We start from the raw sequence: 65190 nt of genomic DNA, 5'->3' as shown, positions 1-65190 counted from the left end.
CACACACGACCATGCCTGGATGTACGTTCAGCGGTCTCAGCCGCAGATCTGCCTGCTCTTTCACAGCTGTCCACAACTTACAAGCAGTGTGAGGTTTCTCACCTAAGCTTATGAGTTTCAGCACAGCCTGTTGCCGCTTGGCAGAGGCAGTACTGCAGTGCTTCCAGCTTGAAACTGATGTGGTGATATCTGAGATGGAGGCTGAACATGAGGAGGAGGTGGAGGATGATGCGCAGGAGCTGTACACTGTGGCTGCAACTCTGACTGACATAGGGCCCGCAATCCTCGGTGTGGGGAGGATGTGTTCCGTCCCAAGGTCCGACTGGGTCCCGGCTTCCACTATGTTTACCCAGTGTGCCGTCAGGGAGATGTACCGTCCCTGGCCACAAGCACTTGTCCACGTGTCCGTTGTCAGGTGGACTCTCCCAGTACCTGCATTGTTGAGGGCACGGCAGATGTTTTGTTACACGTGTTTGTGTAGTGCGGGGATGGCACACCGGGCAAAATAGTGTCGGCTGGGGACCGAGTACCGAGGGACAGCCACCGCCATAAGGTTGCGGAAGGATTCCGTCTCCACCAGCCTAAAAGGCAGCATTTCCAACGTAAGCAGTCGTGAAATGTGCGAATTTAGGGCTGTGGCCTGTGGGGCGTTAGCTGCGATTTTCTGCTTTCGTTCAAAGGTCTGGAATATGGACAATTGAACGCTGCGGTGGGACGTGGACGTTGATGCTGTTTCTTGAGAAAACAAGTGAAGACTGAGAGGAGGGGGCATCTTTGCATGCAGTATAGACAGGGGATTGCCTTGCACACACAACAGGGGGTTCTATTGCACGCACAACAGTGGAAGAAGCAGTGGTGACACCCGCTGACACTGGTCGTGGACCCTGGGGTTCACCCCACAAAGTCGGGTGCTTTGCTGACATGTGCCTGATCATGCTGGTGGTGGTCAGGCTGGTAGTTTTGTCACCCCTGCTGATGCTGGCCTTGCAGGTGGTACAAATGGCCTTTTTGGGGTTATCAGCAGAGTCTTTAAAAAAATTCCAGACTCTGGAAGACCTACCGGTTGTACTGGCAACGTCCCTCATGTTGGTGTTACGGGGAATGATTGTCCGCCTTCTGTCTGCGGCCACCACACTGCTTCTTCCTGCCTGTTGGGGTACTCTGCCTCCCTCCCCCTGTGTGCTGCTAGCCTCACTCTGCATGTCCTCCTGCCACGTTGGGTCAGTTACTAGATCATCCACCACCTCCTCCTCCTCCACTTGCGCACCACGATCCTCCTCCTCACTTCCTGGCAATTGTGTCTCGTCATCGTCCACCTCTTGTGACAAATTGCCAGCGTCGACTTCCTGTGGCTGTGTCTGTTCAAATGTTTGGGCATCGCTACATGGGATCTCCTTTTCCACCACTTCAAGCGGAGCAGGCGAGGGGCACAAATCTGGAAATGGACCAGTGAACAGCTCTTCAGAGTGTCCAAGTGTGGGATCAGTTGCTGTCTGACGACACTCGGCATGGTGGGAGGAAGGAGCATCAGGGTGAGGAGGAGTATGCGGTCGAGACTCACGGCTACTAAGAGCCGACCGTGTGGAAGACAGGCCGGAAGTGGTGGTGTCCAGGTAACTGGAAGTATTATCTGCTATCCAGTTAATAACCTGTTCACACTGATAAGTTCGCAATACTGGTGTTGTTCTGTGCTTCCCTAGTAATTCGGTCAAGAAGTGGGAGAGAGAAGATGTGGCTGTTGGTTGTGGCACATTTTCACCTTGGCCACGGCCCCGTCTTCTGCACACACCATCACCAGAACGTCCAGTTCCACGTCCCTTGCCACGTGCCTTGCCCATTGTAAAGTAAGTAAAATAGCTTACACTCGCACTATCAATGGAAAAAGGGTAATGAAAAGTAGATTAGAACCGTGGAAGAGGAAAACCACAGTTCTATTTCTCTGGCCTACACCCGACTCTTTTAAACAATCTGAACAATCAGGGAGAAAATATTACTGTTTTTCTTTACGGAAAAAATACCAAAAGATGAATAATAGAGATTTCTTACCGTGGAACAGCAAAACCACAGTTATAATTTACTGGTGTATGTATACCAGACTTTTTTAAATATATATATATTTGTGGCTGAACAGTGAGCGACACACTCAAACTGTTTTTTTTAGATACAAATGGCCAAAAAGTGGATAATACAGAGGTTTGAACCGTGGAACTGCAAAACCACACTTGTATTTCTCCGGCCTACACCAGACTATTTTCAACAGATATATTTGTGTCTGAACAATCAGGAGACACTATTATTTATTTTTTACGGCCAAAAATTGCGAAAAGCAGGATAATACAGAAATTTGACCCGTGGAACTGCAAAACCACACTTGTATTTCTCGGGCCTACACCAGACTATTTTCAACAGATATATTTGACTCGCCCCCTGGGCCGTGGGGCACCCGGAACCGGGCTTCAGTGCTATGATGGAGGTAGTAGTAGCAACCCGATCCCGTGGCTCAGGGTGGTCAGACCAAATGCTGTGGTAGTCTATTTGTAGAGTTATGAATGTCCGACTACGCCACCCGTGGATTGCGGTCAGGGATGACCGCCGCTGCAAGGCAGACCGCTGAGGCTGGTATTAGTGTGCAGCACAGGGATAAGATAACTCCCCACGGGAAAAGTATAGCCTCAGGGCAATGAAGGAGGATGCTGGGGGTGATGGTGCAGGCGCAGCATAAATCACACAGAGTCCAATGGTGCAGTTCAGGCCTTTTACTCACAGTTGTTATCCAAGTCACATCCCTCGGCAAGGACTGCCTGAGCCGTGCTGCGTCCACCAGGTGAGGGGCTCGGTCAACCCCCAGGCAATTCAGGAGTATGGCACAGGACCCCCTTCTATCCTTTCTCTGGCCTCTCGTGCCCCACCAGTGACCACACTTCTGTCCAGCTGCCTCGGGCCTTCTCTGGTAAAACTTGGCGCCAGTTTCCCTGACCCTATGTGGTGCCTTCCTAGCGGGTGTAGCAGGGGGTCGCACCAGTAGATGATTACGACCTCCGGTTTTTGGCTGAGGGATGATTTACCTCCACCAGCTTGGGAATCCGGTACCCTTCTGCGGCCTGACCCTTCACCCGATATAACGCGGGCTTGCAACGGTTGCTGTCCGTTCTGCTCTCTTAGGGTCCCTTCTGCCTTCTTGTTTCTGGAGCCCTTCCACTCCTCTGTCTCTTCTCCTTCCTTCCTTCTCCTTCTCCTCTTCTCCTCTCTGGCCCCGGCCTTCTCTCTAGGCCTGCCTCGTGGAGCTGAGCTCAGGCTGAGCTTCGGCTCCCTGTCAGCTCTCTACTCCTTTACTCTGCTCTGCTTCACTGAACTCCCTCCTAAGATGGCCCCCACCTTTTATCTGCTTCTCTGTGTCTGAGCTCACGTGACCTGCACCCAATGAGCTCTTTCCTATGCTCCAGAAACCGTCCCCTTCTGCTCCTACATCACTGGGTTCTCTCCCCCCTCCCCACTTCAGCCAGGGACATGGCCAGTTGTGCCTGCAATTATATGGGAGCACCGTCGAGCTGTCCCCCGGAAATGTGGTGTGTAAGTGTATGTATGCAGCTAACTGAGCCCTGGTCCACACTCCATCATTACCTGGGAGTGGAATATCACACCTCTGGCTGAGGTGCAATACCCCTGTAGCAACTGAACCCTCGGGGCGCTACATTCCCCCCTGGTAAACCACAGCACGTCCTCGGGCTGGAACAGAGCAAAAGACAATTCAAAAACATGCAAGACATGCAAAACTTTCTCAAACTTTTTTTTTTTTTTTTTACATTAGAAAACGGCCGACATTATGCAATTCCCTTTATGGGAAACACTTTCTCTTTTCCAACACTTTTCTTTACTAGACATTATAAGGCATTTTTAATATTACCGGAACTTCTTTTACCAACAACATTTTCACTATTATGTAACTCTTTTAGCAGCATATAAAACTTTTCAGGTAAAACAATTTTTAAGTAAATTCTCTTCTTCACTGGCCACTGTGCAACTTGCGACCAGGTGTCCATTTTTTCAATAAGGTGCAAAACTTCAGCAAACTTTCAAACATGAGGGACTCGCTCGTAAACCCTCAACGTAGGCCCTGAGCGTGGCTGCAGGGCATAGGTGATCCGGTGATTGGACCACACCTTCGGCCATGCCAATCGAGTTTTTGTCCAGAGGTAGATGTTGCAGTACTTTTATAAAACCAATAAGGGGCACTTTAAGAAGCGCAACTACTTACAGGGGTTGGCCGCTCCCAGTCCTCGGCCGGATGGAAAGGGGAATGGCTGCTCTTAGTCCTCAGCCAGGTGGGGAAGAGGGATGGCTGCTCTCAGTCCTCAGCCAGGTGACTTATGGGTAAATTTCGAACGGGCAACAGTCCCAACGGGGGCAACAAAAACAGTTCCTTGCACCCTGTCGGGTAACTACTCATCAGTAGCGGTATCCTCCTGATGCTCCCTCCTCCTCCTCATACTGATCTTCAGACCCGTCCGGGTCCTCTTGATATCCGGGTTCTGGTTTGGGGTGCTGCTCCTCTCTTATCCTCTGGACATGAAGGGCATACCATCCATTTAGGCCTCGATGCCGGGTGTATATTACCCGATCTCCCGAGAACAACTCCCGCTTCGGGTGACCCGCTGGCAGGTGACCCTCCACATCCCTCCTGTCAACATGGATGTCTGTGGCGGTGGCAGAGTCCCAAATGAACCCCCACCCTTTCGCCTGGTGGAACTTCACCACGGTCCCAGCTGTTTTAGGACCGCGTGCTGCATGGGGGTTTCGGCGGGTGCGCGTCTTCTCCTCCGCGCTTCGGGCCTGCAGTAGCTCCCTCTTCCGGCGCCGTGCCCGCTCCTCCTTTGCAAGCTGCTCAAAGATCTCCCGCCTGCGGACTGCGGCCGTCCATGTCTCCTGGGCAAACCCCATCACATCTTCCCCGGTTTGGTCCCATCCTACCTGGACCTCTTCCTCCGGGAGCTGAGAGACAGTGACTGGCTGTGGTAAGGGCAAGAGCGGAGTGAGCGGGGCCTCGGCCTTTGCGGGCAGGTTTTTCCGCAGACTGGGGTGAACCCATCCCTCTGGCACGGGGACCGGCTCTCCATCAGGTCCAGCGAGCTGGCTGTACAGGTCAGTCCCAAGTGGTGGTGGTTTCGGGACCGGGGGCGCAAGCGGCTGGGAGGCGCCTGAGGTGGTCAGGCCTTGCGACCGGGCCTGGAGCAGGCTGCTTCCTACTGCGCCCGGGGTCAGGGGTCACGACGTGGGGCGTGGTTCAGCGGCGGTGCTCGCGACTTGCGGCCCAGGTGTTTGAGGCGGGAGCGTGGAAGCTGCAGCGGCTCCCGGGGCTTCTGGCTCCGCGGCGGGATCCAGGGGTAAGGCTACGGCGTCAGGACCCGGGGCAGGGGCGTCCGCCTTACCTGCCTCCGCGGCAGCGCTGTTCTCGGCCTCCGGTCTTCTCTCTCTGTCTTCAGGGGCAGGCGCACTGCTGGGTGATGGCAGCGTCTCTTGCTGCCGGGTCGCGACCCGCCGGGCCATCTCCTCCCTCCATCCGGCGATGACTTCCCTCTCCGCTCGGACCATCCTCCGGTCCAGCTCCTCCAGCGCTGTCCGCAGGAACTCAGGGTCTTCTGCAGGGAGCTGAGCCATCAGCTCCGTGAGGCCGCACGGGGACGCCTCGGCCGGCAGCAGGCCACTTGCCAGGGCGCTGGAGTTGACGCTCCTCTCCATCTCCGGGTGTGGTCTGGCGAGACTGATCCAAACCACACCCTGCCCCTCGGTCTTCTTCTCTTTCCGCCCCTGTTGGGGGTGGTCCCGGGGCAATCTGCTGACAATCACTCTCAGGGGTAGCCCCCCCACCTTGATGGACATCTCTACAGCCGCACTCATGGCTGTTGGGGGTGGGCTCCTTCCTTGGCGCCATTCTGGGACCTGGCCCACGATGGGAGGTGGCTTCCTGTTGTCTTTTGGCGCGCACATTATGGCATCTGTTCTTCTGGGGCGGGCGCCATTTTCAATACAGTGAAACAGTCTCTTTTCAGGCACGCAATACCTGTTTGTGGCGGGTTGGTCACAATCCTGCCGACTACGCCAAAGCTGACTCGCCCCCTGGGCCGTGGGGCACCCGGAACCGGGCTTCAGTGCGATGATGGGAGTAGTAGTGGCAACCCGATCCCGTGGCTCAGGGTGGTCAGACCAAATGCTGTGGCAGTCTATTTGTAGAGTTATGAATGTCCAGCTACGCCACCCGTGGATTGCGGTCAGGGATGACCGCCGCTGCGAAGCAGACCGCTGAGGCTGGTGTTAGTGTGCAGCACAGGGATAGGATAACTCCCCACGGGAAGAGTATAGCCTCAGGGCAATGTAGGAGGATGCTGGGGGTGATGGTGCAGGCGCAGCATAAATCACACAGAGTCCAATGGTGCAGTTCAGGCCTTTTACTCACAGTTGTTATCCAAGTCACTTCCGTCGGCAAGGACTGCCTGAGCCGTGCTGCGTCCACCAGGTGAGGGGCTCGGTCAACCCCCAGGCAATTCAGGAGTATGGCACAGGACCCCCTTCTATCCTTTCTCTGGCCTCTCGTGCCCCACCAGTGACCACGCTTCTGTCCAGCTGCCTCGGGCCTTCTCTGGTAAAACTTGGCGCCAGTTTCCCTGACCCTATGTGGTGCCTTCCTAGCGGGTGTAGCAGGGGGTCGCACCAGTAGATGATTACGACCTCCGGTTTTTGGCTGAGGGATGATTTACCTCCACCAGCTTGGGAATCCGGTACCCTTCTGCGGCCTGACCCTTCACCCGATATAACGCCGGCTTGCAACGGTTGCTGTCCGTTCTGCTCTCATAGGGTCCCTTCTGCCTTCTTGTTTCTGGAGCCCTTCCACTCCTCTGTCTCTTCTCCTTCCTTCCTTCTCCTTCTCCTCTTCTCCTCTCTGGCCCCGGCCTTCTCTCTAGGCCTGCCTCGTGGAGCTGAGCTCAGGCTGAGCCTCAGCTCCCTGTCAGCTCTCTACTCCTTTACTCTGCTCTGCTTCACTGAACTCCCTCCTAAGATGGCCCCCACCTTTTATATGCTTCTCTGTGTCTGAGCTCACGTGACCTGCACCCAATGAGCTCTTTCCTATGCTCCAGAAACCGTTCTCTTCTGCTCCTACATCACTGGGTTGTCTCCCCCCTCCCCACTCCAGCCAGGGACATGGTCAGTTGAGCCTGCAATTATATGGGAGCACCGTCGAGCTGTCTCCCGGAAATGGGGTGTGTGTAAGTGTATGTATGCAGCTAACTGGGCCCTGGTCCACACTCCATCCTTACCTGGGAGTGGAATATCACACCTCTGGCTGAGGTGCAATACCCCTGTAGCAACTGAACCCTCGGGGCGCTACATATTTGTGTCTGAACAATCAGGAGACACTATTTATTTTTTACGGCAAAAAATGCCAAAAGCAGGATAATAGAGATTTTTTACCGTGAAACAGCAAAACCACAGTTATAATTTTCTGGCGTATACCAGACTTTTTAAAATATATATATTTGCGGCTGAACAGTGAGCGACACACTCAAACTGTTTTTGTTAGATACAAATGGCCCAACAGTGGATAATACAGAGGTTTGAACCGTGGAACTGCAAAACCACACTTGTATTTCTCGGGCCTACACCAGACTATTTTCAACAGATATATTTGTGTCTGAAAAATAAGGGAGACACTATTATTATTTTTTTTACGGCAAAAAATGCCAAGAGCAGGATAATAGAGATTTTTAACCGTGGAACAGCAAAAGCACACTTCTGTCTCTCTGGCCTACACCAGACTATTTTCAACAGATATATTTGTGTCTGAAAAATCAGGGAGACACTATTATTTTTTTTTTTACGGCAAAAAATGGCAAAAACAGGATAATAGAGATTTTTTCCCGTGGAACAGCAAAACCACAGTTATAATTTACTGGTGTATACCAGACTTTTTTAAATATATACTGTATATTTGCGGCTGAACAGTGAACGACACACTCAAACTGTTCTTTTTAGATACAAATGGCCCATGGAACTGCAAAACTACACTTCTGTATCTCTAGCCTACACCAGACTATTTTCAACAGATATATTTGTGTCTGAAAAATCAGAGACACACTTTTTTTTTGGGGGGGACACCAAAAGGTTAATAAGACGGGTATTTGTACAGTGTGAAGGAGGGAAAAAAAAAAGAGGATTTAGATGAAAAAAAAAGGATTTTTCCTGACCCCCGAGACCTGAAGCTAAGTCCAGCAATTTCAGCAACAGGAGCACACAGGACTGTAATGCAGCGTTTGCTGGTATAACCACTGCGTCTCCTATGCAGCCTGCCTGCCTGATATCTGGGATGGATATTAGTCCTGAGAAGGACTGTTTGTTTGATCTGGCACCCTTTACAAACCCTACACTAACTGTTTTGCAGGATAAATCTCTCCCTAGCTCAGCAGCACTCTCCCTACACTGGCTGATCCGGATCGACTGTGTCCAAGATGGCGGCGCCCGGTTTTAAATACTCGAGGTGACGCTGTGCGGCCAGCCAATCACTTTAATGCCCACAACCAACATGGCTGCGGCATTACAGTGAGTAGCTGGCAATCCCTGCATGTTCATTGGCTCTGTAAAGAGCACCAAACGTGCAGGGCGGAGACCCGAGCTAACGCCCGAGTAACCCGGAAATGCTCGGTGCTCGCCGAACATCACGAGTAGCGTGGTGCTCAGGCGAGTACCGAGCAGTGTCGAGCATGCTTGCTCAACATTACTAATGGCCCCTTCTCCGGCTACTAATATCAGCCCTCAGTGGTCGGCTTTCCCTCTGCTGGTTATAAAAATGACACGGAAGCCCATGCTATTTCTTTTTAAATTTTAGGCTCTGTGCCCACGATCCAGACTTAGCAGCGCTTTGGACACATATTTTCTATTGACGCAGGTAAATCCGCATGTGTTCACTGAACCATGCGTGTTTACCGCATTATATACTTTCTAGTGGTCAAATTTCTGTTGCGGAGACTAGTGACTCCGCAAGAGAATTTGACATGGTGCAGTCCTGAAAGACGCGCCACATGTCAGTGTCCACGGGTGATCCGCAGCCTCAGATGCAAGCATAGTGCATGTGGGATTTCTAGAGATCCCATCCACTATGCTGTAACATCTCGACGCTGCGGGTTTGACGCTGTATAAACACGCAGCGTCAAACCTGCAGTGGCTCCCGATCGTGGGCACGTACCCAAACTCACCCGCAGCATGTCAATTTCTGTAGCAGACACGCTAGTCTCTGCTGCAGATTTTGACCGATTGAAGTGACATTATATCTGGTGGATTCACATGTACGGACAACAAAAGTGCAGCATTAGAACACCGCGTTTTGAATGCAGCAAAAATACGCTGCGTCCAAAGCGCTGCTTTTTGCTGTTCGTGGGGATGTAGTGGCTAATGAAACAGCTGTGAGCTGTTATTAATGGCCAGGGACCATGTTTGCAAATGGCCCCTTCCTAGGCTAAAAATAGCAGCTCTCAGCTGCCCCTGAAGTTACATGAATGGGAATGCTAATGAAGATTGGGTGAATGGGATTAGATGACACCTAAATCTTTTGCTTGGTGATGACAAGGTGTAAATCAGACCTTTTCATGAACGAAACCTATTTTAAGGAAAGCAAAGAGTTAAATAAACACACATACACAGAGTAAACGCTTTATTTGAAATACAACAGACACATTCTTTAATCATTTAAATTAACCAATATACTCACCCAGTTCTGCAGGCAATCAAAGGGTTCTGTAACATACCTGGCGGCGTACTTGCATAGTGGTCCATCTCCCAGTGTGCAAGAGCGCGCACTTGATCTCCAATCCAGAATGTCTCTCTGGCTTCCCTCCATGCTGTCTGTTTGCCTCTGTTTCTGCTGCTTAAGGGCGGCGCCCGATCACTTCCTGCTTTTTGTACCTGCTGCGGGCACACCCCTTGTGCGTCCTCAGCCTATTGCTGTCTGTCACCTGGTATTTAAACCAGCTGCTCCAATTAACCCATGCCTGAGCATCTTGCCCTGTCAGTTGGCTTCTTGTCTCTGACATGCCAGGTCCTGTGTATGTTACCTGCCTTGCAGTATCTGTTCCCGTGTCTGTACTGTGTCCTACCTGTGCACTCTAACCTGCAGTCTGTACACGCTCTCTAGCCTGTTGTCTTCTGCCTATCCTGGAGGCTGTATTTCCAGGCCAGTGTGAACACGCTCCTAGCCTGTTCTTTCTGCCTTCTAGGGGCCGCATACCTAGTCCTGTTCCTGTATCTTGCCTTCTCTTGTCTGTATACTCTCCTAGCCTGTTACCTGTTTTTCTCCATGTCCGTACCTTCCCTTTTCTTGCAGGATCTGATCCCTTACCTATCTCCTACTCGTTGTCTCTGTACTCCCGTTTGTGAGTTTAGAGTCCACTCGCTACTTCATTGCAAGTATCCTGTGTGTACCTGGTTCTGCCTTTCCCTTCCAGTCTGTTCCGTGTGAACAGAGCCCTGTCCCCTCCGCTCTGCCTTGCTTGCCGCTTCGGCGGTTCTTGCCTGCTCAGCCCTGTCCACTGCGTCTGCGGTTTCGCTTTGCTCAGCCCTGTCCACCGCGTCTGCGGTTTCGCTTTGCTCAGCCCTGTCCACCCCGTCTGCGGTTTCGCTTTGCTCAGTTCTGTCCACCGCGTCTGCAGTTTCGCTTTGCTCAGCCCTGTCCACCGAGTCTGCGGTTTCGCTTTGCTCAGCCCTGTCCACCGCGTCTGCGGTTTCGCTTTGCTCAGCCCTGTCCACCGCGTCTGTGGTTTCACTTTGCTCAGCCCTGTCCACCGCGTCTGCGGTTTCGCTTTGCTCAGCCCTGTCCACCGCGTCTGCGGTTTCGCTTTGCTCAGCCCTGTCCACCGCGTCTGCGGTTTTGCTTTGCTCAGCCCTGTCCACAGCGTCTGCGGTTTCGCTTTGCTCAGCCCTGTCCGCCGCGTCTGCGGTTTCGCTTTGCTCAGCTTTGTCTACCGTGTCTGCGGTTTCGCTCTGCTCAGCCTTGTCTACCGCGTCTGCGGTTTTGCTCTGCTCAGCCTTGTCTAACGCATCTGCGGTTCTGCTCTGCTCTGCCTTGTCTACCGCGTCTGCGGTTCTGCTCTGCTCGTCCTTGACTACCGCACCTGCGGTTTCGCTTTACTCTGTTTGTTTACCGCACCTGCGGCTCCGAATTTGTCTCCCAGTCTGTACTGGACCCTACCCAGCCTGCGCTCTAGTCTGCCTGTTCCTGTATTCCCCGGTGTGGGTCAACAGCCGTGTCCGGAGTCTGACCTGGAGTAGACCCTGGTCCCTCTGCTTGGTTCCTCCCTGGTGCACTGGTGTCGTATGCCGTCGTGCGACCTTGGTCGGATCGGGCAGATACTTAGTTACGTCCCTCCAGGCACTCTCCGGTTCATGGCACAGTGGAACCACTAAACACGCACACGCCAGTCAGTCCGGGCGTGTGCATTACAGGTTCAAGCAATGTCCCACCAAATAACTTTATTTATCTCCAAAAAGCATTCATTGATGTACAAAAATGCTTCAAAAACCGCATCAAAAAACGCATCATAATCGGGGCAAAACCGTGTGTTTTTTCCGCAGCATTTTTCCTGCCAAGGAGATGCAGAAATGCTCAGGAAATTTCTGCTTCAAATCCTGATCGTGCGAACATAGCCTGAGAGTCCATACCCATGTGATATTTACAGTATTTACAGTGGGGCGACAGAAACACCGCCTGTACCAGGCACCGAGCAGGTGCCAGGGCTGATATGTAAATGGTTGCTGTTGTTTTAACAAAGTTATCAAAAATCAATAGTACAAGTCAATGTAAGAAACTTGGTAATACATCTTACCAGAACGATATGTTTATTTCTCCACTTATGAGCCACTTTGTCTAATCCATCTGCTTCTTGAACTAATACACTCTGAAATACAAGACAAGAAGGACTGACAGCAGAAACCTAATAACCTTTATTGAGAAAGGTGGAGAAGGAGTAGAGCTGATACTGCATTCTAGTAAGTGTTTTAGCTCAGCTCAGAGCTGGATTCACAGTTACACTGCTCAGTGCTGGTGTATAATGTACTCCATGCTGCTGTGACTGAACATGTGTTACATAGAGATGAGAGTTGAGGAATTCATCATGTCTGTAGGTGCATTTTAAACATCATAACAGTTAGACTCCACCAACCAGCTCAGAGACAACTGAAAATTAGATATAAAACCTACAGATGAGGAAATTGGTCAAATAAATTCAGGATACAAGTAATTTAATAGGCAAAAATCTTTACTCCTCATGTGCACACACATGGCAGCTTATTCTGAAAAGTCATCTGATATCTGAGTCCCTTTACTGCACCAATGCTCAAAGAGGTTTGGTTATCCTACTTGTACCTTTCTCTGAAGTGGGGCGTAAAGGATTCATCATTTCCTATATTATTCTGCATCACTTACATTTCAAAAGATTTTGCTTTTATTATTTGTATCTTACAATAAAAACAGAAAAATGAGTACTAGTATAATTACACAGTAGGTAACACAGGATCCACCATTCACAATAGGTGATGTCACAGCTCACCTCCTCCCCCTCCGGTACAATGACTGATAGCACCTCTATATACAGTAGATAACACAGGATCCACCATTCACAATAGGTGATGTCACAGCTCACCTCCTTCCCCTCCGGTACAATGACTGATAACACCTCTATATACAGTAGATAACACAGGATCCACCATTCACAATAGGTGATGTCACAGCTCACCTCCTCCCCCTCCGGTACAATGACTGATAACATTTCTATATACAGTAGATAACACAGGATCCACCATTCACAATAGGTGATGTCACAGCTCACCTCCTCCTCTTGTCCAATGTCTGATGACACCTCTATATACAGTAGATAACACAGGATCCACCATTCACAATAGGTGATGTCACAGCTCACCTCCTCCCCCTCCCGTGCAATGACTGATAACACCTCTATATACAGTAGTTAACACAGGATCTACCATTCACAATAGGTGATGTCACAGCTCGCCTCCTCCTCCTGTACAATGACTGATAACACCTTTATATACAGTAGAAAATAGTTTTTCGTTATTGTACAGGAGGAGGAGGTAAGCTGTGACATCACCTATTGTGAATGGTGGATCCTGTGTTATCTACTGTATAGAGAGGTGTTATCAGTCATTGTACAGGAGGAGGAGGAGGTGAGCTGTGACATCATCTATTGTGAATGGTGGATCTTGTGTTATCTACTGTATATAGAGGTGTTATCAGTCATTGCACAGGAGGAGGAGGTGAGCTGTGACATCACCTATTGTGAATGGTGGATCCTGCGTTACCTACTGTATATAGATGTGTTATCAGTCATTGTACAGGAGGAGTAGGTAAGCTGTGATATCACCTATTGTGAATGGTGGATCCTGTGTTACCTACTGTATATAGAGGTGTTATCAGTTATTGTACAGGAGGAGGAGGAGGTGAGCTGTGACATCACCTATTGTGAATGGTGGATCTTGTGTTATCTACTGTATATAGAGGTGTTATCAGTCATTGTACAGGAGGAGGAGGAGGTAAGCTGTGATATCACCTTTTGTGAATGGTGAATCTTGTGTTATCTACTGTATATAGAGGTGTTATCAGTTATTGTACATGAGGTTTATGAGGTGAGGCGTGACATCACCTATTGTGAATGGTGGATCCTGTGTTATCTACTGTTTATAGAGGTGTTATCAGTCATTGTACAGGAGGAGGAGGTGAGCTGTGACATCACCTTATTGTACATGAGGTTTAGGAGGTGAGCTGTGACATCACCTATTGTGAATGGTGGATCCTGTGTTATCTACTGTTTATAGAGGTGTTATCAGTCATTGTACAGGAGGAGGAGGTGAGCTGTGACATCACCTATTGTGAATGGTGGATCCTGTGTTATCTGCAGTATATAGAGGTGTTATCAGTCATTGGACAGGAGGAGGAGGTGAGCTGTGACATCACCTATTGTGAATGGTGGATCCTGTGTTATCTAATGTATATAGAGGTGCTGTCAGTTATTGTACAGGAGGAGGTGAGCTGCGACATCACCTATTGTCAATGGTGGATCCTGTGTTATCTACTGTATATAGAGGTGTCATCAGTCATTGTACAGGAGGAGAAGGAGGTGAGCTGTGACATCACCTATTGTGAATGGTGGATCCTGTGTGATCTACTGTATATAGAGGTGTTATCAGTTATTGTTCAGGAGGAGGATGTGAGCTGTGACATCACCTATTGTGAATGGTGGATCCTGTGTTATCTACTGTATATAGAGGTGTTATCAGTTATTGTTCAGGAGGAGGAGGAGGTGAGCTGTGACATCACCTATTGTGAATGGTGGATCCTGTGTTATCTACTGTATATAGAGGTGTTATCAGTTATTGTTCAAGAGGAGGAGGAGGTGAGCTGTGACATCACCTATTGTGAATGGTGGATCCTGTGTTATCTACTGTATATAGAGGTGTTATCAGTCATTGTTCAGGAGGAGGTGAGCTGTGACATCAGTCATTGTTCAGGAGGAGGTGAGCTGTGACATCACCTATTGTGAATGGGGGATCCTGTGTTATCTACTGTATATAGAGGTGTTATCAGTTATTGTACAGGAGGAGGAGGTGAGCTGTGACATCACCTATTGTGAATTGGGGATCCTGTGTTATCTACTGTATATAGAGGTGTTATCAGTTATTGTACAGGAGGAGGAGGAGATGCTACAAATTTGCCCCTAAGTTCTATGATCGCAATCCAGGGGTCTTAGCAGCCAAGGCCACTTCTCTTGTATAGGGAGAAAAGTAAAACACCATTGTATCCCCAGGACCGGCTGAGCGGATCTTCCTGCACTATATCTGGCCATGGAAGCCGTGTGTGAGTTGATTGTGCATAACAGCAATTTCCTGATAAAACTATGAGCAAAAAGACGACCAACGCAGAATATAACAGCGAATCCCTTTATTACTGTTGTAACTGTACAAGAATCCATTATATCCAGATAATACTCCACGGTTTTATCTTCATAAAATATGATATAAATTGCACCATCCAGGCATTTATGAAAATACATTTATTACAGATTTCACAAAACAGAATTAATTTAATCGTATTTACTATTAATATACAGGATGCAGAATCTGCACACGATATGGCGAGACGCTGACCACTCTGCAGTCTGTTTAGTAGCAGATGGATTACTTGGAATCTAGATAAGAGTCCTATCATTATGACAATGGCAACAGATTTCCTTCAGGACTGGTGATATACTATCTGCTCCAATATATATATATATATATGTATATATATATATATATATACATATATATAGATATATATACACACATATATATATATATATATATATATTCCTTCCCAGTATGTGCCAGGCCATTGCCAACCCTGTTCTTCTTCGCACCGGACCCCCGGAGCTAACTTTCACATGTTTCAGATCACTCCTTCCCCAACTGCATGCTGCCATATTGCAATTTTCCCGAAGTCTTTCCAGCTTTGCATCGATGTCGTGTTCTGCAATCGTTTCCAACTCCCGTCATTAATACATAGAGAGGTTATCTGCATTTCAGTCCTTTTTTTTTTTTTTAGCCCGATCGCGGGTCGTTCTGCTGCCGAGAACCTCAACGATCAGCGAGAAAGCAAGTGTTACATTTACTTGCAGTGCCCCTTCTGGAGAAATGATATATTGCACAGTCCCAGCTGAAATCATCAAGTTTCTGTGTACTGCACGATCACGAGCGAGAGATGTTCTTTCTCACAATTTTAAAGTTTGGACCTAAACCTGATTTTGTTTGTTTTTTACATCCAAGAGGAAAACTAAAACCATAGATATAAACTATTACACGACTGCAAATCTTTTGGCGTCTCCATTCTGCCTACAGTATATAATCTTGCACACTTCCTCGCCTCCAACTCTTGGTTATTTCTTCTTATGGCATTTTGATTCAGAATATATTGAATGCCACGTCTTATAAATACCCCTCCTCACATTATTTCCCTTTACTGTAGTATAGACTTCTTCTGCGTCACAGTGAAGTGCGTCCTCTTCCTCCGCTCCACTTTTAAGGTCACCGATTCCTCTCCATCTGTAAAAAGACAATTATTGATGGTCACAAATTCCCCCAAAACTTGATTCTTATTATTAGTTCTCAATGGAAGTAGATAGAAAAGTTTACATTTTATATCACAATTAGGGATGAGCCGATCCGTGGAAGTTCGGGTTCTGTTACCCAACCTAAACTTTATTCCAAAGTTTGCGTACCAGAACCTCAACCAGAACCTGAACCCCATTGATAACAATGTCGACTCAAACTTTTGTTCTGGAAAATATTCTCTCTCTTCCCGGACTTTCCCGGAACTCCGAACATTGCAACAAACTTCTGGGAGAAGTCCGTGTTCGTTATTTAGCACCGGACACTAATTGTCCGGTACGAACTCCAAACTTTTAAGTTCAGGTTAAGTCATCTCTAAACTAATAAATAATAAATCAGCTGTATTGCTCCTCCGGGTGCGCGGACCAACAGGTCCATCCAGCACTCGGTCTAAAATCCTCTAAAAATTATTAGTTATAACAAATAGTAAAGAAATTGAAAAACCTCCTCTCGGCCAACGCGTTTTGAGCCAGATATAGATTTTAATTGATTGTATTTTATGCTTTTAATATTAGCAATCAGTACTGAAGAATTTATACCGAGTACTGGATCTAAAGTCATACATTGGGTGGTTATGCACATTAGATTATTGTCAACCAAACCTACAGTACAGACCAAAAGTTTGGACACACCTTCTCATTTAAAGATTATTCTGTATTTTCATGACTATGAAAATTGTACATTCACACTGAAGGCATCAAAACTATGAATTAACACATGTGGAATTATATACTTAACAAAAAAGTGTGAAACAACTGAAAATATGTCTTATATTCTAGGTTCTTCAAAGTAGCCACCTTTTTTTTGATGACTGCTTTGCACACTCTTGGCATTCTCTTGATGAGCTTCAAGAGGTAGTCACCCGAAATGGTCTTCCAACAATCTTGAAGGAGTTTCCAGAGATGCTTAGCACTTATTGGCCCTTTTGCCTTCGCTCTGCGGTCCAGCTCACCCCAAACCATCTCGATTGGGTTCAGGTCTGGTGACTGTGGAGGCCAGGTCATCTGGCGTAGCACCCCATCACTCTCCTTCTTGGTCAAATAGCCCTTACACAGCCTGGAGGTGTGCTTAGGGTCATTGTCCTGCTGAAAAATAAATGATGGTCCAACTAAACGCAAACCGCATGGAATAGCATGCCGCTGCAAGATGCTGTGGTAGCCATGCTGGTTCAGTATGCCTTCAGTTTAGAATAAATCCCCAACAGTGTCACCAGCAAAGCACCCCCACACCATCACACCTCCTCCTCCATGCTTCACGGTGGGAACCAGGCATGTAGAGTCCATCCGTTCACCTTTTCTGCGTCGCACAAAGACACGGTGGTTGGAACCAAAGATCTCAAATTTGGACTCATCAACCCAAAGCACAGATTTCCACTGGTCTAATGTCGATTCCTTGTGTTCTTTAGCCCAAACAAGTCTCTTTTGCTTGTTGCCTGTCCTTAGCAGTGGTTTCTAGCAGCTATTTTACCATGAAGGACTGCTGCACAAAGTCTCCTCTTAACAGTTGTTGAAGAGATGTGTCTGCTGCTAGAACTCTGTGTGGCATTGACCTGGTCTCTAATCTGAGCTGCTGTAAACCTGTGATTTCTGAGGCTGGTTACTCGGATAAACTTATCCTCAGAAGCAGAGGTGACTCTTGGTCTTCCTTTCCTGGGGCGGTCCTCATGTGAGCCAGTTTCTTTGTAGCGCTTGATGGTTTTTGCAACTGCACTTGAGGACACTTTCAAAGTTTTCCCAATTTTTCGGACTGACTGACCTTCATTTCTTAAAGTAACGATGGCCACTCGTTTTTCTTTACTTAGCTGCTTTTTTCTTGCCATAATACAAATTCTAACAGTCTATTCAGTAGGACTATCAGCTGTGTATGCACCTGACTTCTGCACAACACAACTGATGGTCCCAACCCCATTTATAAGCCAAGAAATCCCACTTATTAAACCTGACAGGGCACACCTGTGAAGTGAAAACCATTTCCGGTGACTACCTCTTGAAGCTCATCAAGAGAATGCCAAGAGTGTGCAAAGCAGTCATCAAAGCAAAAGGTGGCTACTTTGAAGAACCTAGAATATAAGACATATTTTCAGTTGTTTCACACTTTTTTGTTAAGTATATAATTCCACGTGTTAATTCATAGTTTTGATGCCTTCAGTGTGAATGTACAATTTTCATAGTCATGAAAATACAGAAAAATCTTTAAATGAGGAGGTGTGTCCAAACTTTTGGTCTGTACTGTATAGATTTCGACAAAAAATAGGTCCGACATGCTGAATATCAACATGCTCGATCCTTTGTTCCAAATGGAAATGAGCCGCCTCCAAAGACATCTGGCTACTGGATCATAGGCGCTTCCTTCTCTCTTGTGAGGATATTTCTAGATATTTTAATATTTTTTTAACTTTCTTCTTAACTGTTGTTTCTTACCTCCATTTTGGTGTATATCCATGTCAGGACCTCAGTAACACGAGTATACACTCCAGGTTTATTAGCTTGTCCACATCCTTTGCCCCAACTCGTCACCCCAACCAAGTACCAGCGATCCTCCTGCATACAAACCAGGGGTCCTCCGCTGTCCCCCTGAAAACAATTGACAGACCGTATAGACTCATATACACAGCACAAAATAACTGTATATTTAGAGTATATAAAAAATAAATACTTTAGTTTGTCACTTTACTTTTTTTTGGCTTGTGCTTTTTATCAATGTTTTTTGTGCTAAATTCTTCAAAATTGGGTAAAAATAAAAAATCTTTAATTCCGTCTTTGACCCTATATTGTGCAAAAGTTAAACATTTTGCAAAATAGCCTAAAATTTGCGCCCATATAGCCGGCGTCGAGAAAATCACTCCAAGGTGAGGACTGGAGTACATTTGCGCCAAATTTTGCAACTTTTTAAAAAGTTGTAATTGATGAATTAGTCAAAAATATATGGTAACCCCAAACCAGGCCAACACTATAGTGACAAACATAAAAAAAAATAGAATAAAGGGGAATATTAGCTCAACACTTAACTGGGATGGCGGCCGGCCCATTGGTTTGTCCAAGCAAAGTATCCAAAAAAAGAAAATTGGCCACAAAATCCAGTGTAAACAGAAAATATCCTTTTATTTAGTGTCCATTAAAATTCAAAGGGAATTGTGGCGATAGATATTCGTGGATGCATTTTGACCGTAAGGTCTTAATCGTAACGTTAAGATTCGAAACGCGTCAAACAATATGTATCACCACGATTCCCTTTCAATTTTAATGGATACTAGATAAAAGTATATTTTCCATTTACACTGGATTTTGCGGACAATTTTTTCATTTTTTGGATAAAAAAAACAGTCGAACGCATAAAATTGACTTTAAAAAACAAATAAAAAAATAAGCGAAAAACACAAAAAATTGATAAAAAAAATGGTGCCATTGCAAAGATGAATGGGGCTCTTTATTTTAGGGATATGCTAAAATTAAAATAGAAAAATAGAGAAAAATCAAAACAATCAGAAACTTGACATGACGTGATGGGAGAAGAAGTTATGTTCTGTGGATAGTGAGGGACCATCAGTGCAGTTTGGATGGAGGCTTTTGGTGCTCGGTCGCCTTTCCCGCCTTTGTGCCCAAAAAATGGGGTAAGGTTAGTGGAGATGGTGGAAGAGGTCTTCCTAGTGCAATCTCTCTACGCTCTGTTCTTAGTGATATGTCGGAGGTGGTCCGATTGCAGAACATACCTGGCAGGAATCTCTTCCACCCTGGAGGTCGCCGGCACACATCATTCGGTCAGTAATGTCACCACTGTAGACACCCGCACTGTTACACACAGAAGTGCTGATAATGGACACCTCTGTGTTCATCAGCACTGGGGATGTTTCCTCTGCAACACACAAAACATGGAGCAGAATATCATCATTATCAAACGTGATTGATTAATTACTTTTAATTATCAACCTGTTCTACCTTATATATAGGGGTTGACCAAATAGTTATCTCACCCAACACTCCATACAAAGACACTCAACAAAGGTGGGGGAGGATCAGGATGCCCTCATACATATATTCCCAACTCAGGGAGGGTCTGATGACCCCATACACATGCACTCCCAACTCGGGGAGATTCGGGAATCATCCATACACATGCACTCCCAACTCGGGGAGATTTGGAAATCACCCATACACATGCACTCCCAACTCGGGGAGGGTCAGGAATCACCCATACACATGCACTCCCAACTCAGGGAGGGTCAGGAATCACCCATACACATGCACTCCCAACTTGGGGAGATTCGGGAATCACCCATACACATGCACTCTCAACTCAGGGAGGGTCAGGAATCACCCATACACATGCACTCCCAACTCGGGGAGATTCGGGAATCACCCATACACATGCACTCCCAACGGGAGGAGGGTCAGGAATCACCCATACACATGCACTCCCAACTCGGGGAGATTCGGGAATCACCCATACACATGCACTCCCAACTCAGAGAGGGTCAGGAATCACCCATACACATGCACTCCCAACTCGAGAGGGTCGGGAGGTCCTATACACATGCACTCCCAACTCGGGGAGATTCGAGAATCACCCATACACATGCACTCCCAACTCGGGGAGGGTCAGTAGACCCCATACACATGCACTCCCAACTCAGAGAGGGTCGGGAATCACCCATACACATGCACTCTCAACTCGGGGAGGGTCAGGAGGCCCCCATACACATGCACTCCCAACTTGGGGAGGGTTGGTAGACCCCATACACATGCACTCCCAACTCGGGGAGGGTTTGGAGACCCCAAACACATGCACTTCCAATTCATGGAGGGTCAAGAGACCCCATACACACACACTCTCAATTCGAGGAGGGTCAGGAAGACTCTGTTCACATGCACTTTTGACTCGGGGAGAGTCAGGAGACCACATACAAATGCAACCCCAACTCGAGGAGGGTCAGGAGACTCCATACACATGCAGTCTCAACTCAGGGAGGGTCAGGAAGCCCCATACACATTCATTTTTGATTCGGGAAGGGTAGGGAAGCTCACTTGCACTTGCGCCCTCAATACGGGGAGGCCTATACACATGCACTCTAGACTCGGGGAGGGTCAGGAAGCCCCCATACTTATGACACTGATGGAGCCATGTGGTGTAGATGAGCATATGAATGGTGTGGTTGTCTATCTACTTCTCCCCACATGCACAAGAACCCTCGGTTTATGAAATATGTCTGACCACTTGTAGCACTATTATATTATTTTACTTACTTGAAGAAGCTACCGTTTTTCCAAAGCCGCTAATCCAGCATCGGGTGTTGGGGTTAAACGTCTGCCGGCTCATCGGAAGGCAAGCGGGCTGAACCACAGCTAGAAGATAGATCAAGAGGAAATCAAATTATTTTCATAAATGATTCTGCAAAGTTTTAAAAGTTCATGCTCAGAATTTGCACAACGAACTCATTATTAAAGATACAGCAGAAACAGAGGTGCACATAGAAATCATGGGGCCCCATAGCAAAAGTCCTAATTGGGCCCCAACTAAGGATGATGGCCCCATAAATAGCTTTCCACATAGTATGATGGCCCCATAAATAGCCCTCCACATAGTATGATGGCCCCATAAATAGCCCTCCTACATAGTATGATGACCCTATAAATAGACCTCCACATAGTATGATGGCCCCATAAATAGTCCTCCACATAGTATGATGGCCCCATAAATAGCCCTCCTACATAGTATGATGGCCCCATAAATAGCCCTCCACATAGTATGATGGCCCCTTAAATAGCCCTCCACATAGTATGATGGCCCATAAATAGCCCTCCACATAGTATGATCACCCATAAATAATCTTCCACATAGAATGATGGCCCCATAAATAGCCCTACTACATAGTATAATGGCCCATAAATAGCCCTCCACATAGTATGATGACCCCATAAATAGCCCTCCACATAGTATGATGACCCCATAAATAGCCCTCCACATAGTATGATGGCCCCATAAATAGCCCTCCACATAGTATGATGGCCCCATAAATAGCCCTCCACATAGTATAATGGCCCCATAAATAGCCCTCCACATAGTATGATGGCCCCATAAATAGCCCTCCACATAGTATGATGGCCCCATAAATAGCCCTCCTACATAGTATAATGGCCCATAAATAGCCCCCCACATAGTATGATGACCCATAAATAATCTTCCACATAGTATGATGGCCCCATAAATAGCCCTCCTACATAGTATGATGGCCCATAAATAGCCCTCCACATAGTATGATGACCCATAAATAATCTTCCACATAGTATGATGGCCCCATAAATAGCCCTCCACATAGTATGATGGCCCCATAAATAGCCCTCCACATAGTATGATGACCCATAAATAATCTTCCACATAGTATGATGGCCCCATAAATAGCCCTCCACATAGTATGATGGCCCCATAAATAGCCCTCCACATAGTATAATGGCCCCATAAATAGCTCTCTACATAGTATGATGGCCCCATAAATAGCCCTCCACATAGTATGATGGCCCCATAAATAGCCCTCCACATAGTATGATGGCCCCATAAATAGCCCTCCACATAGTATGATGGCCCCATAAATAGCCCTCCACATAGTATGATGGCCCCATAAATAGCCCTCCTACTTAGTATGATGACCCCATAAATAGACCTCCACATAGTATGATGGCCCCATAAATAGTCCTCCACATAGTATGATGGCCCCATAAATAGCCCTCCTACATAGTATGATGGCCCCATAAATAGCCCTCCACATAGTATGATGGCCCATAAATAGCCCTCCACATAGTATGATGACCCATAAATAATCTTCCACATAGTATGATGGCCCCATAAATAGCCCTCCTACATAGTATGATGGCCCCATAAATAGCCCTCCACATAGTATGATGGCCCATAAATAGCCCTCCACATAGTATGATGACCCATAAATAATCTTCCACATAGTATGATGGCTCCATAAATAGCCCTACTACATAGTATAATGGCCCATAAATAGCCCTTCACATAGTATGATGACCCCATAAATAGCCCTCCACATAGTATGATGACCCCATAAATAGCCCTCCACATAGTATGATGGCCCCATAAATAGCCCTCCACATAGTATGATGGCCCCATAAATAGAGCTCCTACATAGTATGATGGCCCATAAATAGCCCTCCACATAGTATGATGACCCATAAATAATCTTCCACATAGTATGATGGCCCCATAAATAGCCCTCCACATAGTATGATGGCCCCATAAATAGCCCTCCTACATAGTATGATGACCCCATAAATAGACCTCCACATAGTATGATGGCCCCATAAATAGTCCTCCACATAGTATGATGGCCCCATAAATAGCCCTCCTACATAGTATGATGGCCCCATAAATAGCCCTCCACATAGTATGATGGCCCCATAAATAGCCCTACTACATAGTATAATGGCCCATACATAGCCCTCCACATAGTATGATGACTCCATAAATAGCCCTCCACATAGTATGATGACCCCATAAATAGCCCTCCACATAGTATGATGGCCCAATAAATAGCCCTCCACATAGTATGATGGCCCCATAAATAGCCCTCCTACATAGTATAATGGCCCATAAATAGCCCTCCACATAGTATGATGACCCATAAATAATCTTCCACATAGTATGATGGCCCCATAAATAGCCCTACACATAGTATGATGGCCCCATAAATAGCCCTCCACATAGTATAATGGCCCCATAAATAGCTCTCTACATAGTATGATGGCCCCATAAATAGCCCTCCACATAGTATGATGGCCCCATAAATAGCCCTCCACATAGTATGATGGCCCCATAAATAGCCCTCCACATAGTATGATGGCCCCATAAATAGCCCTCCACATAGTATGATGGCCCCATAAATAGCCCTACTACATAGTACAATGGCCCATACATAGCCCTCCACATAGTATGATGACTCCATAAATAGCCCTCCACATAGTATGATGACCCCATAAATAGCCCTCCACATAGTATGATGGCCCCATAAATAGCCCTCCACATAGTATGATGGCCCCATAAATAGCCCTCCTACATAGTATAATGGCCCATAAATAGCCCTCCACATAGTATGATGACCCATAAATAATCTTCCACATAGTATGATGGCCCCATAAATAGCCCTCCACATAGTATGATGGCCCCATAAATAGCCCTCCTACATAGTATGATGACCCCATAAATAGACCTCTACATAGTATGATGGCCCCATAAATAGTACTCCACATAGTATGATGGCCCCATAAATAGCCCTCCTACATAGTATGATGGCCCCATAAATAGCCCTCCACATAGTATGATGGCCCCATAAATAGCCCTCCACATAGTATGATGGCCCATAAATAGCCCTCCACATAGTATGATGACCCATAAATAATCTTCCACATAGTTTGATGGCCCCATAAATAGCCCTCCACATAGTATGATGGCCCCATAAATAGCCCTCCTACTTAGTATGATGACCCCATAAATAGACCTCCACATAGTATGATGGCCCCATAAATAGTCCTCCACATAGTATGATGGCCCCATAAATAGCCCTCCTACATAGTATGATGGCCCCATAAATAGCCCTCCACATAGTATGATGGCCCATAAATAGCCCTCCACATAGTATGATGACCCATAAATAATCTTCCACATAGTATGATGGCCCCATAAATAGCCCTCCTACATAGTATGATGGCCCCATAAATAGCCCTCCACATAGTATGATGGCCCATAAATAGCCCTCCACATAGTATGATGACCCATAAATAATCTTCCACATAGTATGATGGCTCCATAAATAGCCCTACTACATAGTATAATGGCCCATAAATAGCCCTTCACATAGTATGATGACCCCATAAATAGCCCTCCACATAGTATGATGACCCCATAAATAGCCCTCCACATAGTATGATGGCCCCATAAATAGCCCTCCACATAGTATGATGGCCCCATAAATAGAGCTCCTACATAGTATGATGGCCCATAAATAGCCCTCCACATAGTATGATGACCCATAAATAATCTTCCACATAGTATGATGGCCCCATAAATAGCCCTCCACATAGTATGATGGCCCCATAAATAGCCCTCCTACATAGTATGATGACCCCATAAATAGCCCTCCACATAGTATGATGGCCCATAAATAGCCCTCCACATAGTATGATGGCCCATAAATAGCCCTCCACATAGTATGATGGCCCCATAAATAGCCCTCCACATAGTATGATGGCCCCATAAATAGCCCTCCTACATAGTATGATGACCTCATAAATAGACCTCCACATAGTATGATGGCCCCATAAATAGTCCTCCACATAGTATGATGGCCCCATAAATAGCCCTCCTACATAGTATGATGGCCCCATAAATAGCCCTCAACATAGTATGATGGCCCATAAATAGCCCTCCACATAGTATGATGGCCCATAAATAGACCTCCACATAGTATGATGACCCATAAATAATCTTCCACATAGTATGATGGCCCCATAAATAGCCCTCCTACATAGTATGATGGCCTCATAAATAGCCCTCCACATAGTATGATGACCCCATAAATAGCCCTCCACATAGTATGAGAACCCCATAAATAGGCCTCTACAATAGCCCATTGAGCTGAGACGTCAGACATACAAGGGGGAATGATGGAGGAGGGAGCCTCAGCTGACGGCTCCTTCCTCCACCATCGCTTTCAGCTGTATCTGCATCCACAGTATCAGGCACCACATGCAAATAAATCAATTATTATTGGTTATCATTGACATTGAGAATCTCCACCGCTGCATCACTATCAATCAACGGATCTGGTAGCCTCCATGTTTTACCTGGAAATAAAAACCAAAACACAAATATCTATTTTTTTTCTTTTACCTGAGAAAGTAAACGGGTTCCTTAATTTCAGCAAGGCCACATCAAAGTCATCCGTGCCTTCATTATAGTTCTCATGTCTAATCACAGCCGAGATATACGACACGATGCGACTCAGGGCCAGATTGACCGTGCCGGTCACTATCCTCCAGGATTGAAGGGGTTCTCTACTGTTGGGAGATATCGGACGTATTCAATCAATGAAGTTATGCAAAAGTCTTAATAGAAAAGGAAAAAAAATTTACTCAAAGAAGAAAAAGAATACTGTCCATTTAAAGTTCCTTGCCACTTGACTTAGGACTCATTCAGATGTCCGTGAAAATCAATCTGAGAATGGACCACAATGTACGGACTGGCCGCGGCTCTCCCGACCTGAGCCTTATAGAAATATATGCAGCACGCAGTCAGGAGACCCACGGCCAGTCCATTTATTGCGGTCGGATCTCGGACCGATTTGCATGGACGTCTGAATGAGCCCTACGACTGTAAGAAAAACTTCAAAGAAGAGGACAACAGTATCTTTAGTGCCACCTAATGGAGATAACAATCCTAAAAGTCGATATTGACCCTATAAAAAACTTTGCCACGTGACTTTGGATATAAAGCCAAACCAAACTTTTCTTCAAAATGAAACATCTCCCTTAGCAAACAGCTGTTTAGGCATTCTTGCTCCTCATCAGTGCAATGTAAGAGACTGAAAGGTCTTTGAGTGGGAGATAACTTTTGCCCTTGAAGTGAGCACCAGCATAGGAAGGCCTAAAGGACAAGACAATATGCCCCTTTGCACTGATGAGGGTTAAGAACCCCAAAGCAGCTGTCTGCACATGTTTTTTTTTTCCTTTTGGGAAGATTTTGGTTTGGCTTTTATCCTAAGTTATGTGTCAAGGATCTTTGTATTGACTTCTACGATTGCTAACAATACTTGGTAATACAGACTTTGGCCCCCATTCATTATTGCTCCAGTTTTCTAGAATAACTTCCTCCTTTTTTAATACAAACACAATTCCTATACGTTTTTGCCCCTTTTCAGTCGTCTTTCTTTTTTAAGCTTTTTTTTTAATTAATATTTTTCCTCGACAGCTTTGCTTATTTAGATGTTTTAGATTCATTAAATACTTTTATTAAATGATAATTTTTTGGGGCGCTTCTCACTCCAGTCCCCCCTGCTTGGAGTAAAGTTTCTGGAGGAGTTTTCAATTTGGTGCATTCTTGAAACTTTGTGACTTTTGGTGCTGAAATATATCAAAAACTAATTTAAGACAAAAAAACCTGTATTTTTGCTTTTGGAGCCAGATTCACCAACCATGTGCACTATTTTGAAGAATTTGGAAGTGAAAAACACCAGTGAATACCACAACCCCCCCCCAAAAAAGCGACTAGTATAAATTGTAAATAATGAATTGGGCTCTCTATTATCTTCTCATTTTTCATCCAGGTATAACATGATAACAATAAACTTTTTGTAAAAGAGACATAAGGGAACACATGAGGTTGGCCTTTCTTACATAAGATGTGTTGGACATAGATCCCTTAGAGGCCATTAGTTTGGGTCATTGGACCCACGGTCACACCAAGCTTGTGATCAAAGGAGGCTCTCGATCACCACCTAAAGGAGGCTCTCGATCACCACCTAAAGGAGGCTCTCGATCACCATATGATGTGTTGGACATAGATCCTTAAGAGGCCATTAGTTTGGATCATTGGACCCACGGTCGCTCCAAGCTTGTGATCAAACGAGGATCTTGATCACCAACTAAAGGGAGGCTCTCGATCACCAACTAAAGAGAGGCTCTCGATCACCAACTAAAGGAGGCTGTCGATCACCATATGATGTGTTGGACATAGATCCTTAAGAGGCCATTATTTTGGGTCACTGGACCCAATGTTACACCAAGCTTGTGATCAAAGGAGGCTCTCAATTACCACCTAAAGGAGGTTCTCGATCACCACCTATAGGAGGCTCTCGATCACCAACTAAAGGAGGCTTTCAATCTCCACCTAAACCCTCGGAAACCTAATGGCAAGCACATCTAAAAAATTTCCTGTGCCTAATAACACGGTGCTCCAAAGATTGATAGGTTGTAGACCCCAAAAGTGGATTGGTTCTAACTGAGAAATTTGCAAGTGTGTAATATGGGGACACATTGTAACAGTCTGAATCAAGTCTTAGACACATTGAAGTTGTCAGATTGCACTTGAAAAACCAAAATGGATTAAAGGCATTGTATGTACGTCACAAACCCTCCCCGTAGTACATATTCATAGATTTGATCAAAACCGTCCATCCTCTATTTACCCGGTGAAGCAGTGAGCTGCAGACAGCACGTATTGGTTGTTCATGATTGTCCCTCCACATACGTGCTCATATTGACTACTTGTGCGGATCTGCACGCTCACTTGCCAAGGCCAGTCTCCCAGGTTGGCCTCGGTGCCGCCGATGATCCTGCTGCTCCTCTTCTGCTGCCCGCAGTCTGCAGAGTAAATAATTCATCGTTAAATGAAGAAACGAGATGAACCCTCCAAGAATAACGAATCAATAACCCGTATACCTGTGCGTCTTCTGATTTTTAAAAGGGAACCTATCCGCAAGTTTTTACACCCCAAACTGTCATCTATCAAAAGTTTCTGTAATGTTGATTAAATTCCTTCTTTAGTTTTAGTTTTTGAGAGATCCTTTGGCTAATTTTTATGCAAATGAGCCGAAAGTGCATCGGGGTTGACACTGCAGTTACAGATCTCCAACCTCTCTCCTTCTTTCCCTGCCCACTGCCTGCCTCCTATCAGTGACTGACAGGTCACTCTTGTCTCCTGTGCCTGGAATCTGGTGCAAGGGCCATATTTCCCTGGAGCCTTGCATGTATGTGTGGCGCCCCTGAGGGTTCGGTCGCCACAGGGGTACTGCATCTCTTTAATGAGGTGTGCTATCTCTCCTTCGAGGTAAGGATGGTGTATCTGTCAGGAACCCACCTTTGCATTCATCACCACACCTCTCCCACCTGAGGGGGGGGGGAGCTTATAGGCACCAGGGTGCTGTCCCAGCCAGGATAAGTGGAGATGGGGGAACCAAAAGTTAGGGGGAACCTAGTAGTGGGTGAGGGTGGAGGACGCACACTTAGGTTACACCACAAAATTCATATTTAATAGCCAGCCATCTTGGGCTCATGGTCTTTGATTGTGATCTTCATCACTGAAAGTGGCTTTCTGTGTGAACCTGCAGTTGATGGGGACACGGTCCTCGTACTCTGGCCTTGAGGCGAGGAGCGGGCTAGAGTTAATGGCTGTCTCTACCCGGTCAAGGTCCCTACCCAAGAAGGCCTGGAGGGGAGCAGAGGAGACAAGCTCCACAGGTGAAAGGATCCCAGGGGGATGCAGACGGAGCGGCATACGCCACCTGTCCTCACTATTCTGGTTAAGTCAGAGGGATTCCTGCTGCAAGAGGGGTACCGGCCCCCGATATCTGGCTCTGTCACTTCAAGTCTTAGTCGGAGAAGCCCGGAGGCTCAGTGGATCCCACCGGGTAACGGTTTGAGCGGAGTTGCCACCCGTACCCTTGTTCTGTGCATAGTCCAGAGGGAGACCCGGCCTTAGTACATGTACCACATACGGACAGGAGAGGACCTAGTGGGAAAGTTTAGGAACACTCTGGTGCGGGGTCCTGACCACAGAACCTGAACTACCCGGAGGTTGTCGGAGCCCCGGTCCTGGTGGACGCAGCGCGCAGTGAGGAGCAGTTAGAAGCATTGCAGCTGTGCATTCTACCGTGAGTAAAGCTTGGAAGACTACCCCTATGGCCTCCGGTTTCTTATTGCAACGCGGCTCCGCACGACACCGCACCACATCTCTTACTACAGTCCCCATCCTCCTGTTCTCTCTGCCCTGAGGCCCTGCTCCGCCTGTGGGGAGTAGTATCATCTCCTGCTGCCACTACATCCCGCCTCAGAGGACTGAACGCAGCGCTGGTGGGGGAATCACCAGAAACCACAGGTGGCGTAGTCAATACAACCACTCGATTAACACCAACTCTGAAAGCCCATTACACCCTTTTAATGTGACGACCCTGGGCACGGAACGGATCCAGGCCACGGCTACAACCCACCAAACATCTGACCCGGCTCCGAGTACCCCCACTTCTCAGGGTGAGGGCTGTGAGCGTCACATAAGGTCCTGAGAGCCGGGCTATCATTCTGCGCATGCGCTGGCCAAGAGGATAATGGCAGGAGGGACCTGTCAGTCACCGAGAGGAGGCAGGTGGCGGGTAGGAAACAAGGCAGAGCGGCAGGAGAGGAGCGCCACCCTGTCTGGCTGCATGGCCACGCCTGAGGTCATCTAAACCTTCTGTGGCTGATGCAATCTTCTGTTTTGTTGCAAAATTGCAGAGGGCATTTTTTCAATTAATTTCCCAAAATTTGCCACTAATTTAATTGGCATCAAATCGATACAAATACAGGGCTAGCTTAAGAAGCGCATGTAGCTACAACCAACTGTGCCGCTTACCTGAGCATCTCACAGACAGGTACTGGCCACCTGAACAAACTTGACTGAGATAATAAAAAGGACAAAATAAGTATTTGTGCATTGAATTACAACTAAAAGTTCAATTAGAAGCTAAATAAAGAGGAAAAAAATAATATTCATACCTGTCCAGACCTCCTTGTACAGTGTCGGATGGTCTAGAGGCAAAAAGCCCTATATTGTTAGGGTTGTCACTCGTGGACACCTGAGTTACGGTTGGGTTTCTGGGAAGGGACAAAAAAATATGTTATGGTAGGAAGACGACGAGTAATAAAAGCAACATATACTGTAATGTCATAAAGAGGGCAGAATAAACCATATCTATAGAGGGAATTTGTCAGGAAAATGGTGGGAACAAAAAAGAAGAGGCGCTGCAGCTGCATAGGCTTCAAGATGTAAGCAGTGCTAAGGTTGTTATTTTCCAACCTTATCTTTCACCCCCAAAACTTTACTGAAAACGGACAACTCCTTTAAATGATAAAATGCAGTATACCTGCAGACACCATCAGGAGAGATCAGGGGGCCAGCACATGACCGCTGCAGCCAATCAGTGTCTTAAGTGGTCACATGCTTAGTGATGGGAGATATGATGCCAGTACAGCATGTTACCACGGAGGACACTGATTGGCTGCAGTGATCACATGCTGCCCCTTTGTGAACAAAGGCAGGAAGGGATCACCGAAACTTCTGAGCTGTATCAGCTGGGAAAAAAAGAGTTGACCGAATATTTAATTTTTTTTTATTTTACTTTATAACATTTTCTATTATTTTTATCCCCCCCCCTTTAATGTATGAACAATGGGTAGTTTGCACCTAAGTTTTTCCAAAAAGAAGCTGATGCCAGGAAATACACAGAATAGAATGTTAGGTCTGCCCTAATTTAGTCCAAAATGCACAGGATGTATCGCAAAAGCAGGAAATTAGGAGTGTAGTATCAGTACATTGGCGGTCTGATGAAGATGCAGGCTTGTGAAAAATGAAAGTGAAAAGTGTCTGACAAGGAAAAAGTGCAACAAAAGGCAGCTAAATGCTCTATAAACAGGGACAAAGTGACCATTTCTCCATATCTACATTGAAAAAAAAGTTTTTGACAGTGCATATAGGTATTCCGCTCCGATCTGATGGTAAAGGATAAAGAAAATGTCAAAGTTCCGGTAATACTCACTCCTGAAATCCGAAGCGTTGGCACACGTAAGAGGCAAAGTTATTATTGACCCCTGTAGAGCAGACTGGTAGCCACAGGTTCTCCTGGTTTCGAGACATGACTTGAAGAAGTGAATTATCCCACATAAAGCGAACTGTTAGGAGTAAGAGAATTGAATTGAATATCGGGGTCAGGTCAATGAAAATGCAATGCCAGGCAATCGGTGTATAATGTTATCACTGAGCCAGAAAAAAAACTTCTATGCTGCGTCCACTTAAAAAAAAAAAACAGGACAGAAACAAAATGAACATATCCCCTGCGGTAAGTAAATAAGTAACAGCAATAGTGCAGGTGAATAACATTGGGTACTTAGTAACAAAAAAAATCATCAAAGCCATCCCACCAGCGTCAAGGTGAACTGGTCCTAACCTCTAGTATTGAAACCAGGAAAGGACTATCCCAAATTTGGGTCACCTTGACGCTGGTGGGATGGCTTTGGTGCTTTTTTTTAATCAGTAATGGTGTGTTACTAAGTACCCTGAACTTTATCTGCACTATATTGCTTATAATTATTCACTTACAGCAGGGTATATGTTCATTTTGTTTCTGTCTTGGGTTTTGTTTGTATAATGGGCAGTGTGAACATGCTCCTATTTCGCATGCATACCAACTTATACTCCAGTTCATTTTTTTTCGGTTAAGTTTTTTTTCAGTTGCGCTCACTTTAAGGCTAATCACACTCTGATCGGAGTGATCCGATTTTTTCTGATGAGGAGAAGATAGAAAAAAAAATTCTCCACCTTTTCCATTTTGTCAGTCCGTGGAAATCGGTCTGCACTCTGATGTCATCCAAGTGCAGTCCAATTTTTTCCACGCATTCATTGACTTGCATGGTCGAGTGCGATCCAAATATCGGATGCAAATCGAGAGTGCTGAAATTTTTTTCCTTGGACAGACTCTGTCCTAGGAAAAATATCGGATATGTGTACGACCCCATAAAATAACATTGGTCTGAGTGCAATCCGATGTTTTGTTAAAAATAGGATCGCCGGCACCTGCTCTTATATTGGGAAAGGTCAAGAATGATCCACAAGGAAAACTAAAATGAATTCCCCCAATTAAAACTGTAAACTATAACGAGCATCTATTAATCCCATCACAACACCAGGCTACCTGGGAAGAAGCCATTAATTATTTTGTTATCAAAGACCTCCAGAGAAGCAATAATTAATTAAGATCTCTATTATCCTAGACAGCTAGAGGCGAAGGCATGTGCCACTCTTAGACTAGACCACCAGGGAAATGTCTAAGGAAGACATCATAGACTCTAGACATTGCCCTAGACCACCAGGGAAGTGCCATTAACCTTTCAACTAACCTAAACAGCTAGGGAAGAAGTGACAAATCTATTTTTTAGACCACCAGGGAAGTACGATTAACTTCTTACAACTTTAAACAGCTAGAGAATAAGACATGGATTCTAGACATTACCCTAGACCACCAGGGAAGTGCTATTAACTTCTTACAATCTAAAACAGCTAGGGAATTAGGTATTAACTTTAGACATTGCCCTAGACCACCAGGGAAATGCCATTAACGTTTCAACTAACCTAAACAGCTAGGGAAGAAGTGACAAATCTATTTTTTAGACCACCAGGGAAGTACCATTGACTTTTTACAACTTTAAACAGCTAGGGAATAAGACATGGATTCTAGACATTACCCTAGACCACCAGGGAAGCAGACATTAACCTTTCAACTACCCTAAACAGCTAGGGAAGAAATTACAAATATATTACTCTAGACCCCCAAGCATGCAACCATTAACCTCTACACTGCCATAAACTGCAAGGAAAAAAGGCTCGAACCCACTTCTCACCCTGGACCACCAGGGACACAGCCATTAATTTCCCTACTACTCTAGACAGCTAAGGAAGTAGACATAAACCCCCGTTGCTACTACTACCTTAGACCACCTGGGAAGTGTGCATTTACTCAATAATACCTAATATTTTTATTGTAATGGAGCTCTGCTCAGGAATGAGCCAATATATTTGGGAGTGTTGCTTTTTAGATGTCTACACTGTTTGTAGAACTTTCTATATTGTCGTTGTAACCATAAAGCCGACCACTGATTAGTAGCTGAGATGTTCTCCGTTATGTCTCACGGTAGCCATATTATATTGGATGCTCAGGATCATCTGATTTCCTTGTTATTGTGAACATGTCTCAGTTTTCACCCAAATCTTTCTTTCTCGCCGCCTTTAATCTCATTCTTCTGTATGACAAGAGAAGTAGAGTAATATTACCGCATCCAGCCTCGTCTCCTCCTTCGGAACACTCTGCGATTCCATTGCACAAAGTCTTGTTGGAAAAGCATTTCTCTTTGGACGGGCCTGAAGAACTCAAGCTCCCGAATGCATTAAATTTATCTGGAAAAAAAAAGAGGAAAGCAGTAATGGTATCAAGCTCATGATGCAGGACATGGTTGCATAATGCAAACTGGTTTGTCTGGTGTCACCTCAATATCAATCGATCGAGCATGTGTAACGGCATCTAACATGTGGCAGCTCCATTTATCTGTAGGATGGAGTTTAATAGATCGAATTCAACTTTAAGACATCAGTAAAACCTTTGCACTGCTTTCCAGTCTGTATAGCAATATGTGTTTGAGGGGTTATTCTCAAGTTGTGTCTTGAGCAGCACACAGCTCTGCAGTCTCCTTACTTCCTTGTTGCTGCGGGGGGAGTGAGCACTTTCCTTTTAGTGACAGTACTGGTTCAGTAGCTGAGTTTATGCTACTGGGACACATTAATGACGTGTCATTGCTTGTCCAGGAGTCTACGATGTTATCTCTATATTTGATATATCACTATATATAAATACAATATTAGTCTGAAGGGAGTTTTTTGCAAACATCTTGGAGAACTAACTACAGATCTTCTGTGTATGAAGCTTGTACAGATCTTTCTGTCTCTTCATGTAATTCCACACACTTGTAGATGTAAAGATCAGGGCTCGAAGGGGCCGTATCACCCTTTACAGAACTCCTTGTTCTTATTAACATTTGCTGGATGTTTGGGGTCGTTATTCAGCTGCAAAATATATTTGGAGCCAATCAGATGCTTCCCTAATGGGATTACATGATGTCCAGGATTTGCCTGGATTTCTCAGCAGCCCTGAGGACACCAAGAAATGGGCAATAATGAGGACCATATACGCTGTGGTCAGCTAAGGAAACTTAGTGCAGCAGATGAAAGACATATCATGCTTATTTCCTTTCAAAATTGGACAATGTCCAGCAGTGCCATCAGCTCAGAACAGTCAGCAACCAGTGGGACCAGCTACACTCATCTACATAATGGAGATGTCTGGCCAGAAGTGGTCTTCGTGGGAGAATTGTGGTGAAAAACTTTACCTCCCACACGGAAATAAGGTCTAGTGACTAAACTCTACACTAACATACTAATCAAGGTGTAGAAAAATGTCAGCAGGCACTCTGGACTGATGAGTCAAAATGTGAAATATTTGGCTGTAACAGAAGGCAGTTTGTTCACTGAAGGGCTGGAGAGCGGCACAATAATGAGGGTCTGCAGGAACAGTGAAGCATGGTGGAGGGTCCTACAAGTTTGGGGCTGAATTTCACCAAATGAAGTTGGGGATTTGGTTAGGATTAATGGTGTTTCCAATGCGGAGAATTGCAGGCAGACACTTATCCATCTAATAATACATCAGGAAGGCGTCTGATTGGCTCCAAATTTAATCTGCAACAGAACAATGACCCCAAACATCCAGCCGACGTCATTAAGAACAAAGAAGTGATGAACCTGCCCCATGGAGCCCTGATCTCACATCATGCAGTCTGTCTGGGATCACGTGTAGGGAAAGAAGGATCTGCACAAGCCTCATACACAGAAGATCTGTGGTTGGTTCTACAAGATGTTTGGAACAACAAAAAGTTTGGAAAAGTAACTAGAAGAATTGATGGAGTCAAAGGGTGGTCACAACAAAGATTGATGTGATTTATATTTCTCTTTTGCTCATTCTCTTAATATTTTGTGAATAGATTAAAATAAACTAAAACACTTCTATTTGTTTTAAAGCATTCTTACCACCATTTTCTACAACTGTGCAAACCTTCTGCACAGTACTGTATGTGTATATTTTTTAATGCATGTGGAGTCTGTGCAAATTCTTGAAAAGACTCAAGTGTACCTGATGAACCAGGTCTTAGGATATTTAAAAGCTATGGGCTCCTTTCACATGAAAAATATATTTTTTTGTACTTGCTAGTGATTGTCTGTAGTTGATACAAATTGCACTACGGTTCAGTTTACAAATCTTCATTCATGTTCAGAATGCAGCCTGATCCAAGATTTTTCTCTTGCGGGAGTGTCTCTCCCAGTAATACGGGCTGGATGTGAACTTTGTGCACGTCTTTACTAGGTCGTGTATCAGCACAGCTTCTATCCTGCACTTATTTTCTCCTTATCTGTAGCCTGTTTTCTCTGCTCTTTCGGAAACTGTATTTACTTTCTTCGATGTCCACACTGTGAAAATCTGTATACAACCCTTCCCCATCCTTCCTGCTATCTCTAAGGCCATGTTCACACATTCAGTATTTGGTCAGTATTTTACATCAGTATTTGTAAACTAAAATCAGGAGTGGGTGAAAAATGCAGAAGTGGTGACGTGTTTCTATTCTACTTTACCTCTGATTGTTGCACTCTTGATTTTGGCTTACAAATACTGATGTCAAATACTGTCCAAATACTGAATGTGTGAACATGGCCTAACACTGAGAGAAGCAAGGGAGAGCAAAGAGAGAGCTGTCAGAACCAGGAGCAGGAGCTCTGGCAGATTTGTAACTTTTTTTGCAGAGCACTCAGCTAGATAAAGCACTTACAGACTCTCTGTAGCAGCTAAATGGTAGTACATTTTTAATTAAGACTATTTAGAAAGTTGCATAACTTTACACTCAGGAAGCAACTGAACATTAAAAACAAAATGTATGAAAGTGTATATAGCCTTATTCTGCACATCTAATTTCTATCTACTGTTTGGCAATGGTTTCTACTAATGTGATAACTCAGTGTACAATACAATCTTCTGTTTCTTTATCTTCTGACTTTTTTGCAAATATGGATTCTAATGGCCAAACTGTTGTAAAGTACCGAAGTTTACACTCAGGGTCATAAGTGGCAAATTTGTCAATGAATTTAACTGCAAACTTTCAGCAAAATCATGGCGTTTTGGATACGTGTTGGAAATTTGCGCTATGTCTGCAGTTAGTCTAAAGGTTTCAGTCCTTCAGGTGTTCTGATTGTTTCCTGTATGCAAGGAGAGGTTCTAATAAAATCACTATCATCGGTTTGATGATCTCAAATCTAATCCTAAAAGAGAACCTGTCACCTTCGATTGTTATCAAATATGTACATGATGAAGATATGCAAAGGGTTCTGCCACTTCACATTACATTACTCCTATGGAGGCTCTGCAGAAGAGCAGCGAATCTGTACGAACAGCAAAGTCACACCAGATGGAAAGTCTGCACAGCAATCATGGGATATTCACAGCACTGGGAGCATTTTTTTTACTTAAATGCTTGTATTCTTGGCTGAAAACTTTTTTTTCAATTGGCTTTCATTATAAATGCTGTACAGTTTGGCTTCTACAGCCTCTATGTATCACACTACATAATGAGTTACCGGTGAATCCATCAGTGAGCTCATCCTGATTTGTAACGCTTATCTTTCTTCTCCTCAATCATCTTGTAAACTGATTTACCTTGCCCTCAGAATGAGCTCACTGACAGATTCACTGTTGACTCATTCTGCACGTCTGTTATGTATTTTGATACACAGAGGCTGTAGAAACTAAATAGTACCAACATTTTTATTGCAGGCTAACATGTATGCATCTAAATGGGTTATCCCGTGAACAAAAGTACATTTTACTCAATAGATCACGGAAACTAGCTATGTCCACCAAATGTCTTACCTCAGAAGTTGAAAGAGTCCCTGCCATTGACTTCAGTATATTCACTTACGCTTCCTCTCCTTGCCAGAAGCTGTGTTTGTGCGACCATCAGCTACAGCATCTCTACATGGTTAGGCACAGCCATTACACAGTACACAGCAAGGACTCCTTCATAAGATTATCTCAGCACAGCAACATTTTTCTTAAACACATCCCATTATGGAACTGCTTAATATTCCATGATCTATTAATTAAAATGTACTTCTCTTCTTGGGACAACCCCTTTAAGTAAAAAAAAACACCCCAAAGGTGTCCATCTCCTTTAACTTCTTCTGCATGGCTTTTTAAAAAAAAAACACTGATGGATTTCCTTATTACATATTCTCCAAAACCAGACCCTTAAGGGAGCAGTTCACATTAGATAAATGTCAGTTGTACCTGCTGTTTTTGGAAGGATTGGAAAACCATCTAATGTGCAAATGTGTGACCTGACTCTTTTATACAAGCAGTGGAGGGGAAAGAACGATGGAGCATGTTGAATTTCAATGTGCCTGATACTTTTTTTTTCTTCACATGCAACATAAGCCTCTGCCACAAGTGTGTGGCAGCAGCTTATTCCTCTCTCCCATAGAGAATAGATAAATGGCTGTCTGAGCATTAGATTGAAAGGAAACAGGTATGGTTTGCAAAGATGAAGGTGTTGACAATGCATGTATTGTGCTGCACGGAGCAGGTAAATCCAGTATGATAATGCCCTAATGGTGCAGTTGGACTGGTGTGTCTGCATTACTGTCCGCGTGGCATTCATATAGGATGATGATTGCCAGAAATAGAATAAAGCCGACCATGCACATTAGATGGCTGTCATTTGGCCATACTTTGTATCATGGATCATGGTGTATTTTAACAGATCATATTGGATCATGAGGGATTGCAACAGATCACAATGAATCATGAGGGATTGCAACAGATTACAATGGATCATGAGGGATTGTGACAGATCACAATTGATCATGAGGGATTGCAACAGATCACAATGAATCATGAGGGATTGCAACAGATCACAATGGATCATGAAGGATTGCGACAGATCATAATGGATAATAAGCGATTGTAACACATCATAATGAATCATGGTGGATTGTAACAGATCATAATAGATTATGGTTTATTGTAATAGATCATAATAGATCATGAGGGATTGCAACAGATCATAATGGATCATGAGGGATTGTCACAGATCATAATGGATCACGAGGGATTGTGACGCGCCCCCTGGGCCATATTCTTTAGGGGAATATCCGGAGCCGGATCAGATGGGAGTTGTAGTCTTCCGAGTGGCTGTGACCCGGTCCGTGCCCAGGGTGTCAAGCTCAGAGTATGTGGCAGTCCTACAGATGTTATAAAGTTCTTAATGTCGACTACGCCACCCGTTGTATTGCGGTCACTATGGCCGCCGCTGCAGCAGGGTCCGCTGAGGCTGATGGTGTTGGTGCAGCTTTTGGTAGTATAACCCCCAACGGGTGGGGTATAGCCTCAGGGGGTCAGGTGCAGAGGATGGGGGTTGTGGTGGTGCAGCATAGATGTTAAGTGAAGACAGAGTCGGGTTGTGCAGTTTAAGGTATTTACTCACTGCTGATGTTCCGGTCACTCCAGCTTCAAGTGACCACCCGAGCCGTGCTGCGTCCACCAGGTCCTGGATTCAGCAAACCCCCAAACAAGTCCGGAGCGTGACCCTGAGCTCTCCTTCTGTCCTTTCCTCTGGCCGTCCCCACTAGTGATCCACCTAGGTCCAGCTCCCTCGGGCCTTCTGTTGGGAGACCCTTGGCCTTGGGTTCCCTGACCCTCCACGTGGTTTGCCTTCGGGGTGGATGTGGTGGGTGGCCGTGGCAGATGCTGCCCACGGCCTCCGGTCTCTGGCTAGGGTGTGCTTTTGCCCCCACCAGTTTGGGATCCGGTACCCTATTGCCGACTCTTCACCCGGGGATTGAATTTGGGTTCTCAGAGTCCTTTCTTTTTCCCTCTCTGGGTCTTTCCTTCTCTGCTCCACTCTCTCTCTGCAGGCTCATCTGGACCTCTGCTTCTTACCGACTCTGACAGACTGACCCTGATCTTTGATGGTGCCCACCTTATATACTCCCTCTATGTGTGAGCTCAGGTGACCAGCACCCAATGAGCTCCTATCTTTACCCAGGCTGCTCCCCCTATCTGCCCCTACACTACTTGGGATGTACCACCCCCCTCCCACTCCAGCCAGGAACAGACTCGGTCGTACCTGCACATTTCTAAGTGGGAGTACCGTCGGCCTGCCCCTCGGAAATGGGATGTGTGTAGTGCATGCAGCCTACCGAGCTCAGTTCCACACTCCATCCTTACCCGGGAGTGGAATATCACACCTCTGGGTTGAGGTGCAATACCCCTGTAGCAGCCGAATCCTCAGGGTGCTACATTCCCCCCTGGTAAATCACAGCACGTCCTCGGGCTGTAAGAACAAAACACCACAAAACATACAAATTTTTTTCATATAAACAACATAGTAAAAACATATAAAATATCATATATATATCAGAAAACTTTTCATACAAATAACATTCTCGTCGCCTCTGCTCCTCCTCCGGTCACTGTGCAACGTGTGACCGGGTAAAGTGCGACAGTCTTTTCTTGAAAAAACTCGTGGCTTTCCTTTAAAACCAGTAGGGAGCGCTTTAGGACGCGCAACTATATACAGGGGATATGGCCGCTCTCAGTCCTCGGCCAGGTATTAGGGAGGAATGACCGCTCTCAGTCCTCGGTCAGTGGGATTTAAGGGATAAACGGGTAAACAGTTCACACTTGCTGGTCCCAACGGGGACTATATTAGCAACAGTTCAGTGTGCCCCGACGGGCAACTATATACAGCTTGTACTCTGCTGTACTTAACGACGGCGTCCTCCTGCTCTTTCTTTGTGGTTACCTTTAGCTTCAGACCCGTCCGGGTCCTCTTGTTCTTCCTCCTCACACCGCAGCTCTTCCTCCGTCAGGCGATGCACATGGAGGGCGTAGGGTCCTTTGGCACACTTGTGCCGGGTGAAGGTGACCTCGTCCCCGATGTAAAGGTCACGACCTCTGTGTCCCTCCGGTAGGCGGGACTCAACGTCTCTCCTGGTCACGAAGACGTCGCCTGGGGTGCGGTGGTCTCGGATGAAGCCCCACCCATGCTGCATGTTAAACTTGATCACAGTCCCGGTGGTGCGGAGACTATGCGCTGCACGGGGGTCTCTCCTGGCCCGGCTCTTCTGCTCCGCGCTCCTTATCTGGGCTTGTTGTTCCCGGACCCGCCTCTCTCTCCGCTCCCTCTCAAAGACCTCGAGTTGTTGGCGGCAGCACTCAGCACGCTCCGCTGCAGCTGCCCGAGTCTCCTGAGTGAACCCCATGAGATCTTCTCCGGTGGGGTCCCACTCAAATTGGGCCTCTTCTAGCGGGGGCGAGATCCTTTTTACGGGCTTTGGAGCCGGGATCAGGGGTTCACACATGGGCCTTGCCCTCTTTTGGAGCTCTTGTTCGTAGTACTCCCTGGGCCAGACAAAGGGCTGCCCGTCCGGCCATGTGTGTTGGGCGAACAGATCTTCTCCCAGATGCGGCACTCTTGGTCTTATGGGCGCGGTGGTGGTGGCGCCCGGGTTGCCCGGGCCTTGCGGCCAGGCCTGGGGTATCTGGAAGGTGAAGGGCACCGTAAGGACGGCGGCACCCTGGGCTACTTGGCCCTGCGACCAGGCCGGGGGCTCCGCGGAGGTAGGGGGCGCTGTTGGTATTGCGGCGCCCGGGGGTACTAGGCCTTGCGACCAGGCTGGTGGTACTTCCTGCTTGGTCACGCTCGGGGTCGAGGCGTGTGACGTCACAGGGGTCGCGGCTGCGGCTTCCGGTTGAGGCCTAGTCTGTGGCGGTGACGTTGCGGTTACGGGCACAGCAGGGGGTACTTCGGGCTCTGCGACGGGGAGCTGGGGCAGGCACGCGGTTTCCCGGCTTGGGGTAGAGACGTCCCCTTTACCTGCCTCCCTTCGTTCGGCTCCCTTCTCGGCGCCGTCTCCGGCCTTCAGTCCTCCTGCGCCATCCTCAGAGGCGGTCTGTCTCCTCGTCTCGGGTGGCGTGCTCCGCTGACGAGTCTCGGTCCGCTGGGCCATCTCTCGGCTCCACTGCGCCAACGTCTCTCGTTGCACCCGGGCCATCCTCCTTGCGAGGCCCTCCAGAGCGGTCTGCGCACACTCCCGGTCTCGGGGGAGCTGTGCTAGGACCTCCACTAGGCCTAGTGGGGTCGTTGCTTCTAGCAGGCTCCTGACCAACGGGTCGGTGCTGCTCTGCTCTCCTTCTGTTGTCTCCAGCAGGCTCCTGGCCAGCGGGCCGGTGCTGCTCTGCTCTCCCTCCTCTGTTTCTAGCAGGCTCCTGGCCAACGGGCCGGTGCTGCTCTGCTTTCTCGCCATCTCCGGGTAAGCTCCTCCGATACTCTTCTCCATGCTTCTTGCCTCCGGGTGCGCTCGCTCCAGACTGCTCCAAGCGACACCCATCTTTGTTCTCTTCTTCTCAGTCCTCCCACTTCGAGGGCGGTCCCGGGGCCACTTGGTGATTGTCAGCTCCAGGGGCAGTTCTTTCACGCTGACAGACACCTCTAGCATCACAGTCTCTGTTGGTGGGGGCGGTTTCCACTTTTGGCGCCATTTTCGGTCCTGGCCCACGATGGGAGGTGACCTCTTGCCATCCTCTGGCACGCCCATAATGGCGTCCGCTCTTCCAAGGCGGGAAACCTTTGGAAATGGCGGGAATCGTCTCCCAGTGGCGGGAAACTCTGCAAATGGCGGGAAAAAGCTGTTAATGGCGGACAACCGGCGGGAATCGATCTGTGATGGAGTCCGATGGCGGGGACCCTCCGGAACCGGCAGGAGACTTCTTTTTGAGGTAAACTTGTTCTTTTCTTCAGGCACGCAGTACCCGGTTGTTGTGGGCACGTAATCCTGCCGACTACGCCAAAGTTGACGCGCCCCCTGGGCCATATTCTTTAGGGGAATATCCGGAGCCGGATCAGATGGGAGTTGTAGTCTTCCGAGTGGCTGTGACCCGGTCCGTGCCCAGGGTGTCAAGCTCAGAGTATGTGGCAGTCCTACAGATGTTATAAAGTTCTTAATGTCGACTACGCCACCCGTTGTATTGCGGTCACTATGGCCGCCGCTGCAGCAGGGTCCGCTGAGGCTGATGGTGTTGGTGCAGCTTTTGGTAGTATAACCCCCAACGGGTGGGGTATAGCCTCAGGGGGTCAGGTGCAGAGGATGGGGGTTGTGGTGGTGCAGCATAGATGTTAAGTGAAGACAGAGTCGGGTTGTGCAGTTTAAGGTATTTACTCACTGCTGATGTTCCGGTCACTCCAGCTTCAAGTGACCACCCAAGCCGTGCTGCGTCCACCAGGTCCTGGATTCAGCAAACCCCCAAACAAGTCCGGAGCGTGACCCTGAGCTCTCCTTCTGTCCTTTCCTCTGGCCGTCCCCACTAGTGATCCACCTAGGTCCAGCTCCCTCGGGCCTTCTGTTGGGAGACTCTTGGCCTTGGGTTCCCTGACCCTCCACGTGGTTTGCCTTCGGGGTGGATGTGGTGGGTGGCCGTGGCAGATGCTGCCCACGGCCTCCGGTCTCTGGCTAGGGTGTGCTTTTGCCCCCACCAGTTTGGGATCCGGTACCCTATTGCCGACTCTTCACCCGGGGATTGAATTTGGGTTCTCAGAGTCCTTTCTTTTTCCCTCTCTGGGTCTTTCCTTCTCTGCTCCACTCTCTCTCTGCAGGCTCATCTGGACCTCTGCTTCTTACCGACTCTGACAGACTGACCCTGATCTTTGATGGTGCCCACCTTATATACTCCCTCTATGTGTGAGCTCAGGTGACCAGCACCCAATGAGCTCCTATCTTTACCCAGGCTGCTCCCCCTATCTGCCCCTACACTACTTGGGATGTACCACCCCCCTCCCACTCCAGCCAGGAACAGACTCGGTCGTACCTGCACATTTCTAAGTGGGAGTACCGTCGGCCTGCCCCTCGGAAATGGGATGTGTGTAGTGCATGCAGCCTACCGAGCTCAGTTCCACACTCCATCCTTACCCGGGAGTGGAATATCACACCTCTGGGTTGAGGTGCAATACCCCTGTAGCAGCCGAATCCTCAGGGTGCTACAATTGCAACAGATCATAATGGATCATGGTGGATTGAAACAGATCATAATGGGTCATGGTGGATTGCAACTCATCACAATGGATAATGATTGTAACAGATCATAATGGATCATGGTGAATTGTAACAGATCATGAGGGATTTCAACAGATCATAATGGATCATGAAGGATTGCAAAAGATCATAATGGATCATGGTGGATTGTAACAGATCATAATGGATCATGGTTTATTTTAACAGATCATAATGAATCATGAAGGATTGCAACAGATTGCAATGAATCATAAAGGATTGTAATAGATCATAATGGATCATGGTGGATTGTAACAGATTGTATTTGATTGTAAAGGATTGTAATTGATCAAAGTGGATCATGGGGAAAAGTAGATCATAGTAATAGATCATAATGGATCATGAATGATTGTAACAGATAATAATAGATCAGAGGGGATTGTAACAGATCATAATGGGTCATTAGTCTTCACAGGTTTTAACATAATAGTTTATGAAGGATTTAACAGATCACAATGGATCATAAAGAATTGTAATAAAACATAATAGATCATGATGGATTTGAATAGGTGTTCATGGATCATGGGGGGTTGTAGAAGATCATAATGTGTCATGGCAGGTTCTAACAGATCACAATGGATCAGGGATTGTAATGTCTCATAAATCAGGTAAAAACGGAAGTCATATGTGACATGCAGAACTAGTGCTTTTGCTTCCAAAGCATCCAGCAACTGTTACAAATAACACAAGCACAGGAGACAGGAAGTGTTGTGCTTCAGAAACATCCTGCAGCTAGAGGGGTTAACACAGTCACAGGAGACAGGGAGTGTTTTAGCAGAGCCCCAGGGGGATTGTGGGAGAGTTGTTATTGTAGTCTGGCTGAAGCTGAAGAGAAAGATGGTGTGTTATCTGTATCTGACAGAAGGCAACTGAACAGGATTCAGATCAGGAGAGAAACTACACACAGGTTAGATAAACTCCCTGAACTAACAGTGCAGAGTATTATGGGGCAGAAAGATAAGGACAGGAAGGAATTGTGTCACAGGGATCATCTCCCTCATAAAACCCTCCCCCCTCCATCTCCATGCAGGATAAAGAATGCTGTGTACTATTGTGTCCTTGTGAAGGAAAAGCCTGTGGTTGTGTATGCATAGAAGTGTGCTACTAAGAGATCTAATCTATGCTGAATTATGTTACTGAAGATACTGTAATACTGTGCCCTGTGAATAAACTACTGTATTGTTAGTGGAGCCGGTTGCTCAAGAAGCTCAGACTGTACAGTAATGAAGATTGTTGCTGTAATATCCCTGAATTGCACTGGCCGTGCTTCAGATTAAATTCCACTGTTAAAGTGTTGAAAAAGGCTCTTGTCAGATGTGTCGGGTCAGTAATTGAATCTATCGTGTGCCTGAGAGAAGCTGCAGCTTATGGTCGCCCTGAGTAACGGTTCCCCCAGGATTCCAACGAATTCATGAAACCCGTCTCGCCCTATCTGAACCTAGCGGCGTGTGTGTAACACATAGCTCCAGTTTTTCCAGACCTGTAATGTGAGAATGTGAGATGTTCCTGTTATCCTCTCGGGGTCTGTATGGAGGTGTAGCTTAAGGCAGCACAGACCTAGAGGAGTCTACATTAATGCATTAGTATAATCAGTGAGCGCACATTGACATAATCCCTGAAAAAATCCGGTCACCTAGAGCTGATGTCAGCGCCTGTCAGCTGCACACACATACCATGTATAAGACTGTGAGACTCGCTCCAAATGTCAGCGATAGATCCCAGCCTTATATCCAGATGTGCGTGTTATACCGAGGCCAATCCTAATAAACAGACTGATATATGTATATAACGTGCATCACCCCTTAGTGATACTCTGCACAGGTCAGCAGGTGACACGAGCCGCTGTACTCACATGCCGTGATGAGGCCGATTCCAATGAGTGCGATGACAATGACGAGGATGACAACGATGCCGGAGCCCCGGTGCGAAAAGAAGGAAAATGGCAACTTGTTTGAAGCTGAAAACAGAAGAGATCAGATTAATTACTCTATAATTGTCAAATCACTTACTATGTCTCACATATCTTGTACTGTATCATATCCCAGAGCTGAATTCACAATTCTGCTGTTTGTTTTTGGACTAAATAATTTTTGGACCCGTCCCTTACATCATATCTGGGCTCATCTAATGCAGTGGATAATATAGTTCTCAAATTTTTGACCAACGCTTTGTATACATCAAATGGGTCTTCTATGGCTGAGACAGAGTTTGCACGTCCAAAGATCGCTGTGTACGGACGCTACATTGCATCGTAATGCAGAATAATGGTGATGCATTGTGACCTGCAAAGCACCGCGGCTATGACAAGCAAGTTGTGAATAGTCCAACTGGTCCTGACTTTTTCTGACTTGCTTGTCATGGCCGCAGTACCTTGCAGGTCACAAGGCGACTCCCTTCACCTGCATTACGCTGCAATGTGGCATAAGCACAGAGTCATTTTTGGATGCATGACCCATGTTGCGGCCAAAGTTGACCTCAGCGTTATGCATTGAGCTTTCTGCATCGGGATATCTTGCTGCACCATGATAAAAAATGTTATATCTGTAAAATATCATTACTGTGCTGTGTGCACGAGGCCTTATACAAAGTAACAGTTTCAACAAAGAAATGACTTCAAAGCTCAATGGATAATTCTAGGGTTTATATTTTTGGGTATTTTTTCTTTTTGCATTTCAATAGAAGATTGATTAAAAGTGGATCTATTGCAAGATTTTACTATTTAAACTTCACTTAGATCTGAAGAGGCTGGTGTACTCACCATGAAAATCCATGTCACAATAACTGTACAATCCTTTTTGAACGTAGCCAAACCTGATATTAATATGAACACTTCTAGCCAGATTCCAAAAAATGCTCATTTCAATATCAGGATTATAAGCTACTTCGTACACGGTTGGTAAAATGTAAGTACATCAGCCTCATCAGGTGTAAGAAATTAAATAATTATTAATAAATTAAATAAATAAAAAATAATGAATAATAATGATAAAATCTGGTGACTGATCTGCTCTAACGCTTCAGAATATTTGATTTCCGGTAGGTTGATCTTTTTTTTTCATAGGTAACACACTTAGCAGTAATTCCGGAACTTATATCATCCTAATAAATCTTCTACACTTAGCCGTCCTTTTATTTATAGCCAGGATTCCTTCACGTTTATAAGACAAAGTATCAATGTGTCCAGCTTCTTCTTATATAATTATTCCTGTGTTTGTATAATTAATGACAAGATCGGAAATTACATTAAGGAATTAATGAAGCCGAAGTGCGCAGTAATTATAACTCTGGAGTGAAAAAATATGGCGACAAAATGATGGGAGTATTAAAGAGTATTCATAAAGTGTAAACTGTGAAGGTGGTGACTCCAGATTCTGGATGCCTATGTTTTATAATAAGTCAAGTAGGAACAAAGTTTTCCATATGGGCAAAAGTTGGAAAACTTTTGGGAAGTTTCATTTTGGCTTCTTCTCACCCCTGACATTTTTATTTACCTTCTCTGAGATTCCCACTTTCTTCTGGTCGTTCTCTCCACTACTTGAGCTCACATTTGATCCTGAGCATTAATAAGTCAAAAGAACCTACAAAGGATATTCTTCTATGCAGCAAAAAATGGGCGAATTTTCTATTTTCTGTAAGGAAAAAAAGCTATCTCACGACTCGTGCCACATATTTAGTATTAGGCAATAAATAGGTGGCACTAGCGAGATAGTTTCTTTCCTTCAGGGTGCGGCTGTATTAATCGGACCGAGATCGGATCTGGTCGCGAATCTCCTGACCCGAGCGTGACAGTTTCATAGAAGCTATCACAATCAGGTCAGGAGTACCGCCGGCCTGTCCATGCATTGCGGTCCGATCTCAGTCCGATTTATATGGCGGTCTGACTGCGCTCTGTTTTTCTCTTGAAGAATTGTCCAAATAATGTAATGCTCCTTTGAAGGGAACCTGTTAGACACCTCTGCTTCAAAACCATTTATAAGAATGTATAGCCCTTTAAAGATAAGACAGATAATCCCTTTATGACCCCAACGTGCAGCCCCATCAGCGAGAAATTGTATTTTGAAGTTCAGTATGTAACGGTCTGGAAGCACGTTGGGGTATGACGATGCACTTCCAGCTTTTCAACCTCATAGAGGCGCGGCCCAGCTCAGTGCTGCCCTCCTCTGGTTGATTGAAAGTTCAATGGTCATTTACCAGAGCAACCAACCTGTCAATCAATCAAACGAGGGTGCCGCTAGGCAAGGATTACAGAGTTAGGCTGAGAAGCTGTAAGTGCATCATCATTCCCCAACGCGCTTCCAGACTGAATCTCAAAATGTGATTTCTCAATGCTGGAGCAGCAATTTGGGATCATAAAGGGATTGACTGGCTTATCTTTTACAGTTTGGGGGTGGTGGGTAGAAGTTTCCAATAGGTTTCCTTTAAGGAAAGAGAATCAGAGGGAAGGGAAAGTAAAATTTGGGGTTGGATAGACCACACGGAATATGGGCAAGTGGTTATTTTTATCTCTTGTTTACGGGTTATATTAGAAGCATTTAAGGTGTTGTCTTGGAGTAGGATATGTATTACCTATTTTTATGATAGGTCAGATCGGTGGTCCGACACCGGGCACACAACAATCAGATGTTATGAGCTGGGGTGATCGGGAATGACCACCACTCAGTATTCAGAGCAGCGCTGTTCCAGCTAGTACACTGGTTACATCCAGCAGCTGTAGGATATGATGACTGATGATCGTCTGGATGCTGGGTGTCCGACTTCCCGCCGATCTGATATTGATCACCAGCAATATGTAACCAAAATGCAACCAGAAAAATTCACAGAACAGAGTTTTCCTTGATCCGATTCCCAGAGATACATTTTTTTAGTTAAATATTGTTGTCTGTTGTGAGTAAGAATCTATTAATAAAAAGTTTCTAGTAGTTTCTCGTACACTTTGTTGTGGTTTCTGCTATGAAGATCATGATAATTACTTGTCTTATATAAACCTATAATTAATATCTATATTTAGGAAACCTTCAGTGCTTACATGAAATAAACCCTTCACCATCACTCACTTTTTTATATCACATTCTTCACAATGCAACAAAGTTTTTGAAACTCTATAGATAAGAGAAATAACTTATATAAATCCATTATAACCAGGAAACTAGTTGTTACTTTTCTGCTACATAATAATTTCTGGGATCGGGTGTAAGATACTCACATGGCCTCTCAATCACGTAGGAAGGAGGAGGGGGACCTGGCTGAATGGTATATGGCTGGTAATTGGTTCCATAATTTCCCGGTGGATTAAATCCTGAATATGGTGGATACGGGGCATTGTTGTAACGCTGTAAAACACAGAAATCAGGGTGAAATAGAAATAAAAGAAGTAAATGTATATTATAAAAGGCTTGACCACTAGTGTCGAGCGAGTATATTCTATTAACCCTTTCGGCGAGTATGCTCGGGCCGAGCACTGAGTATTTACAGCTGCTCGGTGATATGGTTGAATCGCTCCCGTGTGCATGATTTGCAACTGTTTGACAGTTTTACTACATGTGAGGAATGTCTATTTCTTACACATTCCTCACATGTAATAAAGCTGTCAAACAGTTGCAAATCATGCACACGGGAGCGATTCAACCTTATCACCGAGCAGCTACAAATACTCGGAGCTCCGCCCGAGCATACTCGGACAGAACATAGTCGCTCAACCCTATTGACCACCTTTAGGGACAATTTTTTTTTTTTAATGTTTTTACTTAAATGGATGTATTTGGAGCTAAAAATCATTTTTGCAATTGGGTTTCATTAAACATTTTGCACCATTTGTCTTCTATGCCCTCTGTGGTGCACTGTCTACTACTGGCTCCAGAATGAGTTAACTGAGAATCCATCGGTGAACTCGCTATGACAATCTGATGAGGAGTTTTCAGCTCTTATATCTGTCTTTTTCTGAGCTCTTCTCAGCTGATTTATGATCACAGACCATAGCATGTGCCACAAAACAAAGAGCCTGTGAAAGCCAAACGGTGCAACATTTTAATTGAAACCCAATTGCACACTTGACTTTACATGCATTTCAGTAAAAAAATGAAATTGTCCCTAGAGATGCCAACCGCTTTATCATCTTATAGAAAGTCAACATGTCCTATATTAATACTAATACTTTTGCCCATGGGATGGTAAGACAGGCAGTCTTTGAGGTGTGGCTTATGGTTTTGAGGTTCAAAATATTGATGGTCTGTCCATCAATATACAAGTCCCCCCCTCCAATCAGCTCACTGCGTCTCTTGAATATCTGATTGTGGGGGTACTGAGTGTCAGGCCACTGAAATAAATATTGATGGCCACCTCGAAAACGCCTTTGGCTGCTCCCCATTTCAGGATGGTGCAGTAACTCACACAGATATCACAAGAGTTACCTAGAGAAGGTTTCACAATGTGAAAACTCAGCATAAAGGTTACAGTCTCTCTACAGAGGCACAACCTTGGTGGTTACGCACAGAACGATGGTACAGAGCTTGGTGGTTGCACTTCAGAGTTGAGGCACAGAGCTCAACCGCTTTGTCTTTGTCAAACTTGTTAAAAAGTTTTCCCAAAATGGCACATTATCAATTTCCTGATCATTGGGTGGGTTAGGACTCCCAGTGATCCCAAGAATGTGACTCCTATCTCTCCCATCTTAAATGGAGCTTTGATGCTCTTACTGGACCTCCATTCATTGTCTATGGGAAGTAGCGGAGCCCTAGAGTTGACTTTCTCCAGCAGTCTCATAGACAATTAATGGAGCGAAGGCTGAGCATGCACAACCAGCTCCATTCAAGACCCTTCTTTGGGTTTCAGAGCTCTTGTCACGGGTGTGTCAGGTTTGACAGACAGTCATTCTGGATCTGGCTGTAAAAGGTCGCTGCGCTTGGCCTTACAGGTACCTTCTTGATCCTTTCATCATTCTTCCCTCTCTAGTACCCAGTGGTGATCTCCACCTTCTGCTGCTAATTAACACACCCATGCTAGATCTTTAAATACACTCAGTTTCTCCAGAGAGTTGCTGGTGATAGAGTTAATTCCTCTGTTCCGGTCTGGAGTTCTGGCAGTCGGCTAGATTCCCCTTGGAGTTCCTTTGTGGATTGAGGTCGTTATCTCTCTGGTGTCTTCTCAAAGCTAAGTTTATCCCCTTGTCAGTTTGCCTTGTTTGTCTTTAGTTGCAGTGGGGCTGACTAGTGCTCACCCCTCCCTACCTAGGGCCTAGCTCCAGGATCAGCCATGGCTAAGGTATCCTGCTCGGCAATAGGTGAGGAACCTATTTAGGGATGATAAGGGAGTCAGGGTGTTGTTAGATCTGCCTAGGGGTCTCCACTCTCCCTTTCCCTAGTTGCAGGGCTTCCCCCCCTTTTCACATCGTCGTACTCTGGGTCCTTCCCATACCTAGCATGACAGCTCTATTCTCTGGAGGTTGGACCCCCAACGTTCAGCTTGTGATCTCCTATCCTGCAGACTGGACAACATGCAATTTTGGGAAAACCACTTTCACTAATGGACCCTTCAGATACTGGGAATTTATACCACACACTCTCCTGCTTCCAGGTAATCGCCAGCATTTTTGGGGCTTTTAGTGCAATAACATAGATTGTATCATAAATAATATTTATGCAATTAATAATCCTCTAATTTATCTCTTTAAAATGTTTTTATCAATTTTCCCTTTTCCAACAGATACATTGGTGTCCGGGTTTTTTAAGGTCACAATGCCGCACCTGAACATTCAGTTCCTGTCTAAAAATGGACTGCACCCATTAAAGGTCCTTATGTCACAGCTTATAATTAAAGGAACATTCCTGCAGTATAATGATTGTCAATTAAAATAAATACATCAGTTATATGCCCACTATAAAGCTTTTGGCCTGTAGTGTGATCTGTTGCGATTTTGCCTCAACTATGGCAAAATTTCTGCAAAAAAAGGGATGAAATCAGAATGTAAATTGACCCCTTGAAACCACCCGGCAACCAGGAGCTTTCTCTATATATGCTGCCTTTCTATAAGGAGACATCGTCCAGCTTCAATGATCGCCCAGTTGGTCGGAGTCTTCTTCGCAACGTGCCATGGGAAAAGTTGTGCAGGTTAGTTGCCCTCCGAAACGAAGGAACCTTCATTTATTTAGAAAAGATGACCATAGCGTAATTATAAGTGTGGAATCTATTTCATTATAACACCTTATTTGTTTAAGGGCAACCTGTCGTCTGATTCTTGATGGACAGCATGAATCAGATCCTGGCTGCACAATTGCAGAAACGTTCCAGCATTTCAGGGAGGAAATACTTTAAAGACCCGATCGGGGACGATTGCTGAGGACCAGACCAGAAATTATTGCGGGAGGATCCGGAGATGACAGTAGCCCGGCACCGTCACCGGCCGGCTCTTCCCAGCACTGCTCGAGATGATTGACAGGTTTTTCCCTTGTAAGTACAAATGGAGAGACCTGTCAATCAACTAGAGCAGCGCTGGGAAGAGCCCGCCAGTGGCGGTGTCGGGCTACTCTAGTCCTCTATACCTTCTCTGAGCATTTAATAGAGAATATACCTTGCTGCTTCATGCAACATAAATTAGATGACAGGTTCCCATCAAACCAAACCTAAAAGCGGCAGTCAGATCTCAGGAGTGGAGTAGAGAACTCCTGGCATATTTCAGATCAGCAGGATTGGCACCAAACACCTTCTTATGCAATATCTCTGTCCTCAAAGCAGGTAATTCTGGGAAAACAACCCAATTCCCAGGCTCCATTTGTTATAAAACTGCGCTTTACTCAATGTCACCAGGTCCAGCACTGAGACTCCACCACTGTTCCTGATATCGGATATTGGCTGCAAGCTAGACGTTACGTCGACAGTGCGGCAGCCAATCAGCAGTTCTGATTCGGGCGTTTGGTCTATATGGGCTCAGTGATTGGCTGCTGTGCTGTTGGCGCAACGTCAAGGCTGCAGCCAATATCAGATGCCAGGAGCAGCGGCGGAGACTCAGCACTGGACCCGGGGAAGGTGAGTAAAGGCCCCCATACACATTAGACTAATATGAACCCACCAATTTTGACAGGTTTGGCTGATGATCTATTGTGGATGGGGGCTCCGGCCGACTGATTGTCGTGAGAGTTGTCGGACTGCCGATCACATTGTTCTCCATTGGCGACTCTCTCATAGAGAACACAAGAGTGCTTGACCGAACAAGCTTGTGCAGTTTACTTTGGTGCTTTCCAAGAGAGGACAATCCCTTTAAGTAAAAAAAGAATTAGTTTGGCTGCTTGTCCCAGAGTATTTGTCGCCCTTCCTCCTGTTCCTTGCATTAATTAACAAATAAAGACGCCATGGCCTCTGCACAGGTAACAGTAACAGCGTCTATTCTCCTAGAAATGAATTACAGTTTTATTTCCTCAAACTCCAGGTGAATGCAACAAAGTCTCCATTGTTATTACGCCACAGATTTGTCACTTTGGATGTTCTCCAGAAGCTCCGCGGGTTGCAACCTGTGACTGGTAACTGTGTAAAATCCAGTGCAAAAGTGAAATCTGCAGGTTCGGATAATGACCCAATATGAATGGGGTCGAACCAAGAGTCCAGCAACATTGAAAGAGAGAAGGATCGGGTTATCTTGGATGTGGCAGATCGTTTGTTTCTGTGATGGAGTCTTATTTTACATTATAATTTCTGAGCTTACCAATATCTCCCATTGAATTAAAGGGAATATATCATCAGAAAATGATCTGTTGTTTAAATCAGGTTTTTACATTAATTTGTTTTACATTTTTGATAATGTTTTTACTCAAATTTCCATAACACAAACTATATAAAAAGAATAAACATTTTTGCAATTTTCACACTGCCCACCGGGCCTTATACTAGATGCTCTGTATAGAAGACGTTTCATCACATATACTGGTGGGTTACACCTATATAGGTGATATCACAGCTCACCTCCTCCTCCTGTACAATGACTGATAACACCTCTATGTACAGTAGATAACACAGGATCCACCACTCACAATAGGTGATGTCACAGCTCACCTCCTCCCCCTCCTGTACAATGACTGATAACACCTCTATATACAGTAGATAACACAGGATCCACCATTCAAAATAGGTAATGTCACAGCTCACTTCCTCCTCCTATACAATGACTGATAACACCTCTATATACAGTAGATACCACAGGATCCACCATTCACAATAGGGGATGTCACGGCTCATCTCCTCCTCTTCCTGTACAATGACTGATAACACCTCTATATACAGCTGATAACACAGGATCCACCATTCAAAATAGGTGATATCACAGCTCACCTCCTCCTCCTATACAATGACTGATAACACCTCTATCTACAGTAGATAACACGGGATTCATCATTCACAATAGGTGATGTCACAGCTCACCTCCTCCTCCTGTACAATGACTGATAACACCTCTATATACAGTAGATAACACAGGATCCACCATTCACAATAGGTAATATCACAGCTCACCTCCTCCTCCTGTACAATGACTGATAACACCTCTATATACAGTAGATACCACAGGATCCACCATTCACAATTGGTGAAGTCACAGCTCACCTCCTCCTCCTGTACAATAACTGATAACACCTCTATATAGAGTACATAACACAGGGTCCATCATTCACAATAGGTGATGTCACAGATCACCTCCTCCTCCTCAAGTACAATGACTGATAACACCTCTATATACAGTAGATAACACAGGATACACCATTCACAATAGGTGATGTCACAGCTCACCTACTCCTCCTCCTCCTGTACAATGATGGATAACACCTCTATAAACAGTAGATAACACAGGATCCACCATTCACAATAGGTGATGTCACAGCTCATCTCCTCCCCCTGTACAATGACTGATAACACTTCTATATACAGAAGATAACATAAGATCCACCATTCACACTAGGGTATGTCACAGCTCACCTCCTCCTCCTCCTGTACAATGACTGATAACACCTCTATATACAGTAGATACCACAGGATCCACCATTCACAATAGGGGATGTCACAGCTCACTTCCTCATCCTATACAATGACTGATAACACCTCTATATACAGTAGATAACACAGGATCCACCATTCACAATAGGTGATGTCACAGCTCACCTCCTCCCCCTGTACAATGACTGATAACACCACTATATAGAGTAGATAACACAGGATCCACCATTTACAATAGGTGATGTCACAGCTCACCTCCTCCCCCTCCTGTACAATGACTGATAACACTTCTATATACAGTAGATAACACATGATCCACCATTCACAATAGGTGATGTCACAGCTCACCTCCTCCTCCTCCTGTACAATGACTGATAACACCTCTATATACAGTAGATAACATAGGATCCACCATTCACAATAGGTGATGTCACAGCTCACCTCCTCCTCATGTACAATGACTGATAACACCTCTATATACAGTAGAAAACACAGGATCCACCATTCACAATAGGTGATATCACAGCTCACCTCTTCCTTCTCCTGTACAATAACTGATAACACCTCTATATACAGTAGATTACACAGGATCCAGCATTCACAATAGGTGATGTCACAGCTCACCTCCTCCTCCTCCTGTACAATAACTGATAACACCTCTATATACAGTAGATAATACAGGATCCTCCATTCACAATAGATGAAGTCACAGCTCACCTCCTCCTCCTCCTGTACAATAACTGATAACACAAACTGCTGGACACGTGATGTGTAACCTGTTCTCTGTAATGTCAAGGACACGGAGATGATTCTTTACATAAGCGAACACTGGAATTACAGAACAAAGGAACGGGGCGTATAGATGATGATGATATTGTATTACAGTTTTGGGGATTGTTGCCAACCAGCATGGAAACATCTACAAAGTCCCTACGTAAACCAACCACATTCACTATAGAAAATATATCGGCCCCAGGCTCTTTAGTGAGAAAAAGCGGCATCGGAAATAGAGAATCTCCCCACCTTCCCTACAATATGAGGACACTTGTTGGTAAGGTCTAATTGCCATGATATTTACCATAAATAAAATCATTCCAGAAATAAGTTACTTTCATTGGGTTGAATTATTAATGTTTGAAGCATTATTTATTTAATTATTCATTTATTTCCTTTTTATGCTTCTCTGATTACTGTTTTTTCTTTTTATTTAGTGCCATTTTTTTATGTTCTTTTTCAAGGGGGCGGTGCTCAGATGATCCTCAGGGGTGTGGCTTTAGGCAAGCACCGCCCCTGCAGGACATAAAAAATAGATCTAAATAAAAAATATATATATATCTCTGGAACCGGATGGCATTTAAAAAAAAATGCATACTCAGGGGAGCAGTGGGAATAAAGTAAGATGAAGAACTTGGCACTTTTAACCATGTCATAGGTCTCCTTGACCCTGAAGAAGAACATGCAATCTCTATGTTGTCCTTGGTCAGAATCAAGTTCAGGACTGTATAGTTAAAATAAAAATCAAAAGTTTTTAACTGCATTTTTTTCTGGCATTATTTAAGTCCTATAGGTAAAAAAAGGCCCAAAAAATCTACATTGCCTGAACATGCCGCGATCTGATAACAAAAATGCAGAAACACTAAAAACGCTTGAACACAACACAAAAATACTTTGTGTGTAGCATTATAGTAATATTATAGGAACAGAAATAAACCACCAGGAAAAAAAAAGAACAGTTAAACACTTTGGAGCTGGAACTTTGTTTTATTTTTTATTCTGCAGATCAGTGGGTTTCTCGGCCCAGATTGATGGCCCAAAACACTGTTTAGTGTCGCGCAGCTCAGGAGGCAGAAAGTTGCATTTCTAAACAGTATTTTCAGCTATTGGTGGAGGTCTCAGGACCAGACCCCCACCGATCTGCAGGACGCTTAAGGACATACAAAATATTAAAAAAAAGGCTGCAAAGTTTAGATGCACCTTTCAAAATGTTTTGTATAAAGGCACTGTTAAAAAAATGTTATTCTTTATCTATGTCTGAGGTGCCAATGGCCCACCAGTGACATTGCTTCTGGGGGCCAGCTGTACAGTCACATGAAATATTTCCAGACCCTATTTAACAAATTTGACTCTGCTTCTATATAATAATTAACTGAGCAGTTTGTAAAATGAATGAAGAGATGATTCTTTTGTCTGTATATGTCCCAATGACTGCTCAGGTAGGGATATGGAAGGCTTACTCCTGCAGGGGGGCCCACCGGGAAATTCACCTATCCTCCGGTGGGCCAGTCTGAGCCTGGTCATTAATGACAATTACAAAGTCTATGATCAGCTTTATATACTGATATTAGATGCAATGGTAGAAGTGCCTAGGAGTTACTTAGTAGAAGAGCTATCCAAAATCCATGAGACCCGCTCAGAATGAGGCGCTAGGACCAGGCTCCACAGACACAGTATTATTCATGAGCCATTCCTTATATAGCACCAACATAATGTTACTTACTCATATGAGTCATCTTCAGATCACAATCTTCTTCCCTATTTAGGACAATTCTGTAGTCAATTTTATAGGAAGTCAATTGACCTCTTGTGTAAAGAGAACATACAGATGTTGTCCTTGGTGGCAATTTGAACCCAGGTCGCCCCAGATCCAGCATGGATCTGTAAGTCTAGTTTTAGTTGAGATATATCTAAAACTTCAATTATATACTTTAGTCTCTAGAATAATGATGACCAAACTGATCACACCCAGCCAGTGTGATTGATGGGGCTGTCAGTGTCACTAATGGTCCAGCTGACCGACCGATCTCTACGGGACCAATCAGCTAGTGGTTCGAGACCAATGGGTGCTCTACTTAAACCCTCCCAGTGATCCCCACCTATCTAACAATCAGATACCCTACTAGATTGACCACTTGACTGCCCAGCCTCTCTCGCTTTTCTTATTGCCTAATTTCCCTTGACTATACTTTGGTTTTGATCTTGTCTATGTCCCAATCTCTCTGGTTCTGATCCGTCATGTTAACATTATTTTTCCTAAACAAACTTAGCTCAACTCGGGGGGGCCACTACAGCAAAGTCCAAATCCCTGCAAAGGGTGTAAGAATGAGAACTAGCATGCTCATGAGGACCTGCTATGGATTATCGAAAAGTAGCGGGTCTCCTGCTCTGCTGGTATATATCCAATCAAGGAATCAACTCAAGAAGAGTAGTAACAGTGCGGTTTATTCTCCTCGATTTTCAAAGTAATCCAACTTCTTCTTCAGGAGAACTGTAGAGATCCTTGTTTAGGGGTGTAAGACCTGCTAGGCAAAGTCTGCCCATAGATGCCCATCTTGAGTTGACGTATTCCTGCCAGTAAGTATTATTTATAGTAAACCAGGGTAGAAACAAAACACTTTCAGGAAACTCCCAGATAACGACAAGGACTAATACTACTCCAAGAAGCTACTCCAAGAAGAAACTGGTAGAGGACATTTATATTTAGTAATGGTGCCCAAAGGTTGGACACAAGGACGGAATACAAAAAAATCTAGTTTGGCCTCTCTCTACTAACAATCAAATGCAATAACGAGAAACATAACCACAGTATAATATAAACTTCTAATAACAATATTTGAAATGGCCGAAGAATCAAATCCGGTTGCAAGTACGAGTCGAAAGCAATTTGCAAGTCAAGTACTTACTGGAGTGTTGTCCATTAATGAAGGCGAGAAGATCGGATGAGAAGAAGATGGTTCTTTTCAGTTTTTCCTCTGTTTTGGATTAAAGCTACTGAAAGTTACTGAAAACTCAAGTAAAACTTTTGGCACTTTAGTTTCCTTTCTTGGGACACCACTGGTTCTGGTCACCTCGTATGAAGTCAGCTTTCCTTTCCTATATTATGGTGATACTTGTATTGTAAGTAATCGTGGATTATATTACGCCACTGATATTTGTTTTTCCAGGGACGGCTTTACCTGGTATTCTCTGTTTGGTCAGAGGTAAAGTGCGTCTCCTTTGTGTTTCGGTTGGTGCCAACCCTCTTCTTCCTCCCCCTTTCTCTGTCCCGGGCACAAGGAGTCCTCTTCTCTTGTATTGCTTTGGCTTTTTTCCTGTCCCAAGAAGCATCCCAGCTCTCCTCCCTCTCAGGTAATTTCAATCCTGTCCTCATCCCCTCCCAAACTCACCCAACCTGTCACACCGGCCTCTGGCATCATCCAAGTCCTGTCATCGCTCCACTGCTCCTACTTCTTCACAAGTAATCTGTGGGTGGCATCCAGCATAGTGGCACAATACAAGAGGAAAGTGCAATGCATCACTTTCATAACGCTGCATGGTAACACTGGTAAATGGGAGCCAAAACAGTCAATACCTCCTTGGAATCGTGAATATTTCCTATATTATATACAGCAGTATATAAAGAGGTATGGTCAAGTATGGCTTTGTGGGCTATGGTTACAGGGGACTACCACACAAGTTCCAGACCTAAGGACCCATCCATCCACCACTTGGACCTCTCATGATCTTTCGAATGGGGCTCTAAAATGTTCCGTCGGAATCGAGTGATGGCCTCTTCGACACTGGAAGTTAGTTGGCAGTCCATACCTCCCCGATAGAAATTGGGCATTTCAGAACCCCATTCTCAGGATTGTTGGGCATCAACTGCTGGATAAGTGATGACTTTTAATGATGGCAAGAACTTCTTAAACTTTGATCTAGGTTCCTCTTTTAGATTGTCTCTAACATGTGTCAGTACATGACAAAGTAGGGATGTCAGTGATTGGTGGTATTATTTGCTAAGCAAGCCCCCTTCTCTTTCATAGCCAATGCATAGACATAGAAAGGGGCTGGCTTAGCTATTGAATAAAGCAGTTAGCCAGCCTCCTTTGGTAATGACTCGACTGAGGAAATTATATCCTATATCTAAAAGAGACAAAACCCAAGAAAAAAAAAAAAAGTATATATCCTACAGCAAGGAAATCAGTAAATGGTAATAGTACATGTATATAACATAGGGGACTTAGTTAATGCCATTTTGATAAAAAAAAAAAGCATAAAAGCCATCTCACCACAACAAGGTGTACCCACCGGGACATTCCTAACCTTTCTTTAGTTTAGGACCGTCCCGGTGGGTAAGGGTACACCATGTGGTGGTGGGATATTTTTTATGCTTTTTTTTTAGTCAAAATAGTGTTAAAGTCCCCTATGTTATTTACATGTACTATTACCATTTATTGATTTATTTGATGTAGGGATTATGCTCATTTTTGTTTTTTCTCTTGGGTTTTGTCTATGAAATGGCCACAGTGTGAACATGCTCTTACACTTTGCACGTATACCAGCTTATAGTCCAGCTCAGTTTTTTGCTTTTACAATCTAAAAGAGAACCCGCCCGGACCTGGAAACAAAGAGTGTGGAAGCAGATCATGACCTCTTCAGATGTGAAGTTGTATAACTTAATAATTTAAAGGGGTTGTCCACCACTGCTCAAACTGGAGGTGATTAATGCCTATGAAGTTACAATCTGACATACCTGTCGAGACACATCGGCGATCAGCAGATATCATGGATATGTCCTATTCTAACAGTGGACGTGTCTTGGCAGGTAAGTGGGATTGCAACGTCATCAGCATAGCTCCTCTCTGATGCAGAAGAGAGCCGCTCTGGACAATCCCTCTAATCTAATCTAACCTCATTGGTTTTTTTTACCTGGACATCCCCTTTAATACCCCATACCCCCAAACTTGAGCATATTACCATGTGACTGCAGAATGGTATAATGGTATTAAAATGATATAAAAATATAACAAACCAACTTTCTTGTGTTATGTAATATACAAAACAACCAATAATAAAAGAAAAACAAAGAAATACACAAATATCACACGCAATGTAACAAAAGCTGCCCGAGGTGACTCTGACCGCGGATGGTGGATGTTACAAAGATTTATCTCCTTATAGCAAGTTCTATAACCCTTTCTGGATATACAGTACAGACCAAAAGTTTGGACACACCTTCTCATTTAAAGATTTTTCTGTATTTTCATGACTATGAAAATTGTACATTCACACTGAAGGCATCAAAACTATGAATTAACACATGTGGAATTATATACTTAACAAAAAAGTGTGAAACAACTGAAAATATGTCTTATATTCTAGGTTCTTCAAAGTAGCCACCTTTTGCTTTGATGACTGCTTTGCACACTCTTGACATTCTCTTGATGAGCTTCAAGAGGTAGTCACCAGAAATAGTCTTCCAACAATCTTGAAGGAGTTCCCAGAGATGCTTAGCACTTGTTGGCCCTTTTGCCTTCACTCTGTGGTCCAGCTCATCCCAAACCATCTCGATTGGGTTCAGGTCTGGTGACTGTGGAGGCCAGGTCATCTGGCGTAGCACCCCATCACTCTCCTTCTTGGTCAAATAGCCCTTACACAGCCTGGAGGTGTGTTTGAGGTCATTGTCCTGTTGAAAAATAAATGATGGTCCAACTAAATGCAAACCAGATGGAATAGCATGCCGCTGCAAGATGCTGTGGTAGCCATGCTGGTTCGGTATGCCTTCAATTTTGAATAAATCCCCAACAGTGTCACCAGCAAAGCACCCCCACACATCACATCTCCTCCTCCATGCTTCACAGTGGAACCAGGCATGTAGAGTCCATCCGTTCACCTTTTCTGTGTCGCACAAAGACTCGGTGGTTGGAACCAAAGATCTCAAATTTGGACTCATCAGACAAAAGCACAGATTTCCACTGGTTTAATGTCCTTTCCTTGTGTTCTTTAGCCCAAACAAGTCTCTTCTGCTCATTGCCTGTCCTTAGCTGTGGTTTCCTAGCAGCTATTTTACCATGAAGGCCTGCTGCACAAAGTCTCCTCTTAACAGCTGTTGAAGAGATGTGTCTGCTGCTAGAACTCTGTGTGGCATTGACCTGGTCTCTATTCTGAGCTGATGTTAACCTGCGATTTCTGAGGCTGGTGACTCGGATAAACTTATCCTCAGAAGCAGAGGTGACTCTTGGTCTTCCTTTCCTGGGGCGGTCCTCATGTGAGCCAGTTTCTTTGTAGCGCTTGATGGTTTTTGCAACTGCACTTTGGGTCACTTTCAAAGTTTGCCCAATTTTTCGCACTGACTGACCTTCATTTCTTAAAGTAATGATGGCCACTCGTTTTTCTTTACTTAGCTGCTTTTTTCTTGCCATAATACAAATTCTAACAGTCTATTCAGTAGGACTATCAGCTGTGTTTCCACCAGACTTCTGCACAACACAACTGATGGTTCCAACCCATTTATAAGGCAAGAAATCCCACTTATTAAAGCTGACAGGGCACACCTGTGAAGTGGAAACCATTTCCGGTGACTACCTCTTGAATATCACTCAGAGAATGCCAAGAGTGTGCAAAGCAGTCATCAAAGCAAAAGGTGGCTACTTTGAAGAACCTAGAATATAAGACATATTTCAGCTGTTTCACACTTTTTTGTTAACTATATAATTCCACATGTGTTAATTCATAGTTTTGATGCCTTCAGTGTGAATGTACAATTTTCATAGTCATGAAAATACAGAAAAATCTTTAAATGAGAAGGTGTGTCCAAACTTTTGGTCTGTACTGTATAATAACTATATAAAGGGACACTATGGAAATAAACCAATTGCCTGGATTGGGCACAGTGTGTTAGCGGGTAAGGAGGCTCTTTGTAGTCATCCTGCTTACTCATCCAAATATTACAGCGATCTGACTAAGAAAAGAATTTCCAAATATGCAGTAAAAGAAATCGTCATGTAAAAGAAGAATTTCTTGTAGGGACGCGAGTCCTTTGTGAACATATTATGTATAATCCGTCTGTGTAGTGTCCAGGAATATAATCCACCGGGGGAATATTATTAATAAATGAATGTACGGAGTATTACAAGGAAGAGCTGAGCGGAAAAGAGTTTACACTTCAGGAGAAATCCCTGATGATAGAAGAAACTGTGAATCATTAAGACATGGGTATTAAATAAAATGTAAACTATGGTCAGGAAAGCAATGTCGGATTGTTTGTCTTCTACATCCTCTATGTATCACAGTACATAGCAGTCCGCAAAATGCTGCTGGAGATATTTCTAAAGGGGGCTGGCTTTTATTAGCTAAACCATTACTGGTTTTAGTCACAGCTGATGCAGAGAGAGACAAGTGGATTGTCTGGCTAAGTTTAATAGCTAAGCCAGCCCCCTTCTCTTTATCAACTGATACAGAGTATGAGTCTGGCTGCCTTGCTTAGTTTTATTAGCTAAGCCAGCCCCCTTCTTTTTATCAACTGATATAGAGTATAGGCCACGTCACACATAACGAGATCGCTAGCGAGATCGTTGATACGTCACGGTTTTTCTGACGCAATAGCGATATCGCTAGCGATCTCGTTATGTCTGACAGGTAGCAACGATCAGGCCCCTGCTGTGAGTTCGCTGATCGTTACAAAGCTTCCTGGACCATTCCTGGGTCGTTGCGCTCCCGCTGGGCAGTGTGCATCGCTGTATTTGACACCTTATCAACGACCTCATTAGCGATTCAGAACTGAGACACGTAGGCGTGCATAAATTGGACTTTTCCGCGCCCCCGATTGGTGGTCGCTACAGCGTTCTCATTTTCCGCTGTGCATAAAGAAGGCAACAGAATAGTGATTCCATCCTTTGTTTCTGACCTCGTGCTGGATTGCAGATCCTAGCAGAATTCTCCGGGCTGTTGATATCCGTTCATTCGACTGAGTCCTGATTTTGCGTAATTTTATGCACGCCTTTGTGACACAGCACAGTCCCTATCAAGGTGTGGATCGTTGAAATAGCTGCTGTGTGAAAGCGTCCCAACAACCGCTGAGATCGTTAGTTAGATCGCTGGGGCGGCCAAAATCGTTGGGAAGTTCTGCATGTTTGACAGCTCCCCAGCGATCACAAAACGACTCTCCAGCGATCCCAAAACCGTGACGCACTAACGATCTCGCTAGCGATCTAGTTATGTGTGACGGGGTCTTATGAGTCTGGCTGCCTGGCTTAGTTTTATTAGCCAAGATAGCCCCTTTATTTGTTACACCTGAAGCAGAGACAGAAAAGGGGGCTGTCTATTTAGCTTAGTATTAACTAAGCCAACACCCTTCTCCTTCAGGTGATACAAAGACAGATAAGTGGGTTTTCGGGCACAATTTATTAGCTAAGCCAGCCTCCTTCTCTATCACACCTAACCCAAAGACAGAGAACTGGGCAGACAGACTGGCTTAATTTATCAGCTAAGCCAGCCACCTTCTCTTTCATACCTAATGCCAAAACAGAGAAGGAGGCTGTCTGCCTCAATTTTTTACCTAAATCAGCCTCCTTCTCCATCACACCTTATGCAAAGACAGAGAACTGGGCAGACTGCCAGGCTCAATTTATTAGCTAAGCCAGCCTCCTTCTCTATCACACCTAATGCAAAAACAGAGAAGGAGGCTGTGTGGCTCAATTTATTAGCTAAACCAGCCTCTTTCTCCACCAAACCTTATGCAAAGACAGAGAACTGGACTGACTGCTGGCTCAATTTATAAGCTAAGCCAGCCTCCCCCTCTATCCCACCTAATGCAAAAACAGAGAAGGGGGCTGGCTTAGCTATTGACCAGAGCCAGACCTCTTCTCTCTTCCTACACGTCTTCTGATACAGGATTATTTGGGAATCCTCTTTAAGGGACAGGAGGCCAGTAGATTGCATTCAGAGCGTGTAGATTTAGCATTCCTGTTATTTGCAGGATTCTCCATGTAAAGTGGAGCCTGGACCAGGTGCATAAACCTGTGCGGCAGCTGAATGATTCACAACCTCACCCAGAGCTGCAGAACAACAGTCACAAAATGACAGCTGCAAAAATAATGTGGAGCCCTCGAAAAAAACATTTATCACCTGTCATATGTTTTCTACATTCATTTCTATGGCTAATGTAGAGGCTGAGCAGCAGGAAAACATTTCTGCTCATCCTAAAGTTTATGTCAGTGTTGGCCTTCTTGTGCTCCTTTTTCTTAAAGGGATTGTCCACCGCTTGTCCTATGAGGTGTCCCCCGGGGGGACACAATAAGGGGGCTCCATGGTTTGAACAGGAATCCACACCAAAATATGATTTATTTATGGCGGGGGGTTTATGCATTTTCTGTTTTTTCATGTGTTTTGGTACAAATTTGATACTCTGTGTTTTAATGTGGATTTTTAGCATTTATCCTACATTGGAGCATGGCCTTAAAGGGGCTGTCCATTACT

General features: G+C 45.1%; 1 protein-coding gene across 2 annotated transcripts; it reads right to left on the bottom strand.

Moving 5' to 3' along the window:
• Positions 1-14977: 14977 nt before the first annotated feature.
• Positions 14978-59070, bottom strand: TMPRSS13 (transmembrane serine protease 13). 2 transcript variants are annotated; one of them, XM_073657062.1, is made up of 14 exons: positions 58911-59070; positions 58638-58827; positions 49190-49316; positions 45839-45943; positions 34060-34182; positions 31772-31904; positions 30732-30830; positions 30589-30632; positions 28391-28565; positions 26098-26264; positions 21438-21536; positions 19907-20049; positions 18618-18770; positions 14978-16131 (listed from the first exon to the last, which is right to left on the bottom strand). In XM_073657062.1, exons 2-14 carry the CDS (start codon positions 58650-58652, stop codon positions 16114-16116), a joined length of 1401 nt encoding a protein of 466 aa, XP_073513163.1. In that variant the 5' UTR covers positions 58653-58827; positions 58911-59070; the 3' UTR covers positions 14978-16113. The 2 variants fall into 2 exon arrangements, with proteins under 2 accessions (XP_073513163.1, XP_073513162.1); XM_073657061.1 differs by having other exon boundaries at positions 58638-59070.
• Between the last annotated feature and the right edge of the window lie 6120 nt (positions 59071-65190).

This window comes from Phyllobates terribilis, unplaced genomic scaffold, assembly GCF_046119375.1.
Source record: "Phyllobates terribilis strain yellow unplaced genomic scaffold, ASM4611937v1 Scaffold_12__6_contigs__length_324123572, whole genome shotgun sequence".
In the NCBI taxonomy this organism is placed as follows: domain Eukaryota; kingdom Metazoa; phylum Chordata; class Amphibia; order Anura; family Dendrobatidae; genus Phyllobates; species Phyllobates terribilis.
The sequence above is the reverse complement of the archived record's forward strand: the minus strand, read 5'-3'. Positions and strand labels throughout refer to the sequence as shown.

Excerpts from the sequence above, each read along its gene's own strand:
- TMPRSS13 (XM_073657061.1), bottom strand. Across the intron at positions 30,633-30,731 it reads GTACAAGGAGGTCTGGACAG|TCAAGTTTGTTCAGGTGGCC; the intron begins GTATGAATATTA and ends TTATTATCTCAG. Across the intron at positions 20,050-21,437 it reads AAAAACGGTAGCTTCTTCAA|AGGAAACATCCCCAGTGCTG; the intron begins GTAAGTAAAATA and ends TGTGTGTTGCAG.